Source organism: Garra rufa, chromosome 6, assembly GCF_049309525.1.
Source record: "Garra rufa chromosome 6, GarRuf1.0, whole genome shotgun sequence".
Lineage (NCBI taxonomy): Eukaryota > Metazoa > Chordata > Actinopteri > Cypriniformes > Cyprinidae > Garra > Garra rufa.
Window position 1 is genome coordinate 39791047 of NC_133366.1, and position 72089 is coordinate 39863135.

The 72089-nt window shown below is 36.3% G+C and overlaps 1 long non-coding RNA gene across 1 annotated transcript; it reads left to right on the forward strand.

The window, feature by feature from the left end:
* Positions 1-21630: 21630 nt before the first annotated feature.
* Positions 21631-26252, forward strand: LOC141337431 (uncharacterized). The gene is made up of 5 exons (XR_012355752.1): positions 21631-23656; positions 23747-23858; positions 23941-24092; positions 24172-24361; positions 25641-26252. It is a non-coding gene; the product is annotated as an uncharacterized lncRNA (long non-coding RNA).
* The last annotated feature ends 45837 nt before the right edge of the window (positions 26253-72089 follow it).

Genomic DNA, 72089 nt, shown 5'->3' on the forward strand with positions numbered 1-72089 from the left:
AATTATCTTTAAGTGTTCTTTATTAATGTCTTTGCATTGTGGTGACTAACCAACACTAAATAGTACATGCATGAATACAATGTAAAAACTAAGAAATCATAACTCTCAATATACTGCAGTCTCTCTGCAGTTCTATCATACAGATAAAGAGACAATGGCATTTGCAGGAATGGAAGTTCTGTTCATCCTCCAGCATTAGCTGATAGACACACATAGAGAAACAGGGGGTGGGTGGGGGATCAAGACAAAGAAATAAAGAGACAAGAGCAAGCTGATCAAGGAGGAGACATTAGCTTTGATGCTCTGCAGGCTCATTAGTTGTGTTTGGTTATCAGGATGAAGTTCTTTGAGGGTGTCAGTAAATGAATGTTAGATGTCAGAAGAGGGTAATGAGAGGTTAAGACACAGCACTCCACCTCTCATGCTCTGCTGTCTGTTTATCAGCACCCAACACAACGAGCCCAAAATAACATTGATCAGTGTCCAGAAAAAAAATGTACAGACTCCTCAATGGGAAACTCACTCACAATAAGATTAGGAAGGTCACAAAAATCATGTCAGCATTTTTAAACCTTTGAGATTTTGTGTTTTTTACAATAATTTTGGTCTTGAATAATAATATAACATATGTGCACACACACGTTGAGTTTCCATGTTTTGTGGGGACTTAGGTGTCATGTTTTTTATACTGTACAAGCAGTCATTTCTATCCCCTAACCCTAAGTCCTACCCTTAACACAAAACCTTATTAAAAAAAAAAAAAACATTATGACTGACAAATGTCCCCCAAAGATATAATAAATCTAACATGATGTCAAGTTACACACTTGAGGAGGATAAAATGATAGCTGTAATCCTGCAACCAACATACAGTCAAACCAAAATTATACAGACCTCAGATATAATTTTTCATTTATTTTTTTTTACTAGTGAGTACAGGACACTATAGTTCATTTACATTAGTGAGGATAGTAAAATAAAGTAAACTGTGACATTATACCTAAAAACTCTTCATACAATGGACAGTAAAATTGATAAAAAGTGCAGCCAAAATGGGGACAAAAATTTGATTTGAAACTTTGGCTTGACCATGTTTTGTTACATACCTTTCTATCAAAGTTATCTGACAATATTAAGATGAATTTGTTCTGACACAGTTTAACTTTTGATTTCTTGTCATATTTTATTACCATTTTCTAAACGACACAAACTGTGATAATGTGAGACATTTTGAAGGTGTTTGAATACAGTTTGGTTTGACTGTAGTTAATTTGTGATTATCAAGATGAATTTGTTCTGACACAGTTTAACTCTGAGTTATTGTCCTATTTTATTACCATTTTTCTAAACTATAGCAAATAAACTGTGATAATGTTAAAGGTGTCTGAATAAATTTTGATTTGACTATATATAATAATCAAAACTATTAAAAATGTTACATTTAAAAAGTTTTTTTGCCCCTAAAATAAAATACAATTACATTCTGGTTTCGCTAAAAACCCAAACGGGGGTTGTTTAATTCAGTATTTTTTTTTTATTACAGTATTGTGAAAAGCAAAAGCTAATTAAATTCATCTAAGATTTCCATCTAAAATTTAAAATTTGTATAAAATATAATACTTATATAATAAAAAAAATATAATATATATATATATATATATAAAATAATATAATAAAATACGTGAAAATGTACTGCATAGGTATGATTCATTTATTAGCTCTGTGTGAGAAACAGACTGATATTTAATGCATTATTAACTGAAACACCTTTCTCATGAAGTGCTCATACAATAGAAAGCAATGTCTAGTAAACCAAAATGACCTTTTTAATTCCTAACACATAATTCATTCCCAGATACTCCTCAACATGACCTTCAAAAACCATTAAAATTATTACAAGAGTCCAGATATATTTGAGAGCTATAGAAATAAAAGCAAAAAATATCCTTTAGCAAAAACAACAGCATTAAAGGGATAGTTCATTTACTCACCCTCATGTCTCTCCAAACCTTTTGTTTATCTTTAAAATACAAATGAAGATATATATATTTATAATCATCATTTAAGTGTATTTTAAATAATTTGTAAATTTGCGTGCTCCATATATCTATATTTATATTTAAATAAAAGTTTAAATTAAATCTGTTCATCATATAATGTTTCAATAGGCTTTCTTCAGAAGACTTGGATTAAAGTGTCGACTTTGCATTTCTTTTTTTTTTTTCTTAAGAGCATTGAAGTTTTGTGTGAACTGACTTTCAACAGACAGACAGAAATCTCTCAGGTTTCATTAAAAATATCTTGTATCTTGTAATATCAAAAATTAAAGTCTTATGGGTTTGGAACGACATGAGGATGAGTAAATGATGACAGTTTTCATTTTGGGGTGAACTATCACTTTAAAAACATGATAGCACAATATTTATGCCAGGAGCCTGGATGATAACACAGCGTTCTGTCGACAGCCTTCTTCTCTATTCAAAGGAACATGTTAACTCAACACATTTGTAGGATTGTAATAGGGATTAATTACATAATAATTTAGCTCAAAGGGAATCGAATATGATTCAGGGAATTTGAACAGAATCGCTGTTTTACGGCTGTTTGAGTCGACCCGCGATTCATTCAGCAGCCGTCTAACAGACGCTCTGCAATGGATATTGCTATCCAGAATATAGTGAAAACACTATATATTAGCACAGTAGCAAAATCAGCAGTTTAAGGCAGTAACTTGTAAGCACGAAACACAAGATACTTATCTTTTCTAATAAAAATATGATTTTAATGGATAAACCTAACACATACAAACTAAACCAACATAAAACACACGCATTCACACAGGTTGCAGAAAGAGAAAGTGAGGAAAGAATGAGTTTAAAGGAATGAAAATATGAAGTCCCAAGTTATAGCAATGTGCATTTGCTTAGACCTGAACAACCATCAATCACTTAATTAACCCTCGTATTGAGTCTCTCAAAGAGGTTATTAAACTTTATATCAAAATGCACCAGTTCAGTACGATTCTGGAGGTTACTTGCGCGTTGCCTTTGGGAATTCCTTTGGTTGTGTCGCTTCAAAAAGGGGGCTTTCCCGAGGTTGCTGATTGGTTGGTGGTCGGTCAATGTGATGTCTTCTTGGGCGTTGGCTGGATATGAGAGTTGAGCGTGCGCTGATAAAGTTCGGGTCAACGAAGACGTTTAAGTCGGTCGCGGCTTGCACAAACTTAACTAGACACGAAACTCTCAACGGAAAGAAATAAAAAAAGATTAAAGTAAAAGATAGAGGTGTGGTGATCTCCTCATGTTTCCTTGAGGTGAGGAGGCTGGCATGCAGGCCAGGCGGCGTCGAGACGCGGCGGCGCGAAGCACGTGAAGAGCGTTGTAAGGAGTGAGAAAAGTTGCAAGAGATAAGAGAGAGATTTGAGGGTGTCCTTGAGTTTTTAAACTCAGCCTTTGGACACCTCCCAAAATGATGTCTTGACCAATTAGAACATTGGCTGAACTCCGGTGGGCTGCTGGTTTCACCTTCCAAACCACAAATCCCAATGTTATCTTATTAGTCCCGTGATCCCAAATTCCCGCTCTTTGCAGAGATAAATTTGGATATGATTTCTATAACAAGACTATAATACATTTCGCAAAGAATTGAATTACAGGAACATTTTGAGAATGCGATTTCCAACTCGGACATATCAAACATCAATATAAACCATTAAACTATTCAAGAGTTATCAAAAGGGACATACACAATGAGTGATTAAAACATAATAGACAAATGTATGGGTTACATATATGAATAGGAAATTATGCAGAGAAATGATGAGTTGCTCATGAGTCCTTTAAGCATAATTTTGGGTGCATATGTACATCAATAGACAGTTTTCTGTGCCCTTCTGTGAGGGTCTGTTCTCTAAGCTGGGAGGTCAAAAGTTTAGGGAAGGAATTTCCGTTGTGTCCTGTGTGTGGGGGAAAACCAACCATATCGCTAATGACTTTAATCATGTGATGTTCAAAATGTGCATCTCTTTGACCATTAATCTTGGTTACTTGCTCCAAATTTGACAATCTCCTTATTCGAAGGATTTGATTATGAAGAAGTGTCTTTGTGTTAATTTTGCAAGTTCTTGGTTAGTTAGGTCTGCTTCAGGCTGGCGTTCTGGCGCCAGCTATGAAACGTCAGATTTATGACGGGCCTCTTGGAATGTACGTCTGTAGAAGTGTCCTAACTTCTAATAGACTCTCTTAAATTGTCTGATTCTCGCTGAAATACTACATATCCCCCTTTCGATCGGTGATGTGTTGTTGGCAGAAGACATCGACGAGCGCTGGAGAAACAAAGGCAGAAGAAGCAGGCAGAAACACAGCAAACAACAAGACAACACTTCCAGGACAGTTACTGTACCGGTGCATGGCATTACGTTATTCGGGTACATGTAGTACCTGGAAAATGGTCGAATTCACATAGAAATTGTTGTTCAAATTTGTTCTCGTATAATGATGCTTTGATCAAATTTTGTGATTAAATTTGTTTGTTTATTTAAGGTTTTAAATTTAGAGACGTTCTGGTGACATCTGTGGTAAAATGATTTGACCTATCTTGCATGGAGCTCTCTGGCTCCCATTCAGTTTAGAATGGCTTGCGGATATTAGGTGTGGCAAGTCAATCCTAATATCAGACCTTTGACCCTTGTAGGGTGGCTAGGAGTTTCACCTGCTAAAGCAAGAGGGGAAGGAAAGCAATAGGCAAGAGGAAAAAAACAAAACAAAGAAAATTAGCTGCGGGTTTTCCTAGTCAGGGTTGCGAGTACTATTGAGCTAGGATGGCAGGTGCAGCTGATGTGTCATGTACCTTAACATAGTGTCAGGTGTTCTACCTGGGGTGAGGCTAGTTGCATGTTGTAAAACTATGTTAAACTGAGATTTGAATATTCTACTCGTGGGAAGAATATGTTTGTCAAAGGTGTTATCAGTAGGTGTGGTTACCTCTGGGTGTGAAAGTTAATTGTGTAGTGTATGTATGGTCAGATCTGTTTCAGTCTGTTTTGGCTCCCCCTTTTCTTGTAGGTCGGTGAAGATGCTCTCTGCATCCTTGGCTTGGATGAGGGTGTGTTCAGATGGGGGTCAGTCCAGCAAGGCAGGAAGTTCTTTAGCAGACAGTCGGAGGTAGTTTGGCATGGCTGTGTGAAGCTGGGGTGCAAAACTTTGTCTCCTATGTTGCATTTCACTTGTGATGCCTTCTGGTTGTGGCAGACTTTCTGACCTTCTGTGCTTTAGTGGTTGCTGTTGCACAGACATGAATGTGGTTCATGGAGTTGAAGTTCATTTGACAGTTTCTTTGTAAGTGATGGGTGACTGAGGTGATGTTCTTTGGTACCTCAGAGTTTTCATCAGCGGTTGGCCGTGAGAGACTTGTTTGTTCTGGGTGGTTGTTGAACAGGTGCTTGTCATCTCTGATGCGGTGGTGTACCAGGTGATTGTCGGCCTTCCGTTCTGTCGCTGGTCACAGCGAGCATGACTTCTGTTTCTAGTCATTTGTGTCTAGCTGGTTTTCAAGGAACTCTTTCAGTTGTTTCATGACTTGTTCCATGTCTTCTGAGGGTGAACAGTCTTGTTCTTGTGTAGACTTAGCACTGTGGGTGTCTAAGTGGTGCTGATGTGGGTTCTGTCTTTGCTTACCCATTCTAGTTGTTGTTGGACAAGCCGGTCGTTTGGCTTTGCACGTCCAGTTAGGTTTCCAGCTGATCCTTTCTTTTGGGCTTCTTGAGAAGTGTGGCTGGTCCCATGGCTTTTCCCAGCGGTTGGGCTGATAGCTGTTGTGGACATGGGGCTCACGTTCTCTTTGCTCTTGATGGAAGACTCGGGTGTTGTGATGCCACTGGGTGTCGTCCAGTGCAAGGCTTGAGTCTTCGGTTACAGAGTTCAAGAGTGTGGAGGTTTTGTTACCTTTCTTTGAGGTCAACTTTTGCTTGGTGTAGGCCTTCTGTGTTAGATCGCGCAACTGTTGGATGGTCATGGAGCGCGGACAGGCCATGACGCAGAGGTGACGACTGACTCCAGGGTGCAGATTTTTCAGAAAAAGGCTTTTGAAGCTCACCTCTTCTTCAAGGTCAGGTTTGTTGTGTGCACCGAAGTAGGCTTTTCGGAGCCGGTTATAGTAGGCTTGTGGTGTCTCTTGTCGACCTTGTTTGGTCTCCAAGGCAGTTAACAGTCCATATTCAGACTCAGGGTCTGTAAACTCTTTGATCAGGACCTCACAAAGTAGCTGGTAGTTTGACTTTGTGTGACTGAGTTGTCGATCTATGAAGTTTCGTACCTGGACACTTGACGTTGCTCTTAGGAGGTACAACCTGTCTCTGTCAGTCACATGAGGTCTCATTTCTAAATGAAAATTAATATCTTGCAGGTGGGCCTGGATGTCGTGGCCCTCTTTGGAGTTCGGGTCAAACTGGCTGATGCTTTTAGACAGCTTGTTGAGGTCTTTGAAGGTCAACCCATGTGCAGCTCCAAGGTCTGCTTGGATGGGGTCTCTGCTTTCGGTGACAGGAAAGAGCTGTGTGGCGAAGGCCAGTGAGGTTTCGGGTGGTGGCCCTTCGCTTCTTTCATTGGATGCCAGTTCTTGGATGTGAGACTTAGCTCTGCTCAGCAGTGGTGAGGCTGAGAGATGCTTCGCTCTTCTTGGCTCTTGTTTCAGCTCACAAGCATCTTTGAGTTCTTTTCTGACCATGTAGAGCTCATCGTTGACATCATGTAGATGTTGGGTCAGATTGTCTATTTCAGTGCTGTACCTTTCAAGGTGGTTTCCTAAGGCACTGATTTCAGCATTCTTGTCGCTGATGTCGTTCTTGGCTTTCTCTAGTAGCTGTTCGGCATACTGGAGTCTGTTTACCAGGTCTCCCTGGGCAGCCTTTGCTTGTTGCTGGTCAAGTTGAGCTGTTGCCAGGGCTGCTTGGAGCTTTTTAACTTGTTCCGTTGTTTCCTGCTCCCTCTCGTTGGGTGCTTTGAGTTGATCTTGAACTTTCACTTCCAGCTTGTCTATGCGGCGTTGAGCACGTGACAGCTCCTCTAGGAGATGGGTGATGTTCTTGTCGCTCAGTTTCAACTGGGTTGTGAAGGCATCGCTTAGGGAGCTGGTGATTTTGACTAGCTCCTCGTGGTTGTTGTTCTGGCTTGAATCTTGTGTCAGGAACCTTCTCATTAAGAATAATAACAGTTCAAAGGTCTTGGGGGTGAGGCTGTCCGTCATGCCTCTCAGCCAAGTGTTCACATCTTCCCCATGGGCAAGGGGGTCTGCAGTCTGTGGCATGTTTGCACGCTGAGGAGAAGGGAGACTGACACAGATCTGTGTGAAGTAGAAGCCTATGTGTGGTGGGACAACTAAGTGTTGTGTCAGTGATTGTGAACCCCTAATGAAGTGTGGCGATGATAGTGTTGGTCTCAGGGTGTCTAGGTAGACTAGGGATGTGAAGACTTCGTCACTCTAATGAGGAAGAAGAAAAAAAGAGAAAAAGGTGAAAACACTTCAGTGAAATAAAACAATTCCCTTTTCCAATGGGAGGAATGTTGCTTAGATTTTGTAAAAAGGTAAACAATATTATTATATCTCTGTTCGAGACGTGAGAATATAATAATAATGCTGGTATCTCTTTTCTTAGTCTGACAGGATTGACACCGAACACCTTACAGTTGGACCGCTTACCAAGGAGGCTTCGAAAACAACGGGTGTTCAACACTTATGTCTAATAATTGATCTCAGTATGGGATGAGATGCAAAAATTTGGAATGCGTTTTCAAATTCAGGGAGGTTAGGAAGAACGAAAGAGGGTTTGATTACAATCAAATTCATAAGGATGATTACTGTTCTTTGACAAGATTTTGCATTTCATTCACTTAGAATCGATTGATGGTTCTTACAGGTCCCTGCAAATGTGACGAGTACAGAAGAGAGAAAGCAGGAGAGACTTGGGTAGAAAGGAAGAGAAGGAGACTTAGCAAATTGAGTGGATTGGGTCCACTCATAGGCTGCGTGGCTGTTATACCCGACTACGAGTAGCGTGTTGTTTATAGTTGCTGCACAACTAATGAAACACCGATAAAATTTGAGTGAAAGAGAGTTGTCTTTCTAATTTATTTGAACTCGTAGCGAGGGATAACAATGTCTCCTATTAAAGCTCAGGTGTGTCGTTCCCAAGCTAGGATACAAGGAGGTAAAGGAGAAAGGTAGGGTAAAGTGAAATTAAAAGTAATAAACGGCAAAGTAATCAAAATGAAATTAAATGCAGGAGGAAAAACACAAAATAACTAAACAAATAAAATAAAATAAAAATGGAGGTTAATTGTATAACCAAGAAAGGAAGCAATAGGGGTAAAAACGCAATTAAAGAAATGAGTAAGTGTGATTCTGAATAGAATCTGTTGATAGGGGTAACAAATCAATTAGGTAAAATAAGTTACCCTTAACTTTCAAAGTTCAAGGCTTATTAGTACCTAAAATGATTGACCTAAAAGAGAGAATACTAGAAATAATGATCATATGAAATGACCAGATGAGGAAATTAAAATGAGTCCAAATAAATTTAATGTTTGAATTAAATTTCAATTTGTCACAATTAATAATTGTGAAGTAATATTCCCCTTTCTAGTAAAATGCATATAAAGTGGTAAAGTTAGAAAATTGAGAAATAGGACAGAAAAATAGACCAACAGGTGTATTAGTTCAGGGGTTTAAAGGGTTAAATCACTTTAGCTTTGCCCACACACACTTTATTCAACCACTGGATGTTAATGCTAACTGCTAACCTTTGAGGCTAATCTTTAGCATAGACTTCAATGTAAAAGCAACAGTTTCGTTAGCTTAGCAATAGCAACACCGTAGAGTTTGTTTATAGTATGACGTCAATGTGCTGCGCGTGCAGTTCAGAGTTGCTCCGGAAGTAGGTTAAGACTTCCGAGTCACCATCGTAGCTACGGCAACCAAAACAAACTATAGTGAGCTAAGCACATGAAGCATTACATTGCAAGTTCAGTTAAGCATGTTACATGAAATGGCAGCGCATTTCAACACTGTACACATAACAAGACCACTTCTAGTTGGTTTTGCGATGTGGCGCTTTAAACTCTTAGTTCGTTCAGAGTTGGATTTAAACTTTATTTAAGTGGCAGCTTGGCGCTGCAAATGAGGAAACAAAATAATAAATGATCTCGGCGGATCATAAATCTCCGTGCCAGTTTCTCTGAGCACGTAGACACAACAGATTTTATTCGCTGTTGTTTAGAGTTAAACTTTACTTGATCAAGATTTAAAACACTCCCGTTTAAATCGCACTGTTTCACTTAGTGAACAGACACAAACAGGCAAGCATTATTTCTAATGTTTAACCAGGGGAGTCAAATTACATAGTTGCTTTGACAATGGAACACGCATTGACAATTAAACTATGAATAATAAGGCCTTTAAAAATAGATTGAGGGACACGCTCAAACTATTCTTTATCCGTCGATTTATTTTCACTTTTATTTACTGTAGTTTAGCTCCGTTCAGCTAACGGTGACTGAGATTCCCTGCCGGGAATATAGCAATTGAATGGCACTGGAACACGCAATGACATTAATTCAACTATAGATAAGGCATTACAGAAAATGAGGGACGCGCTCAATTTCGACCTTATTGTACGATCTCAGACGTTAACTTTAAACTAACTTACTACAGTTTAAAAAGTAGAGAGACGTTCTCGAGTTACCGTCCTCTGCATTCACTCTAGGTTTCATTCATTCAAGCGGGCGGCCGCGCTGCTTACGTCACACACACACACGCACATACAGTCTAGACTCAGACGCTCTCATCCACAGAAATAGAAAATATTAAATAACTTGGTTGTGCTTACAATTTAGATTAAACTGCCCGCATTCTCCACCAATTATGTAGGATTGTAATAGGGATTAATTACATAATAATTTAGCTCAAAGGGAATCGAATATGATTCAGGGAATTTGAACAGAATCGCTGTTTTACGGCTGTTTGAGTCGACCCGCGATTCATTCAGCAGCCGTCTAACAGACGCTCTGCAATGGATATTGCTATCCAGAATATAGTGAAAACACTATATATTAGCACAGTAGCAAAATCAGCAGTTTAAGGCAGTAACTTGTAAGCACGAAACACAAGATACTTATCTTTTCTAATAAAAATATGATTTTAATGGATAAACCTAACACATACAAACTAAACCAACATAAAACACACGCATTCACACAGGTTGCAGAAAGAGAAAGTGAGGAAAGAATGAGTTTAAAGGAATGAAAATATGAAGTCCCAAGTTATAGCAATGTGCATTTGCTTAGACCTGAACAACCATCAATCACTTAATTAACCCTCGTATTGAGTCTCTCAAAGAGGTTATTAAACTTTATATCAAAATGCACCAGTTCAGTACGATTCTGGAGGTTACTTGCGCGTTGCCTTTGGGAATTCCTTTGGTTGTGTCGCTTCAAAAAGGGGGCTTTCCCGAGGTTGCTGATTGGTTGGTGGTCGGTCAATGTGATGTCTTCTTGGGCGTTGGCTGGATATGAGAGTTGAGCGTGCGCTGATAAAGTTCGGGTCAACGAAGACGTTTAAGTCGGTCGCGGCTTGCACAAACTTAACTAGACACGAAACTCTCAACGGAAAGAAATAAAAAAAGATTAAAGTAAAAGATAGAGGTGTGGTGATCTCCTCATGTTTCCTTGAGGTGAGGAGGCTGGCATGCAGGCCAGGCGGCGTCGAGACGCGGCGGCGCGAAGCACGTGAAGAGCGTTGTAAGGAGTGAGAAAAGTTGCAAGAGATAAGAGAGAGATTTGAGGGTGTCCTTGAGTTTTTAAACTCAGCCTTTGGACACCTCCCAAAATGATGTCTTGACCAATTAGAACATTGGCTGAACTCCGGTGGGCTGCTGGTTTCACCTTCCAAACCACAAATCCCAATGTTATCTTATTAGTCCCGTGATCCCAAATTCCCGCTCTTTGCAGAGATAAATTTGGACATGATTTCTATAACAAGACTATAATACATTTCGCAAAGAATTGAATTACAGGAACATTTTGAGAATGCGATTTCCAACTCGGACATATCAAACATCAATATAAACCATTAAACTATTCAAGAGTTATCAAAAGGGACATACACAATGAGTGATTAAAACATAATAGACAAATGTATGGGTTACATATATGAATAGGAAATTATGCAGAGAAATGATGAGTTGCTCATGAGTCCTTTAAGCATAATTTTGGGTGCATATGTACATCAATAGACAGTTTTCTGTGCCCTTCTGTGAGGGTCTGTTCTCTAAGCTGGGAGGTCAAAAGTTTAGGGAAGGAATTTCCGTTGTGTCCTGTGTGTGGGGGAAAACCAACCATATCGCTAATGACTTTAATCATGTGATGTTCAAAATGTGCATCTCTTTGACCATTAATCTTGGTTACTTGCTCCAAATTTGACAATCTCCTTATTCGAAGGATTTGATTATGAAGAAGTGTCTTTGTGTTAATTTTGCAAGTTCTTGGTTAGTTAGGTCTGCTTCAGGCTGGCGTTCTGGCGCCAGCTATGAAACGTCAGATTTATGACGGGCCTCTTGGAATGTACGTCTGTAGAAGTGTCCTAACTTCTAATAGACTCTCTTAAATTGTCTGATTCTCGCTGAAATACTACACATTTTAAGCACCAATAAATTCTTCCTGACGGATGTGGTGTCTACTGCTACACACATCAGAGCCTCCCCAACACCATGGCGCTGTGACGATCATCATTTACATTTCTGTGTAATTACAAAGCATCTGGGCAAATCTGCTCTCCCCTCTTGTTAGTAATTAATTCCAAACGAGCCACTGCTGCCATCAATGCAAAGTCACAACCAATGACCAGCATCTCCATGGCAAAATATCCTCACTATTTCATGCAGAGTACATAACAGCAAGCCGTGTGTCCTTGGAGGCAATTAACCCAGAGTTAATTAGAAAACGAGTCCTGTGATTCTATTGGACGAGACAGAAATGAGGGACTGGATGAGGTTGATTTAGAGCAACGCTCTAATCATGGCGCACAGTCTTGGAATTAATCACAAATGAGCGTGTATGTGTACAAATCCATTACAAAGCATTACAGTATGACAAAGAAAGTGAAGATGCGAGCGGAAAATCACTTTGAGTAATAACACATAATTTCTGTGTTTTTGTAGTTCATGCATTAGGCATGAACTCAAAAGCGCGAGTCAAATGCTCAAAGCCGAAAACATGCAGACACAACGACAGCTCTCGACATCTTTGTCAAGAAATGCCATTTGTTTCTTTGTTTATTGTGAGTTCTTTGAAATCATTCCGACTGATGAATGCTAACATAATGTTTACATGTTCTCTAAATAAATTAAGTAGGATGATGTGTGCATTCATGTCACAAGCTTTAAAATGTATTTAATCTTTGCACACACTGCACGGACATACTGAGTTTCCTACTCTTTTTGCATATTAACCATAACCATAATTTAATAGGATAGTTCACCCAAAAATTTAAATTCCCAATGATTTACTCATCCTCAACCCATCCTAGGTAAATATGACTTTCTTTTTTCAGACGAATCTAGTTTTAGTTATTCAATAAGATGTCCTGGCTCTTCCAAGCTTTATAATGGCAGTGAATGGCTGTTGATATTTTGCATGATATAAACTCAGAATTGCGTGATATACACTCGCAACTGCAAGATTATAAAGTAAGAATTTTGTAATGTAAACTTACAATTCTCACTTTTTTTCTCAGAATTGCGTGATATAAAATCGCAATTTGGATTTTTTTTTTTTCAGAATTGCGCAATATAAACTCGCAATTGCAAGGTTATAAAATCAGAATTGTGTGATATAAACTCACAATTCTCACTTTTCTTTCCTCAAAATTGCATGATACAAAATTGCAATTCTGACTTTTTTTTCTCAGAATTGCAGGATATACACTTTCAATTGCGAGTTTTTTTGTGATTTCTTTGAAATCATTCCGATTGATGAATGCAAACATAATGTTTACATGAACTTTAAATAAATTAAGCAGGATGATGTAAGCATTCATGTCACAAGCTTTAAAACATATTTAATCTTTGCACACACTTCTACCCTTTTCGCATATTAACCATAATCAAGTTTGAGTTATTCCAAGCTTTATAATGGCAGTGAATGGCTGTTGATATTTTGCATGATATAAACTCAGAAATGTGTGATATACACTCGCAATTGCAAGATTATAAAGTCAGAATTGTGTAATGTAAACGCACAATTCTCACTTTTTTTTCTCAGAATTGCATGATATTAACTTGCAATTGTGAGTTCTAAAGTCAGAATTGCATGATATAAACTCACAATTCTGACTTTTTATCAGAACTGCGTGATATAAACTCGCAATTGCAAGGTTATAAAATCTGAATTGTGTGATATAAACTCACAATTCTGACTTTTTTCTCAGAATTACATGATAAAAAATGCAATTCTGGCTTTTTTTTCTCAGAACTGTAGGATATAAACCCACAATTGTGAATTTTTTGTGATTTCTTTGAAATCACTATGATTGATGAATGCGAACATAATGTTTACATGAACACATGAAAATTCCCCATGGTTTACTCATCCTCAACCCATCCTAGGTAAATATGACTTTTTTTCTTTCCGACGAATGCAATTTGAGTTATTCAATAAAATGTCCTGGCTCTTCCAAGCTCTATGGAAGAGCAGTAAATGGCTGTTGATATTTTGAAGTCCAATAAAGTGCATCCATCCATCATAAAAAATAATCCACATGGTCACATGGAGGTTAATATAGGCCTTCTGAACCAAATCGATGCGTTTATGTGAGAAAAATATCCATATTAATATATAATATATAATACAAAACGTGTGCCACTTGAAAGAAAACTTTCATCAAATTAAATCCAAGTTCTAGTGACAATACAGTGTAATAAGAGATTTACAGGCAATTTTAAAGTCGGTCATTTTGACTTAGAACACCAAAGTAGGTAAAGGATTTTCAGCACAGCAAATAGTGTAAAATGTCAAGAACTGCTAAATATTAAATTCGAATAACTGCAAGTATAATAACTTTTCAGCATACTTAGATTGCTCTTTCACTTTCCTCAAGAGTTCATTGTACTAAACGGAATATCTCAGGAGCTCTTAAGCACATGAAGAGCTTACTGTAAGTGAGATATGACAGTATAATTGGGTGTCCATTTTGCAATCATCAGTCAGTGAAGACAGAGGTGTGTGTGTGTGTGTGTGTGTGTGTACCTGGTATTCATCACGTTGTGGGGACCAAATGTCCCCACAAGGATAGTAATACCAGTAGATTTTGACCTTGTGGGGACATTTCTCAGGTCCCCATGAGGAAACAGGCTTATAAATCATGCACAATGAGTTTTTTTGATGAAGTAAAAGTATACACAATCTCCTGTGAGGGCTAAGTTTAGGTGTAGGGTAGGTGTAGGGCGATAGAAAGTACGGTTTGTACAGTATAAAAACCATTACGCCTATGGAATGTCCCCATAAAACATGTAAACCCAACACGTGTGTGTGTGTGTGTGTGTGTGTGTGTGTGTACCTGGTATTCATCACGTTATGAGGACCAAATGTCCCCACAAGGATAGGAATACCAGTGGATTTTGACCTTGTGGGGACATTTCTCAGGTCCCCATGAGGAAACAGGCTTATAAATCATGCACAATTACTTTTTTTGACAAAGTAAAAGTGTGCACAATCTCCTGTGAGGGCTAGGTTTAGGTGTAGGGTAGGTGTAGGGCGATAGAAAATACGGTTTGTACAGTATGAAAACCATTACGCCTATGGAATGTCCCCATAAAACATGTAACCCCAACACGTGTGTGTGTGTGTGTGTGTGTGTGTGTGTGTGTGTGTGTGTGTGTGTGTGTGTGTGTGTGTGTGTGTGTGTGTGAAAGGACTGGAGAGACTGAAGAAGAATTTGATCTGTCTAAGACAGAGCACAGCCTTGTACCGCATCTCTAGAGAGTCGAGATGGCAGACCCTGCAAACATTTTGCTGTGCCCTGAACCTCTGTGTGCGCTGCTGGACAGAGTTTGATGTCCCTGTGCAACATCCTCCATCACCTCATCCGCAACCTTGAATAAAACACCTGTAACAACAGGACGCAGACTGACATATGAGCTGCAGGCTGACAGAACATTTCCCATGTGGTTACAGACATCAGTCTCTGTTCATTCTGCACTCTGATTTCAAGGATCTGTTACATAGCCTTATATTTCTAAAATTCTTTATCTTGTGTTATTATATCAAATAAATTAAAAAGTATACTGTATGTAAATAAAATAATATTAATAGGGAGTTAATTTCCAGAACAAAAGTTTACAGATAATTTACTCGCCCCCTTGTCATCCAAGATGTTCATGTCTTTCTTTCTTCAGTCGTAAAGAAAGGCAAACATTTCAGGATTTTTCTCCATATAGTGGACGTCAATGGTGCCTGCGAGTTTGAACTTCCAAAATGTAGTTTAAATGCAGCTTCAAAGGGCTCTAAATGATCCAAGCCAAGGAAGAAGGGTCTTATCTAGTGAAACGATGTATAATCTATATACTTTTTGACCTCAAATGCTCATCTTGTCTAGCTCTGCATGAACTCTGTGCATTCCGGTTTTGAGACAGTTAGGCTTTGTCGAAAAACTCCCATTTCATTTTCTCCTCCAACTTCAAACTCGTCCCACATTATTCACTTTGTAAACACTGGGTCGGTACTTCTGCAGTGATGTATGGCGATTTTAAAGTTGAAGGAGAAAATGAGATGGGAGTTTTTCGACATACCATAACTGACAAGACGAGCATTTGAGGTTAAAAAGTATATAAATTGTCTTTTTTTTTTTTTTTATAACCGATCATTTCGCTAGATAAGACCCTTCCAGGCTGGGATCACTTAGAGCCCTTTGAAGCCACATTTAAACTGCATTTTGGAAGTTCAAACTCACGGACACCAGAGGTCCACTATATGAAGAACATTCCTGACATTTTTCCTCAAAAACATAATTTTTTTATGACTGAATAATCTGGATCTTGAGTTCATAAAATTCTGTAAATCATTTAATTTCTGTCAAATTTTTGTTGCATTTACCGAAAACTTCACATCTGGATTCTAAGAGTATTTTTTTTCACCCCCCTGAAATTGCAGTGTGCAGAACCGTACCTTTCTGAAGGTCTGACTACTGTTATTACTCCACTCTCCAGCAGTGCAAAAGATATTCATCCACCTCTCTCTCCATCTCACTTTTCCTCCGCCATTTAAGCCCTCTGACTGATATTTCAGGTGTGGAGTCAAACAGCCAAATGAACACTCTCTTTGACAGAAATAGAAAAAGCCAGATGTTTCTCTCGCTCTCTCATTGTTTTACTGGGAAACTAAAGCCAAGTTGAATACCAGGTCTCACCTGTAATGATCTGAATCATTATAGACACCCCGTTGGGCAGTACACATGCTGCTAATTACCTGAAATTTCATCTTGGGTTGAAAAAACCTAAAAGCACACTCAACAGTGTCAGATGACATGTACCGTTTTGATATGTATAAAAAAAGAAAACAAAATTGTGCAAAATTCTGGATTAAAGAATTGGCTCCCTTTTCAGTCCATTAATAGGAATTTGCATTGGAATTATAGACTATACCTATGGAAGCCTGTTTCCGACACTTAATAATAATAATAATAATAATAATAATAAAAGGTTATTGCGACTTTTTTTCTCAGAATTGTGTGATATATACTCAAACTTGTGAGTTATAAAGTCAGAATTGCGTGAAATAAACTCACAATTCTGACTTTTTTCTCAGAATTGTAATATAAACTCGCAATTCTGGCATTTTCCTCAGAATTCCGTGATGTAAACTCCCAATTGTGAATTTATATCTCACAATTTTGAGAAAAAAGTCTGAATTGCAAGTCATCGTTCTTACAATTCTGACTTTTTTTTTCTCAAAATTTTGAGATTTTTTTTGCAATTACAATTTATAAAGTCTAATTTTGAGGGGAAAAAATTTATATGTTCTCAGAATTATGAGTATTATCTCACAATTCTGACTTCTGAACTCGCAGTTAAGTCAAAAAAGTGAAAATTGTGAATTTTATTTAGTAGTTTATAGTTTATAACTCACAATTGTGAGTTCCTCATCATCTGCTACAGTACATCAGTTCAAATATTATTCAAATTAAGGTACTGAATTAGAAATTAAAACACAAAAATCTCTATAGTGAAGAGAAGAAGAGGAATGAGAAGAAAAGCAACACCCTGCAGTACATTTCAGCATAAGATTGCGCTAAAAAAATTATGACACATATGCTCTATGCATTTGTAAAATTGCACTCTTCTTGATCATTTTCTTCAACCATTTCCGAATTCAGCAGCATAAACTAGGGGCAACATATCCCTTGATGCCCATTCAGAGGAAAAAACATCTTCATGCAAAGAGAGCCATAATGGATGTGCAGATTTTTACTAGTGCCACATCTAGCAGCTGCAGGGCGAAGGCACAGTGCCTTTGTTGCCTAATTGACTGCATGTGGCGGAAATAGACATGAATGGGGTGTCAGACCGGAGCCAGAATGGAACATTTGGATGCGGAACTAAAGAAGCTGCCTTATCGGTGAACACATACACACAGACCGTTCGCTTTTACAAAGAGATAGAGGAGACGCGCATACATACACACAGCCATGAAAAGACCGAATCCAGTGTCCTGTGACACTCTGATAACATTGGAGCAGTTGGAAATGTTTTCAAGAATGGTTTTTACTGCATCTCGAGACCCATCAGGACAATAAAACATTTTGGATGAGTGTATAAATTTAGATTTATAGCGCTGTGCTACTTTTGAAGAAAATAAAAGGCTGTTGAAACTTTAAACAGCCGAGGTGGAAACCTACAAGATGGCAGAAATAGTGATGTATTGCTGTTTGTGTGGTGCACATGAGATTGGAATAATCTACTGTGCTCACTAGGGGGAACTGTGTCTGCTGATAGCATTGTTTATCTGCACATACTGTTTTAGAGTATAAATTTTGTAAATCAGGTAGTAGAATGTTTTTTTCTTGTGGTGTAATGTTAAGTGAATTGGCCCCTTTGTGTACCAACAAGCATATTGTTCAATTATGTAGTTTATCCACTTATTTTATGTTTTTTCTTCATACCACTTTTGTGTTTTTCCTTCAATCTAATGACACGAGCAACAAGCAGCTTGCAAACAGCAAAAGCAATTTCTGTGCATTCCCGTTTCCTCTCTTTACTGTAGCACATAATTGCGATAAACATTGTTGCAGGACATTTTGCATGAAAATATGTATTTCCAGGGGCTCGTCGAATTACCATGTTTATGGTTCATTAATTTTTTTCCTACAGCCCCTGAGCTGCAAGCCACAATCCTTGAATTCCTTTCAGAAACCTCAATTATGCTAACGAGATCAAGGCATTTAGTCCTATTAAACCTGTTAAAGTTTGCTGCATATCGTTCTGGCTCGCTAACTTCAGAGAGAGCAGGAGAGAGAGAGAATGCATAAGAATTAGTAAAACATACAGGCAAAAATGCATTAATGCGATTAAAAGATTACGGAGAGCTGCACACCTTTGCATCTGTTTTTAACATGCATTATAAAGTCGCTGGGTGCTCATTATAATTGTCAGAAGGGTAGCTTTGAAGAAAAGTGTTAACAAGAGAATACATTATAAAACTGAAAGCTCTACAGGCTCACTACTTTCCTTAGAGCCGTATGGTCCCCCTGGCATAAAGCACTCAAGTTCTTTATGTCAAGGACCAATAGAGACAAAAGCCCCATTTCAATCCCATTATGTTTAATTTTAGTCTACTTGGTGTTATGATTATACAAGATGGTTGTGCACTAGATAACTATAAATGTCAAGAGCCTTCATTTTTACCATGCCATTGGTCATGATGACAATATAAAATAATGTCTGTCATATTTATGTTTGTTTCTGTTTTGAATGTTTTGCTAATACTTGCACATAAGTACAAACAAATCTCCAAGTTATCTCACATATTTTGTGCTATGAAAAAGAATATGTCAAATTGTTCTAATGAGCAAAGGTACTATTACATTTATAAGACGTTCAATATTTTTTCCCCTGGAGATAACACAAAAAGAAAACACATTACAATTGATATGGACTTTTAAAAAAGAGCATCTTAGCAACCACACAGCAATGTGCTAAAAACAGCTCAAGCATCTCATCACCTGTAAAATGATTATTACATTTGAGGTCAAAAGTTTACATCCCCCTTTCAGAATCTAGAAAATGTTAATTATTTTGCCAAAATAAGAGGGATCATACAAATTGCATGTTATTGTTTATTTAGTACTGACTTGAATAAGATATTTCACATAAAAGATGTTTACATATAGTTCACAAGAGAAAATAATAGTAGAATTTATCAAAATGACCCTGTTCAAAAGTTTACATGCACTTGATTCTTAAAACTGTGTTGTTACTTGAATGATCCACAGGTTTTTTATTTTTTATTTTAGTGATGATAGTTGTCCATGAGTGCCTTGTTTGTCCTGAACAGTTCAAACTACCCCCATTGTTCAGAAAAAATCCTTCAGGTCCCACAAATTCTGCGTTTTTTTTTTTTTTTTTTTACATGTTTGTGTATTGGAACCCCTTCCAACAATGACAGTATGATTCTGAGGTCCATCTTTTCACATTGACGACACCTTAGGGATTTATGTGCAACTATTTCAGAAGATTCAAATGCTCACTGATGCTCCAGAAGGAAAAAACATGCATTAAGAGCCAGGGGAGGGTGAAAACTTTTTGAATTTAAATATCAGGGTAAATGCAACTTATTTTGTCTTCTGGGAGACATGTAACTATCTTCTGTAGCCTCTGAGGGGCCGTACTAATTGAGAGAAAAAAACAAGACATTTAAGCTAAATAAGAAAAATTTATAAATCTCCATTCTGTTCAAAAGTTTTCAGCCCTATTTCTTAATACATGTTTTTTCCTTCTGGAGCATTACATTTTTTTTTGGGGTGAACTACCCCTTTAAAACTGGCTAAAAGTCTTATTTGAGTCTGATTTCCAAAATATTGCATTCTCCAGTGAATTGATGGGCTAGAGTCATGTAGTTTATTGTGACATTTTGTATCAGTTGGACTCTCATTTTGATGGCTCCCGTTCATTGCAGATGTTCTACTGGTGATCAAGTGATGTAACGTTACATTTCTCTTAATCTGTGTCAATGAAGAAACAGACTTCTCTAGATTTTGGATGGCCTAAGAGTAAGCATATTTTCAGCAAATTTTAATTTTGAGTGAACTGTTCCTTTAAGAACATGGCATATTCAACATAATGAAATTACAATGTGCTGATCTGCTACAAACTAATGAAATATTACCACAGATATTGATATCCCAGGCCTTCCAGCTACATGTACGAGTTCCTGTCAAAGATAATATAACATGTTGTTATTCACTACTGGTATCATCTAACACGATTCTGCCCGTTGGAACATATTAACTGCACATTTTGAAAAATGACTTTGCAGGATGAAAGTAATTATTGGTCGTAAGCGTGTCACCACAGGGCATGAACTGGACTGAGTTGAGAAATTCTCTTTGTGGGATTGGATTAACAGTTGGGCGCTCTCTGTGTTTCCTTCACTCTCTCACTCTCACCCGTACCAGCTGGTGGACAGAAAGACTGAGTGAATGCTTTCAGCCTTTTCTGGATCGGATTAGTTCAGGTCAGTCAGAGGATGTGTGTCACCTTTCTTGCCCCCCTCCGGCACCACACGTACACTGTGATGTCGGGTTTTGGTTGTGAGAGAAACATTCTGCCAGGAATCATAAGCAGACAAAAAGATCAGCTTGTATACAATTAGAGATATGCACAAGCATACTAAAATTATGCTTGGCTATATTTGTGGATTAAATGTGCTGTGATTTTTTTTATTTTTATGGAAAAGCATTCAGAAAATGTCCCTACAACCTGACAGATATCACTGAAATAGGTGTCATGAGATATCAGACCTGTCACTGTGACAGCCCTAGGCTCTGTAAACAGCGCAGAAGGATCTATTGTTTAACAATCTATTGTTTATCAGAAGTTCTGTCAGTCATTTTGAGCTTTTTGTCTGTCAGTCAGCTTGCTGAAATCAGGTTTCCTGAAGCAGTTCGTAAAAATGGTTAACATCACTTACCGCACCTTTAAAGCAAGACAGGGAGCCATTACAACTCTAAAGTGCATTGAATTTCCTTTATAAACCATTGGAACGTGGAAATGTAAAACCTTGTTTGATGTTAAATGATCGAGGTCGCTCTTAGCGGCTGAAATCAGTGCTCATATAGCAGTGCTCATTATCATACAAATGAGTGTGGATCTAATTACGGCCATCCTAAATCAAACAGGAATTACAAAATGACTTGAATCCAATCAAGTATATTTGCTGCTCCCTCCTTATGTGAGAGAAATGGAAATGCATTTAACTATTTAATCATTTTTTTCAATCATGCTGAGGGTTTACCTGCTGTAAGAATAGACTGCATATATATATATATATAGATTTATAGATAGATTTAAACCAGCATCCCAGTCAGCAAACAATTTTGGCCCAGATTTGGCATGCATCTGGCACAGCTGGCATTTATCCGGCACTGGCATACAGCATGTGGGCCAAACATGGCCCGAGTTTGGCAGAGATGGTACCGGTTTTAAGGCGGCACACAAGACCTGGGCCAGATGTCAAATGTAGTATTTGGCCCAGATGTCAAATATAGATATGTGGCCCACATAAGATTGGCCATATTTCACCCACATTTCAAATATTTTTTATATAAAATCCCAATGTTTTAATACACAAAGAAGTTTCCATCTTCATGTTTGCATTCTGGGTCTAATGCCTTGAAGTTAATCCAGGCAACAATGAAGATTTAATTATTTAAATTATGAAAATCAACTGTAATTGTTTGATTTCAGTTCATAAGTTTTTTTTTATGCCATGAATGTACACCAGTAGACTTTACTTTTCATAATTTATTAACATTTCTATAATGTGATTAAATCCTGCATTCAAAATTATAGCTAACCCTGGTGGATTAAAATGAAATTATGAAACTATTTATTTTCAACACCACACAACATTATTTAATCACAGTCAAAGTAACTATGAAATGTGCAACAGCAACAATACTAATGGCTTTATGGTTTTTATACATTTAAAATTAAATGTATTGTTTTTACGTTTGTTTGTTTACTGGAAAAACTTTTACCCAGCGCGCACCATTCAGGATTTCAAAAATCCCGGAAATGCGAAATTAGCCTATCAGAGCCCATCAGAGCAATTTTTTTTTTCAAAAGGCGTTAATTGTCATTTGCAGTGCTTAATGGGATTGTAGTTTTATTTACCCACTTGGCTGTAACACACAGTCTCGTATTTTTGTCTTTTTGACAATTTTTATTTTTATTTTATTTCAGATCGAATGTTTTAAATGTTGTGATTCACGTTGTAGCTGGTTGTTATGATTTATGACTTATAACGCTTTAATTAACAAATCTTCAATAAGGAAAAGTGAATACAAATACTCCCGGAACCATATGTCTTTTCAAAAAAGCAGGCGGACGCTGCAGTCTTGCACAGACTTCTGAAACCAAAGCGGTAAGTGCGAACATACGCATATGTATCGTTGCAAGTTTACTATATTCTTCTTACATTTTGCTTCGGATTTATTAATTAATTGACGGTACACGCGAGTGCCCTTGTTTTAGCAGCACGTGAACGCAGTTTTAATCTACGTGTTGTAAATACAATAAACTATGTCACTAACTTTACTCCTGAAAAAGTCAGTATTTTTCTTATGTCACTTAAATTTAATCGTCTTTGACAGATGATTAGGGTTATAATTAATTGTAATGGTATTTGTTGTTGGAGCCAATGTAACGTTATATATTAAATTACAGATAAAATTATGCATTTTTGTTGTACCAATGTTTTGGAATTTCATTAGTGGTGTATGTCATGTTGAAATTGAGTAAATGCTTGGAAAGGGGTATACATGTTTCTTTATTCTACTTCACCTTGAATGTAATTTATTTAAATTAAACTAAACTATTTATAAATGGGCATCAATAATCATTGTCAATACACTCCAAATGTTACAAGAGATTAATTGTTGTGCAAAAATTGGTATCACCTTTATAGTGACCAAAATGATTACAATAACCAGTTGTTATTGATGTTCAAAAGTGCCTGGAATGACACCCAAATCATTTCAAGTTTTATGTTTAAAATATGCAAACAAAAAGTAATTTGATTTGTTGTATGTTTAAACATAATCAATAATGTGCACATTTTAAATTACAACATGACTAACATTTTATCCAGCATATATGAAATGTTCTAAAAAGAATAGTTATAGATATTTTGTCTGCTTCATAGCCCCATAGGGCCAGAATTAATAGTAATATTTAAAATCACTGTTTTACTTTTTAAATTTCTTCTTTTTGTTATGCTACTTTTCCAGATGACTACAAGAAAGCTAGACGAGACGTAAACTACCTCTAGCTGTTGATCACACAGACATTGATCAGACCGATGGAAGGAACTCACCAATTTCAAAGAAAAAGAAAGTAGGGGTTTGGTTAGATTGTTTGTTTATATTAATGTTTCGCACCCCATTTACAAATAAAAGTATATCTTGGAATTGGTAAATGTGTTAGATCTGAGAACATTCTTTTCCCCGGAGAAGATGATGATGATGATGATGATGATGATGATGATGATAATAATGAGACCGAAGAACGCCTACATTAACCAAAATTTAAGAGAAGGGTAAGAAGCTTCTGCTTTTTAAAATAATAATGTATTTTATCACAGCAGATAAATGACCAAGAAATTTTGTACTTTTAAGCAGAATGTATTCCATACCTGATGCTCCAAATATTCCTAGACAGCACAACAAATTAGACCCTGGAAAGCCAAATTAGACCCTAAGCTCTTCCACAGTGCTCCTGACATCCCTAATGATGAGATGGAAGGCATTTAAGGAACAAAGTCAAAAAACAAGTAAGAAGTGTCAGCTTTTTTTAATTACAGTGCATTTTATTACAGCTGTTAAAGGACTAAGATATTTTGTATGTTGCAGGAGGTATGCCTGGCATCATGTTCTCTCTGAGAGCTGTAAATCAAGCACTGAGGCCCTTTTCAGGCATGCCAACGTCGAGGTCAGAAGACCACCCCACAAACGTAGGGATATCCAGGGCACTCTGAACCTTCAAGGCTCCATGAGCCACACTACACCTGGGACATCCAGCAAACATCCAGTTACCAAAGTTGTGAGTATATTGTCTAGCCCTTTTCAGAATGCACTGATAGTGTGTCATGGGATTAGCCTCAGGATCATCTGATTTTGATTAATTCACATTGCCAGTGATCTTTGCAATCTGTGCATGCTCTCACACACACACACACACACACACACACACACACACACACACACACACACACACACACACACACTGGTTTACTTGTTTTATGGGGACATTCCATAGGCGTAATGGTTTTTATACTGTACAAACCGTACTTTCTATTGCCCTACACCTACCCTACACCTAAACCTAGCCCTCACAGGAGATTGTGCACACTTTTACTTCATCAAAAAAACTCATTGTGCATGATTTATAAGCCTGTTTCCTCATGGGGACCTGAGAAATGTCCCCACAAGGTCAAAATCTACTGGTATTCCTATCCTTGTGGGGACATTTGGTCCCCACAACGTGATGAATACCAGGTGTACACACACACACACACACACACACACACACACACACACACACACACACACACACATAAAAATTCTGTAAAGACATGTGACATCAGGATGTGACAAGTAATGTACAAATAAGTGTTGCGTCTTTTCCACTTTTATGTATATTCCAATTTTTTTCCACAATTCTTTGTGGAAAAACTACACTATCACTGCTGTTTTTAATTTGATTATATAGTGCTTCATGGGACTGCAGTTATTTCTAAAGCCTTTAAGTACACAGTCTTGTACCTTTTGTCTTTTTGTCCAGTTTTCAAAAATGTTTTTTGTTGTGGAGATTGTCATCACAATTTTTTATATCTCTCTTTATTTAAATGCTTAAAGCATGAATGCACTCTATAAGAGATTTAGAAAATGAAGGAGAGAGAGAACGTTTTATGTATATAGTACCTCAACACAAGCTCAAGGTTGCATAACAAAAACATACACTGAATTTAAAAGAAGTAAAAATAAACAAAATCCCAAGTAGAATTAATCTATACATATTTCACACAGTCATTTTAAGCTAAGTGGTAGTGTGTTCCTGAGATGTGTAAAATTATCTTTTACCCATAGTAGACAGTCAGAATTTGGGCTATTTCAGACAATCTAAACAATGAAGGGCTGGGGGAAGTAAGAAACGATAATTAAAACTGGAAGATGGGTAGATGGTAAAAGACAATACAGAATGTTTGTCTAACGGTCATTGGTTCAGTTTTTGTGGTAATATTGTATTTTATCCAATAGCCATGTTACCTGTTACCTGATGCAAAAGCTAATTATACACCATGTGTGCTTGTGTTTTTCAGCGGCTGTGAGGTGCAACTGTCTGACATCTGAGGCCAAAGAAAAATTAATTCATGCCATCATTAAAAGATGACTATATCTCGCCCCAGACAGAGATGGTGGCCGAAAAAAGAGGATGAAGAATAGAGTGTGTGAGGAGAGTACGACTAGTTAACAGACTTTAGGAATGGATGTTCCAAGGCTCTGTTCAGAGTGCAACTTGTTCATTAACAGAATCATGAATGTTTCAGAGTCATTTGAAGAGTGCTACTTCCTGACCATAAACCTGGACGCTCAAGTGTTATGTGAAGTGAAACTCGATGAGTAGAAACATGGATGTTCAAGTGTATGTCAAGTAAATTTTGTTCCTAATCAGAAACATGGACAGTCAAGCTTTAGACAAAGCATGAAACTTCATGATCAGAAACATGGATGATCAAGTGTTACATTTAAAATAAAACTTCATGAACTAAAACATGGCACAGAACTTCTACTTACTTCATTTTTATTGCAGAACTGACAGGGGAGTGGTATTTCAGAGTTGTTTGAACAACTTTAAAATGTCAGGTGTCAATGCTTTGATGTTAACATGATTAAACATTTGTTAAGAATACTGTCTTTGTTGTGATTATTTATCTAGGAGGTTATGGCTGACATGTGGAACCCATCTGGTCCAGCATATAGGACCAGAATAGAGCCAGCTATGGTTACACAGGTGGCAGAGATATTGATCTCTCATGGCCTTTTTATGGCCCATATTTTGGCTGCCAGGTTTAGTTCACCTGTAGATCAGGCTTAGGTGTGGCTCAGTTTTGGGCATTCTGGTTAAACACTGGTGTTGATATGGTTTACTTAAGGCTGTGTTTTGGTTCAAATGTTACATTTTGATCTGGCCCAATTCAGGGCCAGTTATAGTTAATTTACTTGGCTGAGACTTGGGCCAGTTATGGCCCATGTGTGGCCCTTGTCTGGAATCCAGACCTGGTCCAGTCATGTACCGTAATTCACTGCTGTATTTGGGCCAAGTGAAAGTGGATTGTGTGGCCCATCACTGGGCCAAACCAATTTTGCTATGTGGGATGTGTTTTAGTAAACATACTTGTTTATATTTTTAATAAAGTATACTACCACGTACCATTTCTGCAGAATGTATAGTATGCAGATGTCGGTAGCATTAGAAAATCTGAATGGCCTACTGCATTTGTCAATGAGTAGTAGACAACAAAGCACACATTACTTTATTGGACAGTCAAGAGTTACAGGTACATTTCATCAATTAATGTATTGTGAAGTGAAAAGCTGCTTGTTCATAAACGAATTCATCATTAAGATGTTTTTACTTTGAAATCGTTGCTTCCAGCTAAAATCGAAGTCTTTCAACCATAATATTTCTGTCTCCAGTGATAAAGGCATCTTGACTGAATCAGTAATATTTACAACAGCCCAAAAACAGTCTAAACACAACTGTTAGTGGATTTTGATGTGAAAGGACAACAGGGGGTGATTTTTTTTTCCACTGGATTATAGACTTAATAACAGTTTAAAGTTAAAATGCTTTAAAGGGATAGTTCACCCATAAATGAAAAATACCACATGATTTACTCACCCTCAAACCATCTTAGGTTCTTCTTTCAGATGAATACAACTGGAGTTATATTTATTTAAAAATGTCCTGGTTCTTCTAAAATTTATAATGGCAGTGAATTGTGATCAAGATTTTGAAGCCCAAAAAAGTGCATCCATCCATCCATCATAAGGGAGGTTAATAAAGGCTTTCTAAAGCGAAGTGATGCATTTGCGTAATAAAAATATCCATATTTAAAATTTTATAAACCATAAGCTATAGCTTCGGCTAACTGTTGTACTCGTATTCACGAAAGAGTGGCATTCCAGCGGATGACGTAGACATATCGTACCAGAAGCTCTGGTGAGAAGTGAAGCACAGTCGAGAGAGTGACATAATTCGATTAGAGAAACAAACAGAAAACAACTGGGGAAGGTGAGAGAGAGCCTCTGTTTTGTTAATTGTCTATTTTTACTTATTTTATCTTTCCAATTTGATGTGGTCAACTTCAGCATGTCCAACCCTATTAAGAGGAATATGAAGAAATTAAATAGAAATTCTTATTTGTAAAAGTAGCATTTTAAAAAAACATTCAATTCTTTATTTGACAGACCTTCAATGTTAGCATGCATATATATATATATATATATATATATATATATATATATATATATATATATATATATTTTTTTTTTTTTTTTTTTTTTTTTGCTCAGACTTAGCGTAATGGCTGATTTTAGGTCAAAATATTCACTCTGTTAGTGTCAACCCATATGGATCCTTAAAATTATATACCTAACATTGACCAAAATAATTTTTCACATGTTTTACATCTCCCTATCATAATTACACAAGAATTGATTTAAATTATATTATATTATACATATTCTCACCAGTGCTTCCAATGGATAATGTGGGATGTAGGTGTAGCCTGGATTTGTTTCTTACAAACATACAGCCTTTAACATCACAAAATGTAAATTGTAGGGCTGCACGCTAAATCACGTCAATATAACAATCGATATTAGGAAAAGCTGCGCATCTTGTCAGTGAAGCATGGTTCTGTGATCAGTAATAAATTGCCATGCGAAGGCCAGAGGGCACTCTCGAGTGGAAACTCCAAATACGCCCTGCAAAAGAAACCCAGGATATCCCTACAGTGGTAGCTGAGTAAAAAGAAGGTTTAACTGCTCTCATTGATTCATGGTGACTAATAATCACACGACTATAACAATGTATGGTTGATCTGAGTTCTTCTTATTATAATTTTCCTTATAATAAAGTACATAATAATGCAATGCGAATCGACATAGCCTTCCACTGCTTAGAATACTGTGAAATATGTTGCATGCCTTATTCTGTGTAAGAAGCCACATCATCTCACAGAAGGATTCATTTCAAACACTCAACAGATGTTATGAAGTGAGATTGGAGAAAAACATGTTATTAAATGTGGTATTTTCACATGCTTTCAGATGAAGCAGCTTTTACTACACAGAGCCGTAGTTCACTGAGAAGCTACGCAAACAGCTTTATTATCGTAGCACGATTTGATAATAACAATGTATAATATTGATGACTGTCTGCGTGGTTTTGCATAGCTTGTCAGTGAACTACGGCTCTGTGTAGTAAACGCTGCTCTATTTTAAAGCACTAACGTGATGGAGATTTACTGGTGATTACAGAAATTGCTTTACTGACAAGATGCACATGGATATCATCTAGTAAATTGTTAGAGTAGGTTTATGTGGATTACTTGTTAGCTTTTTGAACACTCATTCTAATGGCACCCATGCAGAGTATCCATTGGTAAACAAGTCATGTAATGCTTAATTTCTCCAAATCTGTTCTGATGAAGACACAAATATAATTTTTGTGTATTTTCATTTTTGAGTGAACTGTTCTTATATCAGAATGTCTTCTAAGACATTCGTACACATCTGTTAAAAAAGAGATAGTTTTGTCATCATTTACTCACCCTCATATCGTTCCCATACCGTATGATGATAGATGACAACTGGGCCCCTGCTGGTAGATCCCATAACAATTCTGCAAACTCCATTGACAGCTTCATTATTATAATAGATCCTTTACCAGGTCCCAATTTTTGGAGTGTGAAATGCGCTTAGCTCTTTGCAGCCTTTGATGTCCCAGCTAGGGTTGCTTCAGTTGATTTTTAGGAACTTTTTTTACACTCTCCATTTCTTACATATGCCATTTGAGATTTTAATAAACCATTTGTGACAACTAACAAACTAAACTGAAACTCTACACAGTGCTAGTGGGAAGTCAGGCGGGTGACATTCCAACAATTCTGTTAGCAATACAACCCCAGACTGCAGTCTTGAGGTTAATAATAATGACTGTTATTCAACCTGCTCCTCAAGTCTGTATCTTAGACACACACCTATGAAAAACAGACAAATCAAACACTCATTTGATGATGCAGAAAGAAATAATTGCAAAAGAAATGTGAAAAAGAAAAGGCAAACTCTCATTGATTGCAAACCTCAGCTTCACTAATAGCAGCCTGCACATATCAAAAACCCAACAGGCTGTTTGAAAGTCAGAATGTGTGCATCTGTATCTCACAGGAACCAATTCCTGTCAAGAGTCTCCTGGAAGTTTAATCTCAGTGGAAGACTTTGAACAATGACACTTTTAGGAAACTATTCATTAGTGCTTTATATTTGACATGGTTTACTTACTGTATACTGTAGCATTAACAAAGTTTGTAAAACAGAAAAAAATGACTAGTGTGATGAAACACAGGAAAATCTGTAACACTGGAAAAATTGTCTCTGACAGTGTGTACTACATATGGACATAAATGTTTGTTTCATTGCTTGGGAAAATCAGAGGAGGGTGAACTGCTATATAGTGTACGTGTGCAATGAAATTGCATCAGGCACTTAAAGGAATAGTTCACCCAAATATTAACATTTTGTCAGCATTTACTCACCCTCATGTTGTTCCAAACCCCCAAAACTTTCTTTGTTTCTTGAAACACAGTTCATTTGTATACATATGCAAATTTACTTCCACTGGACTGATGCCATTGAGACCTAAGCCTTATATTTAAGTTAATGTAAAGGTATTTAAAGCTAATCCCACAACATCACTGCAGGAAATGCTTCATTATGGATTTCCTGCACAGTTCTCTCAGTGGTCTAGAAAATAGTGATCTTTTAATAGATGCTCTAATTTTGTTAATTACGGTTCAACATGGCCGAGCAAAGGGTATTACAATATCGACAAAGCAAAGCAAAACACGTTGATAAATCGCACCTAATATTTCCATCATAGGAAGCAGTCAGACACACTTTCTCTATCTTACCATATACTAGCCTTTATATCGACTTGAGGAACATCAGCAGTGCTCTCTATTGACTCCTCAAAGAGTGAACTGCTAAATGTCTTTCAAAATGAAATGCACTGTTAAATCCAATGAACTGTCACAGCCTTTACTGTTGGAGGAACAAAAGGGGAGAGCTATTTGTTCTTTCTCATCCTCTCAGCCTCTTTCTCTCCTTTCATTGAAAAATAAACGTCAGTCTAGGCGTCTAGAGTCAAACAGTGTGAATAATGAAATTCTTGGGCAGGGATGTCTGGACAGAGAGGAAGTAACTACAGTACACATTCAGACAACACGTAAGTATAAATAATGTGTATATGTACAATCTCTCTCTCTCTCTCGCTCTCTCTCTCTCTCTCTCTCTCTCTCTCTCACACACACACATACACTTATTATTAGTTGTCTCCACATAAGCACAGAAATGCCATGTAGCTTATAATTACTGAACACAATTGCCTCAGCAACTGACATTAATGCACATGTGATGTTTGTTATCCTGTTAAAATGATACTGTTCGTGTGATTAGCCAAGACATGTGTAAATAAACAGACCTTTTCCAGTTATGCTTGACATTCACTGTAAATAATACTACAAATGTAATTATATATGATATGGTTCATGGCACTGTTTTCACACTCTGATTTTTTTCTGCCCTCTTCCCATTTCTTTTCTTTGTCTTTTTGTGCCAGGGGTCATGGTCAGCCTATCCTGCAGACAGACTCTGTCCTGCCAAGCAGACGACCACTTTGGATGAAAGCATGGCACTGTTAATCTGCCAGCCAAATGCTGTGGCTTCCAAATGTCTTCAGAGCCAAGAAGGAGACCTTGCGGTCAGACGGAGAATGCTTGTTTCCACTGAAGGTGTGGTCGACCTACCAAGAAGCTCTGAAAGTCTAGCGGATGTGAACATGCAGTCACACCAGATTTATTTGTGTTTTATCTCCAACTGTAAAGTTCAGTTATAGAACTCTTAAAAAAGGGAGAAACATCACTTTGATAGACACAAAATGGGAATAAATTGAGATCAAATCGACATATTTGCTTAAATCTCCAGCTCAAAAGAAAAATCTGAGAAGTCCCCAGCAATCTCTGTCTCTTTTATAGTTTCAGAAGGAAGCTAATCAGTGTCTCAATCTGTACACAAATTTGCTGAGACACCAAAGTCTACAATCAAAAATAATATTCAAACACTTCTGAGTTAAGATATTCACATGTGTGTCAACAATATGTGTCAACAACTGTCTCATTTGTGCCTATTTTTATTTCATATAAGGAATTTTTGAAGTTTATTTTGTTGACATAAAAATGAACTCCATGAAGTCTTAGGAGCAATGAAAGAGCAATCTCTTGAGGAAATTTTCCTTTGGGCTTTTATGTCAGCAATATTTTACTTTGCTGTCAGCAATAACTCTCTTCATAACTTATGAATGAATGATATCATCCCCTCATACAGTATGAAGTTGATATTAGACCAAAGATAACAGAGCACAGCTCTGTTCTTAGTAAAGCAAAATAAGCAGTCAAATTTAAACAAGCTAGCAGACCTTATAATAAATCTCTTAAAACTGACTAATCAATCAGAAATGTATTTTTGCAGCATAAAGCTTTGATTTTGTGATTCAATTCAGTGCAAGCTATTATTTGTTTTAGTCTTTAACACACAGATGGACACACATAGACATCAGTAAATGTTTACATGCACTCACGCAGCCGAACGCACAGAGAGTGTTGCTCATGGACACCGAAATGTCCTCTGCGAGATGCTTTTTACTGCTCAATTTAAAGTCAATTTAAGAAAAAAAGAAAAAAAGAGAAAGACAGAAAAAACACTTTGCGCCTTTGGCGGAAATTACAGCGTAAAATACATACTTTCAGACCGGACTAGTGTTTGAGAGGATGAGGAGGACAACCATTTACTTTAGATCTCTGTGACTTCTCTTAAAAGCCCAACGTTAGACCCAATGTCCTTGAGAGGCTTTTAGCATACACCGAGCACAATCACAGAGGAACGGCTTGTACCTCAGCCTTCCATCTTTGTAGAGATTAGTTCACATTCATAAGGAACAACAGAGTACAAATTAAATTAGATGTGTTATCAATGTAAAAAAAAAAAAGGAAATGAAAATAACAACTGAAGACAGACTGTTTAAGATTTCTGCTGCCTAGCTTCCTGTATGTAAAGAAAGGAAACATAACCTGTATTGTAAACATAACATAAGTACAGTAACATGAAGGAAAACATTTATGGATTCCTTTACCAAAAAATGTGTGCAAGCCTCTATTTTCTTGCAATATTTTGAGCATTGTGAAAAGTGAGTTTGCTCTGCCTTCTACAGTATTTTCTCCTCTTTGCGTCCATCTTCAGCATCTCTGGCTTCTGTTATTAGGCATTTGCAGTTGGGCTACTTGCCCAGTTAAAGAATTAGTTGTGTGTTATTAATAGTTCTAAATGTTTTCTAAAAGTCAGAAAGTCAGAAGTGTATGTAGTTAACGAGGATCTCTTCTCTTCTCAACTTGGGTGATGAAAAGCTCCGGTATGAACCCTGTGAAAATACGGTTCAAAAAACAGCTCACTTATGCAATGGGTAAGTTAAAATAGCATGGCTGCATCACAAATTACTTTTTTATTCACTTTTGCATTTATTAACACTATCGGTTGGGTTTAGGGTTGGGTTTGGTATAGGCAATATTTCCAACATGATAGAGCATTAACCTTTAGCGACACGCCCCGGATATTTGAATTCTGAACAGCTGCTATACATATCTCAAGCAGCGTAATAAAAATGTAGAAATACATGCCTGTACCAACGTAATAAAAATGTGCTAATGTCATGCATTGAATGCGTGTTTTAGCACCACTATCTGGACATTTCACTTTTAAACTGCCGCGAAACGCACTGGGTTATTCTAGGTGTTAACGTAATTTCAACTGAAACAGAAAGACAGGGCAGGACATATCAAGTAGTCTCTATGCCCCCCTTTTTAAATAGCCAATAGCATTTTGTTTATATTACAGCTTGGAACAGAGCTGTTGAGCTTCATAAAGCTGCATTTGACACAATCTCATACATATTGCTATAAAATACAGCATTCTGTGTACAATTCAAATTGGTCTACTTTTTGTGGTCTGCACTGATTCACGTATATGATCTACTTCGTGCTATCGTGTCTCTAGTTAGTGTGACAGCGCAAAACCAGACTCCTTTCGCCCCAGTGGAAAGCATATACACTGTCTGGATTGTTCTCTATCCATTATGCAGTGCACTATGTGCCATTTGCCGTACTGAAAATACTGACTGTGAACAACCTGTCTGATTTCAGCCACAGATTCAGCATCTATTTATAATGTAGAACACGGATGCTTCGGATTCTAGAGAGCATTTGATTGGACAGAAAGTTTGATGAGAAGCTGAAGTGCAGGGTGATGTCATCAAAATCGTTGATCCATATTGGCAGAAGTTAGAGACTGAAAATTTTGAATACTTATATCTTGTAAATGTGATTTATGTCATTGTTCTGGAGCACACTAGCCTAAGATAAACCTAAGGCTAACATTCATACTAAAAGCCACAGAACGTTTTTTTGCTTTGTTCCTGAATAAATCAACATTTTTGAACAAATCGGTTGAATGAATGATACAATGACTCACCCATGTTATGCCCTTCCCTTGCTAGCTCATATATTTATTACACTGTATGAGTGCCCACTACTTGTAGAATCCTTGCATTAGGTTGAATTGGAATACCCTAAGCCTTTGAAATCCATTAAGCAGCTGTTTTATTATTCACAACAACAGTCAGCTTAAGGTAGCAGCAAGTATCATTAGGCTAAAAATCTAAAAATTACAAATAAATCTTCTATATATTATACACAGAAGTTGTGCGGGATGGGGATAAATCAAATGCAATCTGCTGTGATGTCACAATCATGTTGCATTGTGGAGTTGCCTAAAGTGTACATAACAGTACACTCACTCCTCTATCAAAATCAAGAGGTCAAGGGTTTGTCCATATAAAATTATCCACTTGAGGAAGTGGAATGCACTTCAAAATGGCAGCAGGGTTTAATCTGATTGGAAGTGCTTAGAAAAGTTTATAAATGTGTCTAAAAGTGAAGGGAATTTTAACCAGCTCTTACTGATGTTGTCTTGCAGTATGCGTCAGAAAGCACTGGACTGTGGTGGCTGCACATTGGTGTTCAGGAGAGCTAAAGCCTTTTCAGGTCAGGGGTTCTCAAAGCATTGTGCATGGCCTAAGTGGGATCCTGCATTTAATCCAATAATCTGTCTGAAAATAAAATGTTATTGCTATTGTCATGTAAAGCAGGTCATTCTTAATCTGCCCAGTATGTAGAAATATTCCCCGTCCTTGTTCCTATAATAATCCCTGGTAATGACAGGCCTAACAGGCCTGTTTTTTTCTGCATTTTTCAGTACATCTGTATATGTATTTTTGAAATAAGATAAGGCTAAAGTGGTGTTAAGACCTTTAGCTGGTTGTCTTTACCTCATCCTATGTATTTGTGATGAGTATGACATGATTGCAAAATTACGTAGGATGTGTCTGTGCTCGGAGTGATTGTGACTAGATGTTCTTTGTTAAGTCAATTCAAATTGTTGAGTTAAAAAAAAAATCCACAGATGGGTTGTTCTACTGACATGGTACAAATCCAACATTACTCTGTTGGATTTTTGACAATTTTGTGGTGGCCAATTGGATAGGTGGTCTCAGTCCCAGATGTGCAGACAGATGGTTTGGACTGTGAAGGGATGTGTGTTTGTCTTTGTAAGTGTGAGAGGAGCCAAATGTAGAGCCCGGCACTGGTTCGGTTCATACTATGCAGGTAAAGACATGATCAGCAGATGTTTAGCTAAACAGTATGTGTGTTCAATTGATTTCTCCTCAAATGGTCTTTAACAGATGCTGTGATTACAGGTGCCTGAACTGAGCTCTTTAGATCCCGACTGCTTGGAAAAACTGTTTGGGTTCAGTCCAAGGGCATTGCAACAGAATCTGTCCTGAGGTTTACATACTACACTTGTTAGAGTAACTGGCCAATTCTGTTATAGCAGTGCATTATTACTGCAGCGGCACATTTAACACTTCCCACTCATTCCAAAGTGGGCAGCAACACTTATGGGCATTGTTCTAGTAAACAGCTATCCTGCATAATTTTCTTCTGAAACCTCTGGTTTAACCACATTCTGAAATGTACATATAATATATTGTATACACACAGAAACATGCAGACGCTATCTACTCTCTCTATCTCTATCTGTCTTTTGTTGTTTAAATGTCATCCTGAGCACTGAGTATATGTATCTATATCTGGAGCAATGTATCTGCATTCAGATAGAATCAGGCTGAACCTAAACCAGAAGTGTGTCAAAACTAAATGCAAAGATGAAAAGATTAAAGTTTCCTGATGTAACTCTATACGTGTATTTCGTATAGATTTAGACTTTTTATGTAATGTAAATTTAATGTATATACTGTAAACTTTAGATTATTATTCAGATTATTTTTTTATAACACATTACTTCATTGCTTCCTTTGTGGTTCTTTTTTGTCTTATTTAGGAGAATATTGGCTGGTTATGAGCACTGCCAAAAATAGTTATCTTTTGTTGATAGATGATGATCGTCTCTTCATATTTTACCTTAAGCAATATTATGCTCCAATGTCTTAAAACTTTTAGCTGACAAAACAAAGAAATTCCATTAACTGCAAAATAATGACCTCAGGATATTAACGCATTAAAAAGTAAATAACATTTAACATTTGTTGGCACTTTCTATGTAAAAGTCCATTAATTTCTTAACAGTGAATGTCAATAAGGTCCTAATTAATTAATGTGTGCATGACGTGGGGATAATTGTTCTAGGTGAAATTAAGGGCCATAATTTGACTGAACAAAAATAAACACATAACTCTTCTCTGCATGAGTCAGACACACTGTACTAAGTACACAGGCAAGCAATTACTCATAAATTTAAGGAAGCTTCCTACCATTTAATGAGCATTTTAATGTGAGAGTTTTAGATTTTGCATTTTATAGTTTGTGTTGTTTCAAATATACTGCATATATTTAATGTGAATTAAATGTAGTATTTAGTTCAGGTAAATTAAAGTCAGGTTAATGTTAGTCACAGTAAATTGCAGACCTCAGTTTTGATTAAATAAAAGGTTATACATACATATACTGCCGATACCTCCCATGAACCATTTCAAGACACAGCAGCTAAATCGGTTAAGCAGCTGTCAAAGTCATTAGCACAGTGTGAATTCTGCAGTGGCATTTCTGTTAAACATAGCATCCAAATAGACCGGTCAACATCAACCGTAAGATCATTCAGAAATGCCGCAGCAGCCAGACATTGCCCTCTATCCTACTCTGACCAGAATCAGAATAGAAGCATCTGATGATGAGAAATGTAAACCAAGTCAGAAACCCTGCTATTGGTTCTCAAGGGATATGTGCCATGGTACTAGGTCATAAAAACTTTTTTTCCATGCCTGTTGGGACAAAGCAATAAATCAGTGGTTTGGCTGCAGTGCAGAGGTCTTCTCAAAAGAAGTCAAGATTAAGGAGCAGAACACTTCAAATTTGGCTTGTGGTTGAAAAGGTATTTCAGGCAAAAACTAAATCCAAGCAGTATTTTAATGAGGGTCTAGGGGTTAGAGTCACAAACTGAAGAAAAAAGAGAGCGGGCATGATAAGCAGCATGCTATTTTGCATCACAGATGTGATACTTTAACTCAGTGGTTCTCAAACTTTGTTGGTCGCGCCCCCCTTTAAACCTTTAAAAAAAATCTGGCGCTCCCCCCCCCCCCCTCCTCCTCCCGAAAATATCTATCCCACCTAAGACTAATAAATGGATTTACTAAACATAATGGAAAATTAATGATTTCTTAGTTAAAAAAAAAAAAAACAGCTACATGAGAAAAACACATGCAACACTTGAAACATTAAAAAACCGCAAAGGGAGAATAACTGTTATTATTATAATTCTCCATGTTATTTATTTATTTATTTATATATTTTTTTGTGGGTTTCACGCTGTCCTAAGGCATAGCAGGGCTTTAAATTAACTTGTTTACTTGGTAGCACTGGTGCTCCCAATTTCAAAAAGTTAGGAGCACCAAAAAAATATAGGAGCACCCAATTTATTTTTAGTAATGTGCCAATCTTGATTCTTCATGGCTGATTCTGATTGCAGATGTTTTACAAGCAAATGGGCTGATTCTGAAAGACTTTTTTTATATATTTATTTTACGCCTTAAGCAAGGGACAGGAATGAATGAAAATATGAGTACATGAACAAGATGCTTATTTTCTCCATTATAAGTACAGCCATTTAAATTAGAGGCAGCCACTGCAATTTTAAAGAATCTACAGTATAAATAGCAAAAAATAAACGACACAGTTCTTTCTTAGTCGTGTAGGCAATAAATGCAGCCATAATCAAAGCTACTCTTTCAATATTCAAAGTGCAAATAGAGACCGAATTTTCCCATCATGATACAGAGCTATAGACACCACACAACTTATAATAGCCCACATACTAATAACAGCCTAGATATTTTATATAGCCTAATTTGCGCGCATTGGGGAGTCGATCTCTAAACGTGGGGTATTAAAATTGCTTTTGAATGCACGTGCTACTTTTGGTTTCATTTTAACGATCGCGCGAATCAGCGGCGCTGAGCGTGCATTCTACAATACAAGACATTACTTCTACAAAACTATTTGAAAGTGGGAGGACACAAACAGGATTTTGAAAAGCCCCAAGTGGAAATTACGCCCCTGCTTGAGCTGAACTCTGCCGCTGAGTTTTCATTTGCGAATGTATGCCGCGTTGTACAGTATACCGAGACTGAGGTGCCAGAATGCCGCAGTTCAGCGGAGCACAGTGTCAGTGACGTCTCTGCTGGACGCGACAGTGGCAAATCATATTAACTTTGAAGCCAAGAGCAATTATACCACGTCAAATTTTCTGCATTGAGCTTTTGAATGACCAGCACGTGAATGGGTCTTTGCGAATTCATCTATGGTTTTCTCTTCTCTTTCACACACCGATCCATCTTCCATTTTAAGTTACGCTTTTATATTTATTTTTCTGCTGATGGCCCCCCTGTCACTTCCTGTTTGGTTCACTTTCACAGATTTTTTTTTTTTTTTTTTTTTTAAGAATATACAGTTAAGGCCAAATGTTTACATGCTGTAAATATTTGCAGAATCTGCACAATGTTTTTTTTTTTTTTTTTACCAAAATAAGAGGGATCATACAAAATGCATTCTTTGTTTTTTTCCCCCAGCATTTTTTGTGTATTTGTCCCCTTTCCAACAATGACTGTATAATTTTGAGATCAATCTTTTCACTCTGAGGACAACTGATGGACTCATATGCAACTATTACAGAAGGTTCAAATGCTCACCGATGCTCCAGAAGGAAAAACAATGCATTAAGAGCCAGGGGTGTAAACTTTTGAAAAGAATGGAGATGTGTACATTTTTCTCATTTTGCATAAATATCATGATTTTTTAATTTAGTACTGCCCTTCAGAAGCTACAGAAGATGTGTCCCAGAAGACAAAATAAGTTAAACCTACCCTGATCTTCAAATTAAAAAAGATCCTTCTGTAATAGTTGCATATGAGTCCCTTAGTTGTCCTAAGTGTGAAAAGATGAATTTCAGAATCATACAGTCATTGTAGTTTTAATTAAACAGCTGGTTGCCAAGGCAACTTTTCTAATTTTGATATACGTTCTGTATTGTAATTTTTTTTCCAGTTTATAGCATTCCCATTACAGATGACAAGCTGTTTGGTGGATGTATAGAATTTGTAATAGTTTTAGTTTAAACAACACTGATCTGCACTGTGAAGTACTTGAAGTTCAACGCATTTTGTGCAGTTAATTTCTTAATAAACCTGAAAGTTTCCATCTTCCCCACCAAAATTAGTGAATATTTTACAGATTACCTTAATGAAAGTATGATAATAAAAATTGCTAATACCAAATCGATGTTAAGGGTCCATATATTGTCAGCTTTCCTGCATGTAGGTGGCAGTCTTGTGGTTAACCCTATTTTATGCAAAGACCAACATCTATTCCACCTTTAAAATTAGTTTGACGTCTTTTGAAGTTGAAAACTTTTAAAACTTCAGAATTTCCAACAGCTAGTATCAAACATTAGACTGCAAAACACTTTCTGTACTTGTTAAAATGACCTTGAATGTTTAACAATGGAGATTTTTATTCCAAAAAAGTCCATTCCAGGCATTTCTGAGTGATCTTTGCACAAAGAGGCTTTTAAGAAAACGTATTTTACCACCTGGATGGAGCCTCTGATTATCTCTTGCCATGCAGAGCTAACAGCTGTATGTGCACTTACAAACATTCTTTGTTGCATTTAGCAGTCACTCAAAGTGTAAAAAAATACACCCTGTTCCTAATTTCATTCTTCTTATAACAATGCGTGAGTTTCTGAAATTGGACAGTTTTACTGTGTTAAAAGGTAAGTGAATAGCAAATGCATGCCTGTAATTTAAATAAAAATATAAATGCAAGTCCCAATTATCGAGTTCCAAGCACAAAACTGAACTCTTTGGTTATTAGCTTTATCTTGTTATTTATATTTTAAAACATACTACCAAACAAAAAGCACAAGATCAAGAAATGGCAACTGAGAATTGAACCCCTGTCGCCATCAAGAGTACACATACCACTGGGAAAAAAATTGTCATACTTATATTGATTGCTAAGAATTAATTCAGCCTCACTATAAAACACTGTATAATACTCTGTTAGTTCAGATAGTTTTTACTTAAACTTAGAAATACTGAGTGCTTTTTCATTCATCAGCTCTATAACTAGTTTTAACGTGTAAATATGGACTATACAGAGTGAGATTAAACATATACAGGCCACATGTGTATACAAGTCTCTACTTCCTCCTGTTAGAGCTGTTTGAAGTTCAGGCTGATTTAGAATCCTCCTAACACCTAAACTGCTTGAGTGTCTCATCAATAAATCCATTCATGAGAGCGGATATGATTATACAGCAAGAGAATGCCACATTTAGTTTTCAATAATGCCCTTAATCTTTGAGGTTTAATAGAAGAAAGCATTTGTTTATGCAAGAATTGTAGGTGGAGGAGCAATAATGTGCCAGAATGTGTTCAAGGTTATCTCAGGTAAGAAGCTTCAGAGTTTTTGACAGCTGGCATCATCTCTGTGTAGCAATAGTTGCATCCTTAATGTGAAGCACATGTATAACAAGGTTACTACAAAGACAAGTATTTGAAAATGATTGTTATCAGATCTCTTTTTATTCATGTTTTTTATTTTACTTATTTTTTTTCTGTGTTTGCGGTGACTGATAGCATCTTTCTACAGGGGGGCAAAAATATTCATACACCTCGAAATGCAATATATAAATGAATAAATGATCTTGCATTAGTAAGTGTAATATTAATCAGACCTGTCTCCAAGTGGGGTCCATGGGCCTGTCACGGTTAGCGTGCGGATGGAGAGGTGATGGAATCCAGGGAAACGAAGTATAAGCAAAAACACACTTTATTAAATAAAACAAACAGAAATCCAGGCATAAAGGGGGAAACTGGTGTAACAATCATCGACAGACAAAAGGGAGTGAGCAAACACAGACTTACATACACTGAGACAAGGGCGTGGTAACAAATGAGATAACAAGATAACGAGGGGGAAGTACAAATAAGGGCATAGACTAAACCAACTAAACATGAACCAAAAGGGGGAGACAAGGACTAAACCAAAATGACTATGAAACATAAGGGGAGAAAACACTGGGAGAACAGAACAGAACAAGACATAATCCTGACAGGGCCTAACCAACCACTCACAGAACTGCTTTTTTATTTTTTTATAATGCCAGTTTACTCCAAATTTTTATGGGATTGAGGCAACCACAGACAATAGTTTCTCTCTTTATTAATTAAAACATTCTTTTTTAACCTGTCATCCTTTCTCTTCATTTGTTGTGTGAAACAAACTACTTTTTGATTACTTTTAGACTACTTTTGACCTAACTCGTTAATCATGTTGATTTGAATACGATATTCTTGTACCATACTGATCATATTGATAGAAAAATACAAATAGTAAGAAAATATACTCTATACAATGTAGCAAACATGAAGTGCATTAAACATTACGTCAAGGTTTTTCCAAATGGGTAACTTTTAACATTTAAAAAATTTTAAAAAGATGAAAAAGAGAAATTAGGAAGAATGAAATTATGAATAATTTATAGCTATTGTGTGAAAAATATGCAATCATGTAATCAATAAAAAGTAAGGTTTGTCTGATTATGAGTATTTTAAAAAGTATTTTAATCTAATTACAAGTAATTCAATTTTGGAATCTGATTACGTAATCAAGGTTACATGTAATAATTTACTACCCAGCTCTGATAGCAATATAATAATATTGAAAACCATATTCAGCTATTATAATTACAATACCAAAAAAAAAAAAAAAAAGAATGAAAAAAAAAATCACAGCAAATAGGGCATTTTCAAAAATAATAATAAAATAAAATAAAAATAAGGTGACCTTGAGTTGCCTTTAAATAAAATTAATTATTATTATTAAGACTTGTTAACTATAACTTAAAGTTTTTCATTAATTAAAAATAAATAAATAAACCAATCAATCATAGAACTGTATGCTGAAAATACACCTGTCAGTAGTAATCTGACAATGAGCACTGCTTCAGGACAAAAGCCTCTGATTGGTCTGGGTTATAATGTCTCCATGTGATTGGTTTGTTATTGTGATGTCTCCCTAGTGTTCTGGTCCATCTGCACAGGCTTGGAAGCGGACCAAGAACCCCCAGTATGTGTTACCTCAGAGATTTTGCTACCACACACTTCCTGCATGGAAGTGCATCTGTTCCTCTTCTCCAAAGAGCGACTCGATCAGGCAGGCAAAACAAACAAATATTCAGTGCTACAACACTGTAACTGTCCCACTGTTTACCTATCATCAAGGGTTTTTGTCATTTTTATTCCAGGTTCAGATACTCAAGAGGTTCCAAATGCTTTATACAGAGCCCTCATATTTGCCTACATCCCAATAGAAGATAAAGTCACTGTACAAAAGGCAGTACCAAACTAAAAATGACTAAATATGAATCTATTGCTAACATTTTAAGCCATAGGAGATCTCAACTCGGCCAAACACACACACAGTCTGAGTGTGTGCAGAGCCTTGAGCAGGTTCACAGTTTCATTGATGTTGCAGCTGCTTCTTGCTGATATCATACACACATACACACACTGCCCTTCTGGGCCATTCTGCCTGCCTGTATAATTCAGTACTTTCAGCATTACAAATGACCATCTAGTTCTGCTTTTGTGAGGCCATAGAACATCTTTTGTCACTGTAGTATTCAATATGTGGTCATACTGTATCCTGAATCAATAATCAGACAGACAGAATGCAGAGAAAATGGCGACAGTTTCTTTATTGTTTCATGAAATAATGACTAGGATATAAAAAAAACCTACTTTCTTTGCTGAACACAAGCCTTTCTTTTATTTGTTGATTATCTGCTTTATTGGAACGTATGGCGTCCAGTTGAACAGAAAATAAATAAACTGCATTTCTGAAGACTGAAATACAGTTAGTAAATTTACAAGAGCTCTTCGAGCATGTCATGGCAAAAGCCATGTACTTTAATGTCATTAAGATTAAAAGATGATAACAGCATAATTGCGATAAGTCTTTGTGCGGCCCACGCAATTATCAGATGACTGAGAGAGTATGTTCTAACTCAATAACAAGCGCTCCCTTCAGCTATGTTCAGTCAGTCAACACAACCTGGTATGACAGAGAAATATGAGCTCCTTGATTAACATCGCACATCTTAATCACAATGTATTGGGTTTGCATTTCAGCTATATTATACACTTTAAATAATAGTTCAGGCAGCTTCCTTTGAATATTTTCTCAAGTGCTGGCATGCAAGATAAGCTTTATTACCAAGAAATTATTTTTTTTGCTTTTACCAGATATCACAAAACAAAAGTACACAAGTTATGGGTGCAAACTAAATGAAAAGACGAAGTACACTCTTAAAAATAAAGGTGCTTCATGATGTCTAAATGGTTCCATAAAGAGCCTTTAACATCTGAAGAACCTTTCTGTTTCACAAATGGTTCCTTGTGGCGAAAGAAGGTTCTTTAGATTATAAAAAGATAAGAACCAAACCAAAAACCAAAAATGGTTCTTCTGTGGCATAGCTGTGAAGAACCTTTTAAAGCACCTTTATTTTTAACAGTGGAAGCCTAGGTGAGACTTTCGGTTCATTAGCTGCTATTGTTAAAGAAAAAAAAAAACACATGCATTAAACAGTAAAACTGTTTACACTACAAACCAGTGCTTTTATAATTAAGATAATACATCAAAATAATATGGTAAGACACACCAATTTCCAATATCAAGCAGCAAAAGCAAGCTGTTTTGTACAGCTAAAAATAGCTGGACATGGATAAGAACGGAAGCCAGACCTACTCTTACAGCAAAAATATGGTGGATAGAGTTATTAAAGACAAAACCAGTGGTTACCTGTGTTTTTGTAATTTAATGCAAGGGTATAAAGTTACGAATGTACATTATTATTTTTTAATAAATGTAACCGTTTGTTATACTCATAATGTAAGTAATGTGCAAATGCATCACTAGGCCCATTACAGCCCACAGAAAGAAGACAGTAAACAAAAATGTATTCAAATCAAATTTAAAAGAGCCAATTCAGGTTCCTGAAATCCTAGAAAATTATACCACATTATGGTAGTTTGAACCTAAACCAGCCCGCAAGGACCTGGGAAATTGCAGAGAGCAGGAATTGCATTTTATGTCTTAGCCGTTTTCAATTGATTTAATCTTTAATATAGGCTTCATCCAATTTATGGTGCTCGCACTTAACCCAGGCTATTTTTTGCTCTCAGGTATTGAAAATGCAAGTTCCACTGGTGTAAAGCAGAACAGGCTTTTAGACAGGTATTGTTTTACATTCCCGGTAAGTTATGAAACGTTGGATGGGTCACGCCGGAGGAACTATGTAGGAACGTTGCAACAGAGGGAGGAAACGTAGCCACCAACATCCTGCGGGCTCATTACGCTGATGGTGGGTGGTAAGACCCTGGTGATGGAAGCTGAGAGAGTTTGTAATTTAGTCAGACCAGATGAAAGAGCGACATAAAGAAAATGGAAACACCAAAAAGGTAAACACCACCATCTCCCTCGCTCTATCCCTCTTTCACGCTTTGTTTATTTGTCATTACTGGCATTTCGCATTCAGATGTTGCATTAACATCAAAAAGCAGCTTGGAATCTGTACTTTGTTTCTGGCAAAGCATGAAAGGACACACACAAATGTATATAGCAGGAACACATAACTACTTGAACACACTATAGATGCTGTTCCATTGCCTGGTGATCACAGCCTGAAGCTACACAGAGCTTCACTGATCCATTCTGCTGAGCTAAATGGAAGCTCTAAGAGAAAGAAGAACAGAGGAAATTTACAATTTCCTTTATTCAGGGTACATAGTGTAGAACCAATATTGTATTTATTTTAAATTCAGTCGTTTTCTGGCTTTAATCTAACATAATACAGCCTGTAACAACGTCTCAGGTTTTTACTTTTTTTTTGTGGAAGGCTGCTGGAAAATCAGAAGGACAAAGTCGAGGAAAAATATCCCTTTTACCACTGATCCGCAACCTCTGAGTAAAGGTGTCTGAAACCTTGGTAGCTGCTTTGCTGCTTAGTCTGTCAGTTGCTAAACAGACTATTTAGCTTATTTCTTAGTAGAAATAAGCTGCTAAAAATGAGGGGAAAATTACATTTATAAATAAAATTACTTCCTACTGTGGCTCACTTCAGACAAATTTCGAACCACTGTTAACAGAGGAGAATACGAATGACGCATTTGTATCTGTGGTGATTCAAGTCTCTAGATTTATTTTGAGTCCCTTTGAGAGAAAATGTAAAAAGCAAATGAAGAAGGAAAAATATAAGCTAGTATTACTTTCACTCACTCATTCATGAATGACTGACTGACTGAATGAATAAATAAAACTTAAACCATGTACATTTTATGAATTATAAGAAGTATAACTGAGGGCTAATCACACTAGCTGAATAGCTACAACACACTATTTTGAGTGTGATTTGCTTGTTTGCTTGTGTTGCTTGTTATATGTATAAGTCCCTGGTACTACACTGTAAAATGTTTTCACCAGATTCAACTTAAAAACATAAGTTCAGCAGCTGCCTCAAGTTTTTAAGTTAAATCAGCTTAAAACTACAAGTCATTTTAACGTATTACAATAAAAATGAGTTGATATAACTTGTGAGTTTAAATGACTTAAGTTGATTTAACTTAAAGGAACACTTCACTTTTTTTGGAAATAGGCTCATTCTCCAACTCCCCCCGAGTTAATAAGTTGCATTTTACAGTACCGTTTTGAAATCCATTCAGCCGTTCACCTGTTCTGGCGATATCACTTTTAGCATAGCTTAGCATAGATCATTGAATCCTATTAGACCAATAGCATCGCGTTCAAAAATGACCAACGAGTTTCGGTATTTGTCCTATTTAAAACTTGACTCTTATGAGTTATATCGTGTACTAAGACCGGCAGAAAATGTAAAGATGCGATTTTCAGCAGGCGCCTGAAATTAGTTCCCAGCTAGGTAACTTTCAACGAGGAATGTTCCCTGTGCATGCAGTTGGTCACGTTGCACTGCGATTTGCTGTGTGATATTACTGCGCCTGCTTTGGTCATAAATAGTTTAGTGTTTTTGAGTAAAACGGTTTAGCGACTCACCAGTCGGTCATTTGTTGCTTCATTAAACAATCACTTCTTTTATTTCTGAATGCATCAGCATTTTTGAACAAATCAGTTGAATTAATACATCAATGGCACACTCATGAAGAAAAATTGTCGCAAACTACTTGTGTAAATTTCCACAAATAATGCACAGTCTGATCTATGCTGTCCTCAGAGTTAGTTAAATCACAGTTTCCATTAATTCATTTATAATGAAAGACTAGTAAAATTTTAATTTTTTTCTGCAGGCACAGGAGCCTCCTGAAGTGGCATTTCAAACACTGATGTACTACTGACTCTTTCAAAAGGAATTCCAGAAAACTCCAAGGATGAAATCTCCCTTCAGAAAACAAAGGGGAGAGGGAGGGAAAAAATAATGGCAGGAAAAAGAGGCTGAGAAGCGGGGTCTGTATTTGTTCTGTCTCTTTTTAAGATGTTAGCCATTTTCTACAGCCACACATGAATAATAAACGCTCATCCAGTGTAAACCGTTGCATCAGATGATGGAGTATTTTGACTGCTGGTTGACCCTCCTCTACATACCTTGTTAAAATATGAAATCATCAACACTTTAGGCTGGGAAGTTAACACAAAGATTTCAATCATTCCAAACTTCTGCACTGACTTGTCCCTAGATGTTAGTCTCCTCAGCTAGAGTCTGTTTAATCTGGCTGGGGTATGAACTAGCTACCAAAATATTCTGTGAAAAAGGAAAGAGGATTTAAAAAAAATAAAAAAATTCCCTACCACAATATATCCATAAAACAATAAATCACAATGTAACACCAGACAGAGCAAAATCTGGGGTTGTGTTTCAATGTCAAACACAAAGTTGAACCTTTCAGACACGTTGGCTTCTCAAAAATGTCCTGTTTACCACAGCCGCCTTTGAACATTTAGAAGTAGGGCATTTATGACATCCTGTTATATGATCTTAAAAGGTTCTATAAAGGCTTGAAAAGCTTAGCACACTTTATCACACATGCTGTGGTCTGGGCTTAAAACTGAGACCAGCTTGTGGAAAAGTAAGCTCCAAATGTATGACACCAGTTGGAGTCTCTCAAGTGACTGAAATAAATATATATCTCAGTGTTAAACAAGAGTTTCATATTATGATTTTTGAGAGAAAATGATTCAATAACCGTGTTGATCTAGAGATTTCTGTGGTAAGACTGGTAAAGTGCTTTTAATGTTAATGCATGTGCATTGTGGTTTCACCTCTACTTGACAACAGCATGGGCTATCGCTAACCTCTATCTGTGTGGGCCCACTTAAAAACATTACTGAGACAAATGGAACACTAAAACACAAAAGAGCAAAGAACTCATAATGAGAGCAAGTTCATCAGGTCGAGATTTTTATGAATCACTCTTTACAACAAATCTATCAATAACTACTTTCAAATGAATAGAGGTCATCCCTCAATAATTTACATTTTACATTTATATTCAAATGTGTTTATTTTCTGCAACTAGAGCAATACACAAAATCCACTCAGAAACTGTGACATTTTCTTTAGAAAAACACATCTCTTTTTTTAGAAAGTTAAAGTAAAGTAGTTTCCTTCACACTTAAATTTTTTCCAACATAGCCAGGTAGTTATATACCGAATTTCACGATCTTTCATCTTGTGAGATTTATGGACTTTATAAGCTAATGCCAAAAATTAATAGTAAGCCTTTCACATGCATTCCATTATGGCTGATCATAACTGAACGTGACCTTGAGAGTCAGATCGCAGTGTGCAATGCTTATTTGTGCCTACTTAATGTCAGTTATTAGCTTGTGAAAACTCCTTGTTAAACTGATGTTAATTTGTTCTGTCTGGTTACAGTCTGCATTTGCAATCAGTCTGTACAAGGTCATGCACCATGTCATACATTATCAGTATTTATTAAGCAATAGTGAAGAAGCAACTCTAACCTCATTGTCCTGAATTAACTTTAGTCTCATGTATGTTTTCGCTTTTGAGAGACTTTTAGAGCAGTATAGTTTTGCTTCAGAACTCACTTTAGACACCAAATGGCAACTCAGTACAGTACAAAAATGATCTATCACATAAAATTAAACACAATTGTTAATAAATAAACACATTCATTAAATTATCTGTGACACTAAATACTTTTTACATGTTTATTCTCATTGCAAATGAACCCAAATTTACTATATTCCGGGTCATTTTTTATTTATTTGCCATGTTTTGTTCATTGTTTTTAAGGATGAGGATATTTCATGCAACTCCATGCTGGCATTGGCCTCATTTGTCTAGTTTCTTCCAAATGAAATATGAATTTACACCAAAATACCACTGAGTTTTACTGAATGCACAGCTTTAGACATCAATAACTATAGAGAGTCAGTATTTTATCTTGCCTTTTAAGCCAATACTTGGTTCTTAATAATTTTGGTGTGCCTATTCCAAAAATAGTGCCATGTTATTGGTTCAATTCTCATCTGATTTTCACATGTTCAAATTATTCTGAAGACATTATTTTATGCATACTCCTGATTTCAGGGTTAGAATTTTAACCAGTGACAGAAGAAAATGCAAACTTTACCCAGATGTTTTACTGCTACTTTTAATCATTATTTTCTTCATTTTTATTGTGTTAAAAATGTGTGATTGAAATTTTTATTGACATGATCAATTTAGGTGATATTAGGACTTTTTTAGACTTTTTTTCAAGATACATGGCTATAAAAAAAAGGATTACAAGATTAAAGTAATAATATTTTGAGATTAAAGTCAAAATTACAAGAATAAAATCTAAATATTTTGACAATAATGTCAAAATTATGAGAATCAAGTCGAAGTGTTTCAAGAATCAAGTCGAAAAGGTTGAGAATAAAGTAAAAATATTTAGAAAGTAAAGCCGCAATAATTTGGGAGTAAATTCTAGCCTTTTGTGCAAAGAAATGGCCCAGATTGGAAGCACCAGGAGATATTCAAAAGTCTCATCTTTCAAAATCTGTCAGTTTTATAGCGAAATACAAACTGTATGTCTATTACAACTATGTGTTTTTCATGCTCTTTAATGTGGCGTGACAGATCTCTGTATTCAACTCAGTTTAAGCGACATGTGAATCAGCCATCTTTCCGATTACAGTGAGATATTAGTTTAATTAAATTAGGCTATACTGTTTTCTTATGATGTTCCTTCACATTTATATCATGCTATGAACTTAAAATGAAGAGGAAAACACATTTATAATTTGTACTTTGTGAAAAAACTGACAGAATTTAAAAGCTGAGTTGTTATATTAAAAGCAACAAAGCACAAAATTATTGTGATTACTGGATGGCTGGCGTGCTACAAATAATGAATGGAAGTCACTTATATACCTCAGAAAAGACAACAATATAACTTATGTCAACGAGTCCACTTCAACCTTTCGAATGTTTTATTGTTGTTTTTTAATTAAATACATGTGAGGAATTAAAGATTGGACGCCCCAGACGTTTTTGCGGAGTACGTGGTGAAATTTCCGCAAAGAAAACAGTATAATTTAACAAAACAAATGTCTCATTGTAATCGAAAATATAATTGATTCACATGAAAACAGAAATCTGTCCTGCCACATTAAAGAGCAAGTTTAGTGCAAGACACATTGTTTGTATTTCACTAACTGACAGATTTTGAAAGCTGAGACTTTGTGTTATATTTTAAGTACCAAAAGCACAAAGCTTATTGCTATTATTGGTTGGCTGGCGCACTACAAATAGGCCTAATGAATGTAACTGAAAACGTGAAATATTATTTCCAAGCATATTATTCCTGCAAGTGTAATGTATGTTATGATTTCTGCTAATAATCCCACATATATAAATAAATTCGGTGGTCTGGCAACAGCTCTCGGTGCTCCCAATCTGGGGCATTTGCATGTGCAGGCTATACTCTCAAAATATTATAACTTTAATTGCTATAATTTCATTCTCGTAATTTCAGCTTTATTTTCATAATTTCGATTTTATTCTGGAAATATTACGACTTTTTTTTTTTGACGTGACACTAAAACACAGTTTTATTTATATTTGGCTAGCTGCAAATTATAATTTGCCAGTAAGCATTGTTTTTCCTTTGCTATCTGCTGTTAAAGCTGAACTGAGACCCACCTGTTGAGCACCACATGGTGTATTGCATGTTTGCTCTATCATCATTGAGTACCTCTTAGAAAAAATCTATAAATCCACTTATTTCCTACCTTCCTCCATGCGTTCTGACTGATGCCCCCTAGTGAGTGCTACGTGCTCCTAAGCGCCTGTGGTCATTCATTCTTCACACACACACACTTTTCCCCTTTGTGCTCTACTTGATCACACATTAATCTAGCTTTGAATAGGAGCCCAATTTTCTCTCTAAATGTCAGATCATATTCACTGGCCCTTATTCAGCGTCCGAGCACATCTGATTTCCAAGTAACCATTGAGGTAAATGTCGGTGCATAATAAAGCCTCCCTTCGGAAACAGAATTGTAATCTGCAGTTCCTGAACTCTATTGTAGTTCCCCAGTGCATTAGCTCAGCAGTGAAGGCAATCAGTTGAGCAATCAAAGGCTTTGATTGACAGGGCGAAAGGTGGGGAAGTCAAGCCATGTTAAACGCGGTGCCAAAATCAGTGTCGACACTGGAGGAGAGGCTGAATGTGTGTACATGGACACTTCGATTAGACACACACAGATCTGCTCATAGATACTGCTATGAACTGCCAGGGAACACATGGGACAATGGAGTCCATTCAGCTGCATGTTATAATCAAGAGAGCTGGTTCAGAGAAACTCCAGCTGTTGACCTCTGATCCCAGGCTCAGAATGGAATGCAATCATGCTGCCACCTCAATGTCTGGACAACAACATTTAAAAAACTAGTTTCTGTATCTCATCATTTACTCACACTCATGTTGATCCAAACTGTGACTAGCTTTCTTCTGTGGATTACAAACTGGAACATTTACATTTACATTTAAATTAAATTGTGACAAGGAGATATAAAGATACAAAAAATCACATAAAGGACCACAAAAGTATTCTAAAAATAGCCCATATAACTAATGTGTAATATAATATATATAACATAGGCTACTAATACTATAATATATAGTATACTACTGTTCAAAAATGTGGGGTAAGATTTTACATTTTTTTTTTTTATGTTTAATGTTTTTAAGGAAGCCGCTTTAGCTCACAAAAGCTGCATTTGGTCAAAACAGTAGTATTGTGAATATGGTAATTACAATAAAAAAGAAAGTTTTAAAAGAAGATAATTTATTTATTTATTTTTAATGTGACTCTGGACCACAAAACCAGTCATAAGGGTTTTTTAAATTGAGATTTATACATTATCTGAAAGCTGAATAAGCTTTCCATTAATATATGGTTTGTTAGCATAGAACAGTGTATACATGGAATCTGAGGATGCAAAAAATTCAAATATTGAGAAAATCACCTTATTACTATCAAAAATGTAGTTTTAATATATTTACGGTAAGGAATTTACAAAATGGAACATGATTTTTGTAGCCCTGAAATTTAATTCACATTTGTGGACATTTAGATAGTCAAAATGTGTCATACAGTTTTTCCTTTATGATAAATGTGGTTCTTATGTGTCTCATGACTGATTTCAGTACACTATATTTAAATTTGTGCACATTGAAGACTTCTCACATCGTACAGACAAGAACGGCATGAACCTGCCAATTTTTTTTTGTTGTTGTTGGTTTGAAACAACATGAAGTAGAATACATTATGCCAAATAAGGTTGAATAAATGTTGTGTGAATTATTCCTCTACATACAAATAAGATGTTTCCTGAGATTGTGAGATCTCAAGAGAATTCCCACCGGCAAAATCGCATAGTTGAGAGTTTAGAGTAAATTGGGATTCTGTCTTATAGACAAACAGATTGGATGTGTGTGCTTTTCTGTTGACATGAACAGGTTTACATAATTTGTATTTGAATTCACCAATAATGACTCATAGTCTCCAAACTATTTGAAATTAGTTAGGGAGATGTGTTTTCCCATACATATATAATTTTGTGTAGATGTCAGCTGTTTTTGCTACTAGCACGATCTGATCTTTTGATGTGGCTGCTGTTGAAACCTAAGCTACCCACAGTTCCATTGTGCCGTTGTCTTAATTACCCTATTGAGCTTAGCTGTCATACAGTACTCAACAACACTTTGGTTTGCATAGGCTGTGAAGAACATCAAAAGAATATGAATTGTGTATGTGTGTGTTTATAGAAGACTTCACTGTGCATAGGCTGCTTAAAACTTCTAGAGAAGTTGTTAAAAAATATGCACTGGTGATCCATTAAAAGAAAAAAAAAAATCTATGACACATTCTAAAATAAGAAGCTAGGGCTAAAATATATGCACTTTAGGTACGATGACAGGCTATGACAGTAGTGTACTTTTGTAGACAGAAGAAGGTAAGAGATAATAAGTCCCCGCAGGAAAGAATGTGTTCAGACTGAGTCTGAGAGTTGTGGCAACATCTGATGCAACAGTTTATTTTGGCCAATATGTTCAAGTGCAGATCAGGGAAAACGAGCAAATAGTTTTAAGAACTTGTTTTTATTTTATTTGTAGTTAAACAGATTGTATTACATGCTCCCAAAAAGCCTTCAGGTAAACACCTCAAATTGATCTTATTGAGCTTTATCCGAATTAAATTTTGAAATAATCTGATCAACAGGGGGGAAAAAGCATCTCATCATTCTCTCCTTTCAGCCATTTCATCATGAGTCATGATTGTACGTAATTCGTACTCAAGGATTCAGCTTCCGAAGTCTGAGCTACTGAGCAGCTGAGCAAGCTTGTTATGTCCGGAAAGAGAAACATATGGACCTGTAATCATAACTGTGTACAAAAAACGATTACTAGTGCTTGCTGTTTTACCGCATACACTCTTAAAAATAAAGGTGCTTCACGATGCCATAGAAGAAAGTTTTTTTGTCTAAACGGTTCCATAAAGAACCTTAAACATTTGAAGAACCTTTCTGTTTCACAAAAGATTCTTTGTGGCAAAAGAGGGTTCTTCAGATTATAAAAAGGTAGAAAGAGATGGTTCTTTAAAGAACCTTTGACTGAATGGTTCTTTGTGGAACCAAAAATGGTTCTTCCATGGCATCGCTTGAAGAACCTTTCAAAGCACCTTTATTTTTAAGAGTGTAGTGTTCATTTCTGTTGGAAACTGCAGTGATATGTACTTATTGGTACGAAAAAGTTCTCACAGGTATGTTTTCGTCATGAGATGCGGTAGTGTTTATGTCTTTACCTGCATCAGCGAGTAGGAAATATACAGAAATTGATTGATAGACATCACAGCATTTGGGTTATTAGGTTGTTTGGCTGCTATTACTTTAAGAGCTTCCACTGCTGAATGCGGATCTGACATGCATGCCCGTAGTTTAATTTGCACTTTAAAGGAGTCCTATTATGGTTTTTTCACTTTTTAAATTTTAGCCAGTATGTGGTGTGTATGTTTGGGCATAAAAACATCTACAAAGTTACAAATCTCAAAGTCCACTCCAAAGGGAGATATTTCGTTTTAAAAAATACCTTTTCAAGAACTACAACAAACAGCTACTTTGGACTACAGCATTTGTTTTCCGCATGCTATGAGGTCACAACGTAAATCCCGCCTACGGAAATTCAAATCGGGCGGGTGGGGAGGGACGAGGTGGCAGATTCGCTTTAGCTACACTTTAGTGATGTAGCATGGACAGCCGCTTCAGGGATGGGTCAGTAAAAGCCTCCTTTAGCGATCCGATGTGTTTTTGTAAGAAAAATATCCATATTTAAATTGTAAGAATCACTTTAATTTAGCTTACGCAGTTGTACATGGAATTTGCTGTTTGGGAAGGGACGTGGCAGTACTGAAACGACGTCTAAGCTGTTCGCCAATTGCAACACAATGGGACTGCTAACCAATCACAACACATTTAGTTTTTCGAACCACCAAGCATGAGAGCATGTTCTAGTGCACCCCCAAAACAAAATAGAGGCTTTAAATGAACACACTTCTTGTCAAGAAAAAAAGAGACAGAAGTAGAAGTTGTGAGTGGGGTGGCCAACCATAGCCCTGCCCCTAACTGCATTGAATATTTTTATCACCGCTAAACTGTTAAAATGAATTGTCTGCATTAACAATCTAATTTTGAAAGCACTTTCAGAATCTAAAATTGGTTTTGATTCACTGCTATTGACAAAACAAGTGCATGTAAACATTTTTCATTATGACATTATGACATTAGGTGTCAACATCATTCATTCAACTGATTAATTTAAAATGCTGATACATTCAGGAAGGAAACAAGTCTTTATGAGTGAGTAACGGAATCATTGACTGTGATTCATTCTTGCTGATTTATTCAGAAAAAAAAACACTACTATGTGTTGCTCAGAGATGCACAACGGTTATGCTTTGGCTTTGTTTGAACTATTTCCAATGACAGCATAAACAGACAAAATGACTGGGAATATTGTGTCTAAAATGTAAGTTTGTACTACAGTATGTAATCTTGCCTTTCATAAAAATGTAAAGAAACTTAAATGATTTTATGTAAATGTCTTGATGTTCTTAAACATTTCCTGCCAAGAGTGTCAAAACATCCCCAGTCATCCCTGTCTAATTTAAATGTTTCTGGTTTGTTAAAAGAAAAGCACAGAGTACATGAAATAAAGGAAATGAGAAAAGTAAGATATTTTCATCGTTATGATAAGGCTCATCTCCACCTCCACCAGGTTTCTATCTTCTATTCTTTTAGTTGCCTTTGTAGAGTCTGATTTAAGTGGCGAGCGACGCTTTTACATAATCTCAAAAGAATTTCTCCATCTGGATTTTCTTTTTTCCCTATAAAAGCTGGCCAAAGTGCTCCTGGTCAAAACATGAGAGAGAGAAATGAATAAAAGAAGACGGCAGCCTTGCTTTCACTTACAGGGCAACTCCAGCAAGAGAAAAGCTAAAGGTTGAATTTGAATTAAATGTAATAGCAATTTTACACTCTATGCCCTGAAGGAGAAAGATAATGCATGATTTTGTTTATTCTGCTCTCCCATCTCTGAACGAGTTTCAATTGAGATGGGAATCGCTGGATGTGTGTTTAGATAGATAATCTCTGATATTCATAAAAGCCTCTCTATACACTACAGCTGTACTGAAATGCAGTGAGACATATTTATAGGACATGTATTACATTTTAAAGCAAAGGAGTCAACCCCTGCTCCTGGAGAGGGTCCTGCAGAATTGTACCCTGCTTCAACACACCTGCTTGTAATCTAAAAGTATTTTTGAATACAGAACAGTTAAATACAGCATTAGTAACTGTTGCTGATTACTACTGAATTGATCAATGAAAGGCCACTGTCGAAATATGAAATGAACTGACAAATTCAGTACAGGCAGCAACAGTCTCTCTAAACAGTTTTCACAAGATTTGGTTTATCCAACTTTAGGTAAATCACACAGTTCTGCATATAGCAAAATTCAAATAAAACATAGTATTGATAAACACTCTTGCAAATGACAAAAATAATCAGAACAGCCTGATCTTACAAGTGAAGGTCAGAAAAATTTTAGCAATTTATTTTTTACTTTACTTTTTATTCTTTCTCTTATGTATTTATCTTATATATAATTTATTTATTTTAATAAGTATTATAAATAACATAAAAAAACTAAACAAAGATTTGAGATGATTGACTGAAAACAAATAGCCCACTGTATATAATTTACATATACAGTTTTAATTGATCTTACAATAGACTGAGCTTTTTATTAAAGTCATGCATTACATAATTACTATGCCGTGCTTATAATTTACATTTGAATATTTAATCTGATTATTTATAATGACTTCAACCATAGGTATGAAACTTTTTCAGAGTTTCACAGCTGTCAGTAACTGTTAGAGGAGACTACAGAAATTAGTAAGTAGCGACATAAATAAATCCCGATTAGCACCCAATTAATTTATCAAACAATAAACTACTGTCTAAAAAAACAGTTTATTCAGTGTACTGAGGCACAATTTTCAGTGACTTTGAAACAGATGCACCTTGTCGGCTACTTTATGGAAGTACTGTTGACCCTTTTGTAGACGAATGGAACATTTAATATGTTTGGCATTTTTATTAGTACAACACTGTGGAGAGATGACAGAAAATAAGGCGGAGAAGAGATAGGAACAGGATATGGAGCAAGCCGGATTCAAACCCAAATACAGTACATATGTTTTAGAATAGATGCTCTAACCACCAGGCAGTGGTTTTGGCATTGTTTTAGTACTGAGGGCATGTTTGGACAGTATGTTTATTAGAGGTCCAGCAGAAACTCTGATGTCATTCTCGTGCTGTTAGCCTTGAGTCATATGACATCACCTCAGCTGCTTCAAATCTGCACCATAAGGATTCAGTTGATCTGACTCAACACTTAAACACTACTTGTCACAACTGAACCCTCATCTTGGCTGAACAAGAGCATCGGCGAGTGTCACATTCACATTGGCTGTTACATAAAAGTTCAAGGAAATGACAGAAAATGTTATTTCTGCTTGGTCTGCATGTTCTAGAGGGATAAATCTTTTTAAAGCTCCAGGTTTGATGTGTTTATTTGCAGGGTTGGACAATTTTAAGAAAAAAAAATTAAATGTGACTATACTAATGATTAATAGAAATAGGGATGTGACGAGATCTGACTGGTCTCGCAAGAACGTGATGATGTTCGCGTAACATTTTGAAGTGTTTATATTAGAGCTGCTCGAATTGATTAATTGTTCAAATATGGCGATCTCCATTCAAACACCCACGCGATCTTATTTCTGAATGACAACGATTCACATCGCGCTGCTCACGCTCCTCTGACGCTTACGATGTGAAACAGACGATGTGAAATCATTATTTTTGAATAATTTTGGAAATATTAAAAAAATATTTAAAAAATATTGGTTCTGTTGATCACACTAGTCTACTTTAATGGTTCACCAGGAAGTTTGTTTTGAAAAACTTTTATTTTGTAAAAAATGGCACATAGTCACACTTGTGGTGTTCCCGGGTCAAAAATAACAGGCCTATAAAAAATATCTTATAAATCACTCATTTAACCACATTTTCACCCAATCTTGGATTCAATCTTTGTATCAACTTGTTTTCTTTCATTTAGGACTGGTTTTATATTTAATTTTCAAACAGTTCAATTGTAGGAGTCATTTATCCGAGCTTATGCATTATTTGTTAATAATTTTGGCAATATTGAGAAAAATATTTTAAAAAACTGCACTGTTGATCACACTAGTCTACTTTAATGTTTAACTGAAATGATTTTATTTTGTATAAAATGGCACAGTGTCACACTTGTGGTGTTCCTGCTCAAAAATGACCGGCCATTAAAAAGTTAATGTAGAAGATCACAAAACACAGCACTTATATTTTGCAATGCTTTTATTTTGAGAAAAGGGGTGCACAGTAACACTTGTGCTGTTCCTTGACAAATCTAACCATTGTGACATACAAGAAAGAACACATTAACGCTGTCATATAGAGAACACAAATCAAACACTTCTTTCAGTTTTCCAAATTATGAACTAACCAAAACGACAAACACCAGGTCTCTGTGTAAACTCATGCAAATGACTAACAAAAGCATTTTTAAAAAATTTTATCACTGTGAAAAAGAATGTTTCTTTCAGAAAATAGTTTGTGTGTGTGTGTGTGTGTGTGTGTGTGTGTGTGTGTGTGTGTGTGTGTGTGTGTGTGGCATACATGTATCCATGCATGCACATGTCCAATGGCTCTATGTCTGCAAGCACACATATACATATGTGAACATGATAAACATGCTCCTGACAACTAAATTTTTCTCTAATTTTCAGTCTCCCCCATTCACTTTCAATGACCAGGAGCTCGGATAAATGACTCCTACAATTAAACCGTTTGAAAATGAAATACAAAACCAGTCCTAATTGAAAGAAAACAAGTTGATAAAAAGATTGAATCCATTTTTTGGTGATAATATAGCATAACAAGTGATTTATAAGCTATTTTGTGTAGGCTGGTCATTTTTGACCGGGAACACCACAAGTGTGACTCTGTGTCATTTTATACAAAATAAAAGCATTTCAAAAGAAATTTCCTGGTTAAACATTAAAGTAGACTAGTGTGATCAACAGTGCAATTTATTTTCATATTTTTCTCAATATTGCCAAAATTATTAACAAATAATGCTTTTTTCACTCAAAAACTGAGGTGCATAAGCTCGGATAAATGACTCCTACAATTAAACTGTTTGAAAATTGAATACAAAACCAGTCCTAATTGAAAGAAAACAAGTTGATAAAAAGATTGAATCCAATTTTTGGGATAATATAGCATAACGAGGGATTTATAAGCTATTTTGTGTAGGCCTGTCATTTTTGACCGGGAACACCATAGGTGTAACAAGATGAAAAAAACAACACAAAAAAAAAGTTTAAAAAAATAAAATAAAAAATGTGGACAAGTTGTTATAGTCTCTGTGAACAAAGTCACTAAGTTTCAGTTCAATGCGATAACATTAACTAGTATTTTCAGGAAAAAGAAAATCTTCTCCAGTCAAAAATGACATGAACACCACATGAGGGTTAATGATAATTATTTCTGTGTTACATACATTTAAATAAAATAAGTATTAGGTTAAAAGTATATAGTTTGGGTATGAACAAGTATTGTCTACAGTAGTGATCAAAACATTTGTACATATTGTAACACTTATCCTCTTCTGTCAGGAGGTGGCGAAAACTGCACGTTTAAAAAAGTATTTGTCACATATAAATCCTTTATTCAGGAGATTGCAATAGTGAAAGTCTTTATTAATTGAGACACTCACTCCTCCATTTTTTTATTTTTGATAAATATATATAATATATTTTTGATAAATATATATAATATAATAATATAATATAAATATATTTAGACTTTTTGACTTTTTTATATAAGACTTTTTGTCAGAACCACTACTAAATTTTGTTTAGATGTCTAGTCTGGTTTTTCTTCAGAATCATGAGAGAATCATGATCTCCAATTTATTTTTAAAAAATTTGATTTTCAATTCATCCAGAATCATGCAGCTTTAGTTTACATGTTTATTACAGCATATAATTCATTAAAATAGAAGTTTATTTCATAAAGTACACGTTCATATCAAAATGCACATGCATTATGTGTCTTTCAGTTGAATAAAATACAATTTTTCCCTATATATTTCATTATTGATGATTTCTTTTTTTAAAAAAAAGTTTAAAAATCTCATCTCGTTCTCGTGAACTCAGTCTTTTGCCTCGTCTTGTCTCGTAAGATAAGCGTCTCGTCACACCCCTAATTTTTAAGATTATTACTAAATTAAAAATAGGCCTATTTAACCAACATAGGCTCATTGGAAATATGTGCCTCTATATATATTTCTGCAAAACTAAACGAATCACTGTTGAAATGAACACTAGAGGCAGTAAAAACTCAGACAACTTTTATTCCTTTTCACACAAAGTATGATTTACAGGTACAGAGTTTTGATTACTAAAGCCTCATTTTTACACAATTACTTGCAGAATATTATATTATGGCTTCAAAACAATTTTACATCCTGCGCGATTTAAAAACTGATACTTCTGAACGTTGTCGTCACATATACAGCTTCATATGCATACGTTTTCTAATTCAGTAGGTAACTTGGTAGCTCATGCGATAGGCCTACGCCATTGCACTTGAGTGATTATGTGCTCTGGTATGAACCCCGTCAAACTACAGTTCGAAAATACGATGGCTGCCTCAACAAAAATCACTTTTGCATTTGTTAACACTACCGGGTAGGTTTAGTGCAGGGGTGCCCAATCCTGTTCCTGGAGATCTACCTACCTGCAGACTTTAGTTTCAACCCTGCTCCATTAGCTGGTTCAGGTGTGTTTGATCAGGGTTGGAGCTGAACTTTGTGGGATGGTAGACCTCCAGGAACAGGGTTGGGCACCCCTGGTTTAGGGTTAGGTTTGACATATAGGATATTTCCAACATGATAGAGCACTGGTTCTCAATTCCAGCCATGCAACTTAAAAAACGTGCCATGGTCACGTATTAAACATGTGTTTTAGCGCCACTCTCTGGACATTTTACTTTGAAACTACTGCGAAACGTGCAGTAAGGTAGGGGAGAGCAGGGCACAACCTAACACTTTTTGAATTTCGCGGTTTATGTAAATCGACGTGGGGTTCAGAGTACAATTTTTTATCCACGTTATTTTCACACTTGTCTAGTAAAAATATATCGCTTTGTTTCATATTTACAGTGTATACGTTTTTCGTTATTTGCCTCAAAAGAAGTGAAACGTGACAACATGCCCCGTAGGTGGGGTACATTGTAACATCTGAGGGGCACGTTGTAACACGACCATATGACAGCTTAAAATGTTATCTGATCGAATGAAAAAAATATACACAACAAACTAAAATATTTTGTCAGTAAAATACATAATTTAACTTTTTCAAATGAAGTAATGACGTTTTTTTTTTTTTTTAATAAAAATGATCTAATTTTGGAGTTTGAAAATGAACACATTGCAACAATGCTTTGAACGGCCCTGATCGCAACACACAGCTGTACAGTAGTTCAAAACAATGTGGACAGATAGATGAAACACATTTAGACATTCAGAAGAACACTCCACTCCTCCACACACAGCTCTCATAGAACACGACACACATAAACGAGCCAAAATGCTTTACATTACTTGAAATAATAACTTCTGAACATTAAACATTGATTGTCAGCCTTTATTCACCTGTTTCTTCAGGTATCTTATCGAAATCCTTAGAAGTAAATCGTGTAAACTGCACCGCTAATGTCACAGAATAGCATAGTTTAATAACAGCGGGGAATATTGTAACACAGTGTTACATCTTTCCCCATCTGCGCGACTGGAGTTTAAAACAGGTTAGTGTCTTCTGCTGGTTTGCGAAGCATTAATAAACCATCTAAACTGATAAATAACAAATTGGAGATTAAAATAATAGCAGATTTGTCTAATTTTAAATGAATATTTAAAACTGAAATGAAAAGTTTACTTCAGCCAGAAATGTACTTTTACTATGGTAAAATAAATATTCAGCGATATCTTCAAAAGGCTTTTGAATTCTGGCGCTCTTTTTTCTCTGCATAGTGTTGCTATGGCAACTAGTAAACACCGTAAATTTGGTTATGCTAGCGTGTGTGGAAATATTTAAACCACACGTGTTACAATTAACCCCGCGTTAGGTTGTGCCCCGCTCACCCCTACGTCATAACAGTGTTGCAGAAATGTATTTAGGCACGTATTTCCAATGAGCCTGGGTTGGCTCTTTGTAAACAGCTCTCTACTGTCATAAAGAAAAAGAGTCGTAAAGAAATTGTTTTTTGAGGAAAAGATTTAAAACATTTTTTTCTCCATATAGTGGACTTCTATGGTGCCCTGAGTTTGAACTTGCAAAATGCAGTTTAAATGCGGCTTCAAACGATCCCAAATCCAGTTGTAAAGGATCCCAGCTGAGGAAGAAGGGTCTTATCTTATTAAACGTGTGTTTTAGCGTCACTCTCTAAACATTTTACTTTGAAACTGCTGTGAAACATGCAGTAAGGTATGTAATAACAGTGTTGCAGAAATGTATTTAGAGGCTCTGCCTGGGTTGGCTCTTTGTAAACAGCTCTATTGCAGAGAAGGACAATTTATTTCTGTAGATTTTTCTGTAGATTGATGAAGGGCTACAATTGCCCCTAGCTAGGACATGTTGTTTTGATCAGGTTTCAATTACAAAAAAAAAGCGAATGGCGTCTAACAGAGATTTATCTGTGGGACATTCCTCTTTACATCATAACAGTCCCGGTGCTGCTGATTCCCGACTGAGAGGCTTTACGATAGACTTTCTGTTTTTAGTTCAATGACCATCTGATGCAATATGCTAAATGTCAGTTACCAAACATGACTCAGGTTTCTCTTTCAATAGATGGACATGTTTGCAACTATTTTTGGGTTAGCGTTAGCGGCCAAGGCCTGTTGAGGGATTGAATAAGATCAAGCTGTTCTTTGATCCTCACAGTATAGTTACCATTCACACATTCACACAGTATGTCAGAATATTGTCCAAGGTTTCATGATCAGGGTGAGGGATGGAGACATATAGCTGAAATTTCACAGTCTGGAGAAGACTAGGTTAGATGTGTGTCACGTATGTGTGTGTGGAAAGGAAAGGAACAGATGCATTTCCATGTAGGTGGCGTTTTTGAGTGGGAAGGGGGTCTCTGAGGTAACACGCACTGCGGCACCTTTGATTGTGCTCCAGGTCTGCACAGATGGAACAGAGCCCCAGGAAGCAGTCACACTCAGAGACCAGTGTGAGGTGAACTGAAACAGTCACTGAGTAGACACAGTGAGTAACCAATCAGAAGACGGGACCAGACGTGACTGTTTTAGAACAGTCTATTAAAAATTGTCAGTAAGAAACTCATTGAACAGAAGACAATAAAAAAACAATCGACTTTACCTGTGCACTGGAAATTCACTGAGGCTTTTAGCTGTTGACAGATCAATTCATAATAGGGCCAGAAATAATACACTACCGTTAAAAGGTTTGGGGTTGAAAAAATAATTTTATAGTCATCAAGGCTGTATTTACTTGATCAAAAATACAGTAAAAACGGTAATATTGTTCAATAAAATGTAATTTATTTGTGTGTTGGCAAAACTGAATTATTTGAAGTCATTACTCCAGTCTCCAATGTCACATGATTCTTCAGGAATTATCCTAATATGCTGTTTTAGTGGGGATAGTTTTCCCAAAAATGAAAATTCTGCCATTAATTAATCATCCTCATGTTGTTCCAAACCCGTAAGACCTACATTGATCTTCAGAATATAAATTAAGATATTTTGGTTGAAAAGCAAGAGCTTTCTGACAGCTACACAACTGACACGTTCAAATCCCAGAAAGGTACAGTATTAAAGGTCCACTGAAGTGCCTTGAAACACGCAGCGTTATTCTATGTGGTGACGTACTTTTAACTGAAGCAAAAACATATCGCCCAGCCCGCCCACTAATTTTGAATAGCCAATAGCGTTCCATTAATATCTGCTCGGGCAAGAGCCGTTGAGCTCGGTAAAGCCACATTTGTAAGCTTATGACAGCCACAGACTAATAAATTACCCCACAAATTCAATATGAAACTTGCTAAAACGAAATAGTGATCATTATCATGCTGAGGCTGTGTAGTTTAATACATGCCGACCGCACATATGAGCGCTTATGATCTCCTCCACGTCTCTGTGTAGGGGGCGGGACACAACGGACTCTAGAGAGCATTTGATTGGACAGAACGTTTGATGAGAAACTGAAGTGCACGGTGATATCATCCAAATCCTTGATTCATATTGGCGGAAGTGACGAGACTGTAAGTTTTGAATGCCCATATCTTGTAAATGCGAATTTTGTCTTTGTTTTGCAGCACACTAGCTTGTAGATCACCTTAAGGCTAATATATTCATACTTAAAGCCAAAAAACTTTAATTTTGATTTCAGGGGGACTTTAAGGACATTGTTAAAATAGCCAATGTGATATCAGTGGTTTAATCGTAATGTTATGAAGCTACAAGAAAAAAACACTTCAAATTTCTCAAATTTGTTTTTTTTTTTCCGTCAGTCTCTGGCAGCGTTCATGCAAAGTTAAAAAGTGGATAAATGTATCTTAAAGAATACATAGAGAAGTTCACTTCCAGAACAGAAATTAACAAGTAATGTTCTCACCCCCTTGTCATCCAAGATGTTTATGTCTTTCTTTCTTCAGTCGTAAAGAAATTATGTTTTTTTGAGGAAAACATTTTAGGATTTTTTTTTCATATACTGGACTTCTATGGTGCCCCGAGTTTGAACTTCCAAAAAACAGTTTAAATGCGGCTTCAAACGATCCCAAATGCAGTTGTAAAGGATCCCAGCCGAGGAAGAAGGGTCTTATCTAGTAAAACAATCGGTTATTTATATATATATTTTTTTTATTACAATTTATATACTTTTAATCTCAAACGCTCATCTTGTCTTGCTCTGCCTGAACTCCAGTTCAAGACAGTTAGGGTATGTTGAAAAACTGCCATCTCATTTTCTCCCTCAACTTCAAAATCATCCTACATCGCTGTTTTACCTGTTTTGTTTAGGGTGTTTGACCTTCTTTGCATGTTCACTTTGCAAACACTGGGTTGGTCCTTCTGCAGCAATGTAGGATGATTTTGAAATGATTTTTGAAATTGAGGGAGAAAATAAGATGGGAGTTTTTCAACATACCCTAATGGTGCGTTCACACCGGACGCGACTTGCGCGGAAAAAACGCGCTATTCGCGCGTAGTTGAACGCTTGAACATTTGAGTTTACTCGCGCCATTCGCGCGGTAAAATTCGCGTCATTCGCGCGTGACATTTTCTTCACAACAGACGCGAATTCGCGTCAAGGGAGGGGCTTCTGCCACTCGTCAGCGGGAAAGTAGTTGTAAAATAGGTGAATGAGCTCAATTTGCCAGCTTTAGCTTGCTTGTAGTCTCAATATGCATGTATATGTAGGTTAAATTGAGTAAAGAGCGTTTTTTAAAACTAACCAGATTGTCCGACCTCTTCACTCACTTTATTCTTAGCAAGATCCCTTTTATTCCTGTTTCTACAAAAGTCCAAAGATGTATCGTACAGCTCCGAGGAACCACAGACAGCAACGGTGATTTTGTCCGCCATTGTTGTTTCGGATTTCTGCCTCCGTCACTACTAGAGCAAGCTCCTGATTGGTTACCGCGGCGCGGAATTCCGCCGAAGTTCAGATTTTTGAACTCGCGCGACTCGCGCGAATGGCGCGGCAATCGCTTGAACGCTCAACGCTCGCGCGTTTCGCGCCGCCTCATTCGCGCGTTTCGCGCCGCAGGATGGCTATTCGCGTCTTTGCATTGACTTAACATGTAAATCACTCGCGCTTGCCGCTTCATTCGCGTCCGGTGTGAACGCACCTTAACTGTCTCAAACCACAAAAAACAGGCAGGGCAAGACAAGACCACCGTTAGAGGTTAAAAAGCATATAAATTGTCATTTTAAAAACAAAATAACCAATCGTTTTGCTAAATAAGACCCTTCTACCTTGGCTGGGATCGTTTACAACCACATTTGGTAACGTTTGAAGATGCATTTAAACTGCATTTTGGAAGTTCAAACTCGGGGCACCATAGAAGTCCACTATATGGAGAAAAATCCTGAAATGTTTTCTTCAAAAAACAATTTATTTATGACTAAGGAAAAAAAGACATGAACATCTTGGATGACAAGGGGATGAGTGCATTATCTGTAAATTTTTGTACTGTAAGTAAACTTCTCGTTTAATTTGTGTTCCGAAGATGAACAAAGGTCTTAAGGGTTCGAAATGACATAAAGGTGATTAATGACATAATTTTAATATTTGGGTGAACTATCCCTTTAAGAAACATTCTTATTATTATCTCAGTTCAGTTCTCTGAAGTTTATTACATTAGATTCTTACAACTATTTGATGGTTTAAGTTATTTATTTTATTTAGAGGCATAGCATAGCAATTTTCAACTAATGCATTGTTTTGGATGTGCACTGTTTACATTTCACATGGCTAAATGCTATTTAAATTATTATGATATACTTCACCATTTGCCATAATCAAAATACACAAAACCAACTCAGCTTTCAACTTTCAGCTTTTCATTGGCCATTGAACTACAAATGTCCCCTAAACTTTTCAACCTTATTATAAAATGGACAATTACGAAAAATGTATCCTATTATAATTAGTACATATACCTTATCCGTATTCTGAATTTATCCTATTCTAGCTTGGCATGTGGATGGTGAAAAATCAAATAAGGTGTTTTTCCCGGAAGCAGCAGTGTGCTGACATTGTACTATTACCGCCATATAAGTGGTAATACAACCACAATACATGCATTAACCAAGCATAAGGATGCATTTGATTGTCAACAACTGATTTATGAATGTGCCAATTACGATGACATACACAATTGTAGAGCAGAGATTTTTTTCTATTTCCTTCAGTCTGCAAAGCAGAAATTACTCCATTTCTTCCTCAGTACCTAATTAACAATCCATCCATGTGCCACAGAGACAAATGAAAGCCTTTTTTTCTGCCTGCAGCAAATAGAAAACGACCTCTATATGGTTCCGTTCAGAAACAAATGCTCCAATCACATTTATCAAGCGCCTTGTGCATTTACATATTTATATTGGCTGTGTTTGCTAGCGCTGGGATGCCATAACTCAACGTGTAAGTGGTGAATTGTTTAATAACAGAGAAACACGGCCCTGCATATTGCAGGAGTGTGAACGGGAATATCACAGCAAATCATATTTTACTTTCTGCGGTGAAAAATGAGAATCAACATGATGAATCTGCCGAAATGATCATTCAACAGCGCAACCATGCCCTTTACAAGAGCTGGCAGAAAATTGAGCTATGCTCGATGGATAATCTCAGAAAACCTAAGTATCCATGGTGTTCTGATAGCACAGACCATATTTCTAACGGCCCAAAGAGAAACATGGAGAAACAGAGGCAAGCTTGTTTTGATTGCTTTTTTGCAGTTGATTGCGGCCAATTTATGTTGCAGGCTCAATCTATTTTCACCTGTAATGTACTTTGATCTTCTTCATGGTCAGGATTCAGCCAATCATTTGGGAATGGCTGGAGACACTTTACAATAAAAGCACATGATTCAACCTACCTTGCTAATGCCTCATTCTTTGGTTGACAAAGCCATCAGCAAACTGCATATGGAATTGCATGGTTGTTATCGAGCTTGACGGTGATTCGCTCAAGGAATTTTTCTGATTGGAAATAAAGCTAAATGAACCGTTTTGTCCTGCAGCAGTATATTAAAAGTGTGTGTGTGTATATATATATATATATATATATATATATATATATATATATATACATACATACAGACAATCTTTTTTTAGTTGTTTCTATTGTTTGATGTCATCTGTTAGAGTGTCCTCTAACATTAAAGCATCTACCAAATGACTACTTAAATTAAAAACTTTAAAGCTTAGTGTTTGGATTTGTTTAAACCTAAGGTACATTTTGAAGAATGATTCAGCTGTTTGATTTTAAAATTAAAATCAGTGGAGTGCAAAACAAAGACAAAAACCCCACTGAGACACACATTTCTAAAATATTTTTAAAATCAAAACTAATTGCATTTGCAAAAGGAAAACTTAATCCTATCCAACTGCATCATATCTGATATGCAAACTTCTGAATTCTCTAAATTATTAACATAATCAAAACTTAGCTGAAAAACATCCAAATAAACTAACAATTGTGAGTTATAAAGTCAGAATTGCAGGACTTTTTTTATCTTATTACTGTGTAATAAACATTGTGAGTTTATTTCACTCATTTAGAAGTCCGAATTATAAGATATAAACTCGTAATTTTGACAAAATTGTCTTTCAGAATTGGACTTTATAACTCTACAACTGTAAGACATAACCTTGCAATTACAAGAAAAACAATCAGAATTGTGAGATACAAACACCCAATTTTTAGAAAAATAGTCAGAATCATGTTTATATCTCAACAATCTGACTTTATATCTCGCAAGTGCAAGTTTATACCTATATCCCACAATTCTGACTTTATATCTCACAATTCTGACTTTATAACACGCAATTGCGAGATTATATCATGCAATTTTGAGAAAAAAGGTTTGCCCTTTTGCAATTTGCCAGAATTGCCTGTTTATATCTCGCAATTTTGACTTTATTACTCACAATTGTGAGTTTATAACTCACAATTGTGACCCTGGACAACAAAACCAGTCATAAGGTTAAATTTTACAAAACTGAGATGTATACATCACATGAAAGCTCAATAAATAAGCTTTCTATTGATGTATGGTTTGTTAGGATAGGACACTATTTGGCCGAGATACATCTATTTGAAAATCTGGAATCTAAGGGTGCAAAAAAATCTAAATACTGAGAAAATCACCTTTAAAGTTCTCCAAATTAAGTTCTTAACAATGCATATTACTAATCAAAAATTACATTTTGATATATTTATAGTAGGAATTTGACAAAAAATCTTCATGGAACATGATCTTTACTTAATTTCCTAATGATTTTTGGCATAAAAGAAAAATCAATAATTTTGACCCATACAATGTATTTTTGGCTATTGCTACAAATATACCCCAGCGACTTAAGACTGGTTTTGTGGTCCAGGGTCACAATTCTGAGAAAAAAGTCAGAATTGCAAGTTCTGAGAGGAAAAAAGTAAGAGTTGTGAGATGTAAACTCGCCATTGAGAGAAAAAAGTCAGAATTGTTCAAAAGTCGAATTTAGTCAGAAATGTCGCAATTGCCTTTATTATTTTTTATTCAGTGGCAAAAACGCAATTCCACAGAAAACTGATATGCATTTTAAGTAATCTGTTATAACTTAAGCAGGTTGTTATAATATGATAATGATTACATTACAAGCTAACAAAATCTTTTGCCCATGTAAATTTTATTTTAACTTCTAAAACCAAGTTATTTAAAGTAGATGTTTAAAGTCAAGTCAGATTAAATAGTAAAATTGGACATTTTCCAAGTTTGACAACAAAAAAATATGGTGTATAAAAAAAATCAGAAATAAAATATAAATATTATGGTGCACATTTGTATGTCACTGAACTTACATCATCTCTTACCTGTTGCTTCCAGAGTTACAGCAAGTAGTGCATGCAGCATCTCTAGTGTACACAACTGTCGACATGGGACTTCCAGGAGATGTCAACCCACTTTAAGACAGCAGAAAAAAAAAACTTTAAGCAGTCAGGTAGAAACACATGCACATGCAGCAAAAGAAACAGCACAGGTGGCTTGTTAGGATGGATTAGACTCAAATTGACAAGTGTGAGAGTCCTCTGTAACCCAGTCAGAAGTCACTTACACATCCACACAAAGTGAACTGGGACAAGGGTGTACTGTGCCGAAAAAGCTTAATTAAGTCTCTACAGGGTTGTTTTCTTGTATGCGAATGTTTAACAGGGTGTGCAGTCAGTCTACTGTCATAAGCGGAGTTTACATCAGGTAACGTTTAGTCTATTATCCTCTAAAGACACTTGACATCATTCAAAAGTTTTGGGGGACAATTACAAAGGAGTTGACAATGAGTCCCAAATGGAGAAAATGATCCCCAAACAGAACATCTGTGGCTCGTCAAATATTATTTATTAATATCCTAAATTAAACTGCCAAAAACACCCCAGGCAGTTTCGTGTGTATGTGCACCAAAAACATTCGGAAATTAGGCCACTGTTACTCAGTACTCAGAATAGTCTTTTGATTCAGTTCATAAAACTGATTATTTGTTGACGAATCAGACTGATCTGCATCCTAGGTGAAGTTAAGGCTTGAATCATTTTTATTCTATTATTGTTAATGAATCAGACTGATCTGGTTCTCATGATCTAAGAAATCATATGAAGTGAAGATATAAATGAAATGCTATTCTCTTACATCAAATAGCTGAGTCACCAGCTCAGTGACTCAATTATCTGATCCTAGGTGAAGATACAACTAAAATAAATTTTATTTTCCTACAAATTTGCAGTTTATCTTCTGCTCCATTCATTATATGTATGTGCAAACTGCTTATTTACTCTCTGCTAGTGAGATTACTAACTGATATCAAGCTGTGTGGCCTCACACACATTGCAATGTTCTGCTGTTTATTTCTTTTTAACTTTATCATTTCTTTTCCTGGAACTGGTCTATCCTTCTGCTGATAAAATCACCAATACATCTCCTGAATAAGACGGTTGTAAAAAACATGCACATTATGTGAGTGTTTGCATAGCTGTCTGTGTTAACAATGATGAGGATGTTCCTTCTCTATCCAGACTACCTTGCTCAGGAATTTCATTGTTCACTGTCTGGCTGGGAGAGTTTTTTTTTTTTTTTTTTGCAGACAGTGTTTATTTTTCCATAACGTCAGGAACGAGACAGGGAGAGGAGAGAAGGAGAGAGAGAAAGAGACAAACCAACACCCTTTGGTATTTCAACAGCATAACAGATGCTTTGACAAAAAAAGTGTGTGTTAAAATAATGGAATAAATAATGGAATTTTTGGTCAAAATAAGCTTGCTTCAAATAAAATTGGACTGTAAATAGAGAGTTATGGTGTGGCAATAATATCTATTTCAGCACACTTCATTAAAATGGTTGTTTTTGTTCATATTCTCTTTTTATATGGTACAGCCCAGCCCATGAATATGAACTAGATGATTTTGTATAACCCAGATGATGTGTCAAGAAATAGTTACATCTGCAAAATGTTAATTATTTTACCAAAATAAGAGGGATCATACAAAATGCATGTTATTTTTATTTAGTACTTGTCACACCCCCGGACTTTCTTGTTGGTTTTTCCCATTTTCCCCCGCAGTTCTGAGTGTTTTTGGTTTCTCCTTTATTGTCTGCACCTGTGTTTGTAATTAGTCTGTCTATTTAAGGTGTGTGTTTTCCCAGTACTCTTGTCGGTCTTTGATGTTATATGGATGTTTTCCCCTGGTGTTCCCGTGTCTACCTGTATTCCGTTGGATTTGTTAAATATACGTCTTTTTATTATGTCGTTGTTAGTGTGTTCCTGCCTAATCCGTGACAGAAAGACCGACCGAAACAGTTTTTTTTTTTTTTTGCGTATTCCACCCCGTTTTGTTAATCTTTCTGTTTTTCAGTATTTTTGTTTCCTTAGTGTTTTCCCCCATGGATTCCTTCCTCCGTTCCGGAATTCATCCTCCTCTGGCTGAAGCAGGGGGATTTACCGCTCGAGGGTTACACGTTGATGTTCCAGCTCGTAGCTAATACCACCAGCTATCCGGATGACGCAGTCTGTGCGTTCTTTGACGCCAGTCTCAACGCGTCTTGCAGAGCGCCGTTGTCCGAGAACGGCCCTCGAGCGGACTTCGCCGCGTTTGTGGAGTGGACACTGGCGAGAAACAGACCCTTGTTCCCCACCTGTTCCGTGGATAATCTCGCCAGAGCCCAGCCAGCCACAGGGGTGTAAACTTTTGAACAGAATGAAGATGTCTACATTTTTCTTATTTTGCCTAATATCATTTTTTTTTTTTTTTTTCATCATTTAGTACTGCCATTCAGAAGCTACAGAAGATACTTAGATGTTTCCCGGAAGACAAAATAACTTAGATTGACCCTGATCTTCACATTTTTAAAGGTTTTTTGTTAATTTTGAATGGGGTCATTTTTATAAATTCATCTACTATTTTCTATTGTAGACTACTTTTATTTAGAAAGGATGCATTATCAAATGGATCAAATGTGATATATATATATATACATTTTATTAAATGTTTCTTCTCTTAAATTAACATTTTCTTTCAAGAAATATTCTTGAAATTTAGAAACTTTTTTTTTCTTTTTTCCTTTCTTTCTTTGTTTCTTTCATTCTTTATTCACTTTCTATCCAATAACTATAGCAAAAGGCAAGTCCTCAATAATGTCACCCTCCAAGAAAGTAATATCACTTTGATTAATTAATGTTGAATATGTTGATTTGTCTTGAATTAACATTGAATCCAGGAATACTGGGCCT